The sequence below is a fragment of the Urocitellus parryii genome, chromosome 7, assembly GCF_045843805.1.
Source record: "Urocitellus parryii isolate mUroPar1 chromosome 7, mUroPar1.hap1, whole genome shotgun sequence".
Taxonomy (NCBI): domain Eukaryota; kingdom Metazoa; phylum Chordata; class Mammalia; order Rodentia; family Sciuridae; genus Urocitellus; species Urocitellus parryii.
Window position 1 is genome coordinate 61,345,978 of NC_135537.1, and position 72,089 is coordinate 61,418,066.

Below are 72,089 nucleotides of genomic sequence, written 5' to 3' on the forward strand. Positions count from 1 at the left end.
GTCCTCTTGTTGAGCACTCCTTATTCTCCTGTGCTCACTCTCACCTGAATCTTGGTGGTGAGTGCCACTGGCCCTCCAGTACTATTTGTCCAGGTCTTGCAGGTGAGTGCCCCTTGCACATCAGATCTCTGTCTCCTCAGGGTGCTGTGGGTGAGCACCATCCAGCTGAGAGTACACAGTCTGCTCTGGGTGTTCTGTAGCCCCAGCCCAAAATGCCTCAGTATCCTTTTTGTCCTCTGGGTGAGTCAACCAGCAGTGCTCATCCTCCTCTGGGTCCTCTGGGTAAACACACCTCGCCTACCACTGCTCAGTCTTCTCTGGGTCCCATTCTTAATCTACCATCACCCACCATTTCTCAGGGTCTTCTGAGTTCTGTGATGTGCGCCCACTACCCAGTCATCAGCTGTCTTCACTGTGTACTTGGGCTAGGTGCTCTCAGCCCAACACTGCTCAGTGTCCTCTGAGCCGTAGTCTATCTGGCTCATTTGGTGAAGTCTGTGGGTGAGCCTCACTCCCGTTACCGTTAGTACACACACTGTGGCCATATCTGAGTGTCCAAGAATACGCTACTGTGGAATCAAGGTGAAATATTGACCCTACCACTTTCCAACCCTTTTTGCTGGGACTTTGGTGCTACCATGCCCACAGGCTTCTCTCCAGGGCCTGTAACCACAAGATAGTTGTTAGTGGATCTCCATTCCAACATGAGGATGTGGTTCGATCATGCAATGTCCGCCATTATCACACCTTTGCTCAAGTGGCTGTGTTCTTATGGATAATTTAACGTGCCCATGATTCTGAGGTCTCTGGAAACACTGGATGAAAACCAAATATCCAACTATGCTCAGGATCTTCCTGGACATGCCACTGGGCAATCTCGTTTCACTGAACAAGCATCCTTCCAGGACCAGTGGATCAAGGCCCAGGACAATTTCTCATTATTACCGAGGACTTCCTCCAACCTGGGAACACATACCACTGTCCCACCATCACTAGGGTAACTGAAAACTATGGATGAGTAATAGTCCCCAAAAGGTTCCAAGGGTTTGAGTTCTGTGGGAGGACCACCCCTCTCCCTGGAGAGCTCAGGCTCTTTGGGGTATATGGGTGACTGTCCCATCAACAACCAGTGCTCAGTGTTCTCCTTGTCCTCTTCCAGATCTTCTCCCACCATCCATTGTGCAATCTCCTCTGGGTCCTGAGCCTGAGCGCCCCTCGCCAGTCAGTACTCAGGCTTCTCTCTCTGTTCTATCTTATCTCCACTCTCCCACCTTTGCTCAGGGTCCTCTGAGTCCTGTGGGTGAATGTCCCTCACCCAGAAGTGCTCAGTCTCCCCTGGGACCTCTGTCCTTTTGGGTTTTGCCGCTGACCCAGCAGTGCTCAGGTTTCTCTGTGTCCCCTGGATGCAGATCCTTTGTCAAGCAGTTCTGGGTCCGCTCTGTGAACTGTGGGTGAGCGCCCCTTACCTAACAGTACTCAGTTTCCTTTTGTCCTCTGCTGTGTTTCCCTAGCCAGGATCCTCAGTCTCCTCTGGGTTCTCTGGGTTAGTGTTCCCCTCCCCTCAGTGCTCAGTCTCCTCTGGGTCCTGCGGGTGAGCACCCCTCCCCTAACAGTGCTCAGGCTTCTCTGTGTCCTGTGCTGTGTTCCCCTAGCCAATCCTTCCTCGTCTTCTTGGAATTTGTGTCGAAGCACCTCTCACCTGAAAGTATTCAGACCTCTCTAAATCCTGTCGTAATCTCCCCTCACATACCATTGTTGGCCCTCTGTGTCCTGTGGGTGAGTTCCCTTCACCCAACAGTGCTCAGTCTCCTCTGGGTCTTGTGGTGAGTGTCCTTTGCCTAAGAGTGTTTATTCTTCTGTGGGTCCTCTCTTTAATCTCACTACACACACCATTGCTCAGGATCCCCTGAGCCTTGTGGGTGAGCGCTCCTTGCATGAATTCTCAATGTCTTCTGGATGTTTGGGGTGGGCACATTTTACCCACCAGGGCTCAGTCTCCTCTGAGCTCTTGGCCTTGTGGTTTATTTAGTGACCTTTGTGGGTGAATCCCTTCCCTGATGAGATTCATACATCAACTGTGGCCTCACCTGAGTTTCAAAGCAAACACAACCATGGAATATTGGAGAAGTGTCCATACTGTCGCTCTCCCACAACCTTGCTTGGCCTTTGGTGCTACTGTACAGAGGGGCTTCTCATCAATGCCTGAAACCACAAGATAACAAGATAACTGTTAGTGCATCCCACTTGCAACAGCGCTGAGGACCTGCTTCAATATCTCATGGTCCACCATCACCACACCTGTGCTCAAGTGGCTGACTCTTATGAATGATTTAACATGGCCAGTATTCCTAAGGTCCCTGTGGGGACCAGTGCATGAAAACCAAATTTCCAAATATGGTCTGGATCTTCCCGACATGTCATGGGGCGTACTCTTTTCACCAGAGAAGCAGCTGTCTAGTACTGCGGATCAAATGCAATTCTGCTGGAGCAGACCATATGATGTGTGGCCATGGACAATTTCTCCGGATCCAGGAGGACTTCCTCTGATTTTTGAAAAAGCACCCCTGTCCACCATCCCTAAGTTACCTGAGAACACGAGGTGAGGGCAACTCTCTGACAGTTTCCCAGGGCTCCGCATCTGTGCGTTGAGCGTTCCTGTCCCACCAGGGCTCATCTGCTCTGACTTCTGTGAAGGACTGCCGCATTACCAAACAGGGCTCAGTCTTCTCTGAGTTCACTCTGAATCTCCCCTCAACGATCATTGTTCAGCCTCCTCTAGGTCCTGTGCATGAACATACCTCACTCAGCCTTGCTCAGTCCCCTCTGGGTATTCTGGGTGAGTGCTACTTGCCAAACACTCCTCCGTCTTCTCTGGGACCTGTGCTATGTTCTCTTCTCAAAACATTTCTCAGTCTCTTCTGTGTCTTCCGGGAGAGGGTTACTGTCCTCATAAAACTCAGTATGCTCTGGGTCTTTTCCTTTGTTTGCATATTCACCATTGCTCAGGGTCTTCTGGGTCCTGTGGGTGAGGCCCCCTTGCCCAGCATTGCTCAATCTCATCTGGGTCATCTTGTTGAGCACTCCTTGTTCTCCTGTGCTCACTCTCTCTCCTGAATCTTGGTGGTGAGTGCCCCTGGCCCTCCAGTGCTATTTCTCCAGGTCAGGAAGGTGAGTGTCCTTTGCACATCAGGTCTCTATCTCCTCTGGGTCCTTTGAGGGAGCATCATGCACCTGACAGTCCACAGTCTACTCTGGGTTCTGTGCTATGTAGCCCTAGCCAAAAATGCCTCATATCCTTTTTGTCCTCTGTGTGAGTGCCTGTCACCCAGCAGTGCCCAGCCTCCTTGGGTCCTATAGATGAGTACACCTCGTCTAGCACTGCTCTTTCTTGTTAAATCCTATCCTGAATCTCCCATTACCTACCATTGCTCAGGGTCCTCTGAGTTCTGTGGTGTGCTCACTGCCCAGCCATCAGCAGTCTCCTCTGTGTACTGGGGCTGGGTGCCCTTAGCCCAACACTGCTCGGTGTCCTCTGAGCCCTAGGCCAATGGGTTCATTTGGTGAAGTGTGTGGGTGAACCTCTCTCCTGTTACCATTAGTAAACTGTGGCCATATCTGAGTCTCCAAGAATACACTAGTTTGGAATTTTGGCAAAGTGTTGCACTTCCTCTTTCCAACCAACTCACTGGGTCTTTGGTGCTGCCATGCACACAGGCTTCTCTCCGGGGCCTAAAACCACAATATAATTGTTAGTGGATCTCCATTCCAACAGTACTGAGGACCTGGTTCCATCATGCATTGTCCACCATTAGCACATTTTGCTCAAGGGACTTTGTTCTTATAGATAATTTAACATCCTCATGATTTCTGAGGTCTCTGGGAACACTGGATGAACACCAGATATCCAACTATGCTCAGCATCTTCCTGGACATAACACTGGGCACTCTCATTTCACTGAACAAGCATCCTTCCAGGACCTGCGGATCAAGACCCAGGACAATTTCCCATCATTACAGAGGACTTCCTCCAACCTGAGAACACACACCACAGTCCCACCGTCACTTGGGTAACTGAAAACTCATGGTGAGTGATAGTCTCCAAAGGTTCCAATGTTTTGAGTCCTATGGATGAGCGCCCCTCTCCCAGCAGAGCTCAATCTCCTCTGGGTATACAGGTGAGTGTCCCATCAACAACCAGCGCTCAGTGTTCTCTGTGTCCTCTTCCAGATCTCCTCCCACCACCCATTGCTCGGTCTCCTCTGGGTCCTGTGCCTGAGTACCCCTTGCCAGTCAGTGCTCAGGCTTTTCTCTCTGTTCTATTGTCGGATCTCCCCTCACACACCATTGCTCTGAGTCCTGTGGGGGAGCACCCCTCACAAGTCAGTGCTCAGTCTCCTCTGGGTCCTCTGGGTGATCACCCATTTCCCACCACTTCTCCATCGCCACTGAAACGTGGGGGTGTCAGCCCCTTGTCGTTTGGTGCTCTATCCCTGCGTCATGCAGGGCACTGCCACTTGCCCAGCAGTGCTCAGTCTCCCCTGGGACCTCTGTGTCCTCTGGGGTTTTGCCTCTGCCCCAGCAGTGTGAGGCTATTCTTGTTCTCTGGTGAGTGCCCCTCGCACAGCAGTGCTCAGGCTTCTCTGTGTCCCCTGGGTGCAGGCCCTTTGCCAAGCAGTTCTGGGTCCGCTCTGCAAAATGTGGGTGAGCAACCCTCACCTAACAGTAGCCCTAGCCAGGATCCTCAGTCCCCTCTGGGTTCTCTGGGTTAGCACTCCCCTCCCCTCAGTGCTCAGTCTCCTCTGGGTCCTGCAGGTGAGCACCCCTCCCCTAACAGTGCTCAGGCTTCTCTGTGTCCTGTGCTGTGTTCCCCTAGCCAGTCCTTCCTCACTCCCCTTGGAAACTGTGGCTGAGCACCCCTGACTTAAAAGTACTCAATTCTCTGGAATCCTGTCCTTAATCTCCCCTCACCCTCCATTTCTCAGGGTCCTCTGAGTCCTGTGGGTGAGTGCCCATCATCCAGTAGTGCTCAGTCTCCTCTGGGTCTTATGCATGAGCAACCCTCACCTAACAGTCTCTGGTGTTCTCTGGGTGCTGTGTGATGTTTCTTAGCCAACCATTTCTCAGTGGCCTCGGGCCTTGTGGATGAGTGCCCTTCGCCTAAGACTGCTTATTCTTATTCTCTTTAAGCTTGCTGCACTCATCATTGCTCAGAGTTCACTGAGCCTTGTGGGTGAGCACCCCTTCCCAAAAGTTCACAATGTCTTCTGGATATTTGGGGTGGGCACATTTTACCCACCAGGGCTCAGTCTCCTCTAAGCTTTTGGCTTGTGGTTCATTTAGTGTCTTTGTGGGTGAATCCCTTCCCTGCTAAGATTCATACACCAACTGTGGATTACCTGAGTTTCCAGCGAAAACCACCATGGAATCTTGAAAAACTGTCCATACTGTCATTTTCCCACAACCTCAATTGGCCTTTGGGTGCTACCTTACAGAGTGGTTTCTCACCAATGCCTGAAACCACAAGATAACTGTTAGTGCATCTCAATTGCAACAGTGCTGAGGACCTCCTTCAATCACTCGTGGTCCACCATCACCACACCTGTGCTCAAGTGGCTGAGCTCTTATGAATGATTTAATCTGGCCAGTATTCCTAAGGTCCCTGTGGGGACCAGTGCATGAAAACCAAATTTCTTAGTATGGTCTGGATCTTCCCTGACATGCCACTGGACTCACTCTTTTCACCAGAGAAGCAGCCGTCTAGGACTGTGGATCAACAGCAATTCTGCTGGAGAGGACCATGTGACCTGTGGCCAAGGACAATTCCTCCTCATCAAGGAGGACTTCCTCTGACCTGTGAAAAAGCAACATTGTGCACCATCCCTGAGGTGCCTGAGAACTTGAGGTGAGGGCTACTCTCTGACAGTTTCCCAGGGCTCTCAAATCTGTGGGTGAGTGCTCTTCTCCCACCAGGGCTCATCTGCTAAGTTCTGGGAAGGACTGCCGCATCACCCAACAGGGATGCGTCTTCTCTGAGTTAACTCTGAATCTCCCCTCAGCCACCATTGCTTGGTCTCCTCTCTGAACACACCTTACCCCAGCTGTCTCAGTCTCCTCTGAGCATTCTGGGGGAGCGCTACTTGCCAAACAGTCGTCCGTCTTCTCTGAGACCTGTGCTATGTTCTCCTCTCAAAACATTCCTCAGTCTCTTCTGTGTCCTCCAGGAGAGGACTACTCTCCTTGTAAAACTCAGTATGCTCTGGGTCCTGTCCTTTACGTTTGCAAATTCACCATTGCTCAGGTTCTTCTGGGTCCTGTTGGAGAGCCCCCGCTTGTCCATCATTCTTCAGTCTCATCTGGGTCCTCTTGTTGAGAAACCATTGTTCTCCTGTGCTCATCTCTTCTGAATTTGATGGTGAGTGCCCCTGGCCCTCCAGTGCTATTTCTCCAGGTCTTCCAGGGGAGTGTTCTTTGCACATCAGGTCTCTGTCTCCTCAGGGTCCTGTGGGTTTGTGCCATTCAGCTGACAGGGCACAGTGTACTCTGGGTTCTGTTCTATGTAGCACTCTCCAAAAATGCCTCAGTGTCCTCTTTGTCCTCTGGGTGAGCACCCATCACCCAGCAGTGCAAAGCCTCCTTCTGGATGTGCACACTTCACCTAGCAGTGCTCTGTCTTTCGGTTTACATCCTAAATCTCCTGTCACCCACCATTGCTCAGGGTCCTCTGAGTTCTGTGATGTGTGCCCACTGCCCACCCATCAATAGTCTCCACTGAGTACTGGGATAGGGTGCCTTGAGCCCAACACTGCTCAGTGACCTCTGAGCATATCTAAGTGTCCAAGAATACACTACTGTAGAATCTTGGTAAAATGTTGACACTTCCTCTTTCCAACCACCTCACTTTGGTGCTGCCATGCACACAAGCTTCTTTCCATGACTTGAAACCACAAGATAATTGTTAGTGGATCTCCATTCCAACAGCACTGAGGACCTGAGTCAATCCCGCATTGTCCACCATTAGCACACCTTTGTTCCAGTGGCTGGGTCCTTATGGATAATTTAATGTGCCCATGATTTCTGAGGTCTCTGGGAACATTGGATGAAAACCAAATATCTAACTAAGCCAAGGATCTCCCTGGACATGCAAGTGGGCACACTCTTTTCACCAGAGAAGCAGCTGTCTAAGAATATGAATCAAAAGCAACTTTTCTGGAGAGGACCATGAGACTTGTGGCCAAGAACAATTTCTCTGCATCAAGGAGGTCCTCATCTGACCAGTGACGAAGCAACACTATCTAGGTACCTGAGAACTTGAGATGAGGGTTACTATCCGACAGTTTCCCAGGGTTTTGAGTCTGTAGGTGAGCCCCCATTGCCCACCACTGCTCTATCTCATCTGGGTCCTCTTGTTGAGCACTCCTTATTCTCCTGTGCTCACTCTCACCTGAATCTTGGTGGTGAGTGCCACTGGCCCTCCAGTACTATTTGTCCAGGTCTTGCAGGTGAGTGCCCCTTGCACATCAGATCTCTGTCTCCTCAGGGTGCTGTGGGTGAGCACCATCCAGCTGAGAGTACACAGTCTGCTCTGGGTGTTCTGTAGCCCCAGCCCAAAATGCCTCAGTATCCTTTTTGTCCTCTGGGTGAGTCAACCAGCAGTGCTCATCCTCCTCTGGGTCCTCTGGGTAAACACACCTCGCCTACCACTGCTCAGTCTTCTCTGGGTCCCATTCTTAATCTACCATCACCCACCATTTCTCAGGGTCTTCTGAGTTCTGTGATGTGCGCCCACTACCCAGTCATCAGCTGTCTTCACTGTGTACTTGGGCTAGGTGCTCTCAGCCCAACACTGCTCAGTGTCCTCTGAGCCGTAGTCTATCTGGCTCATTTGGTGAAGTCTGTGGGTGAGCCTCACTCCCGTTACCGTTAGTACACACACTGTGGCCATATCTGAGTGTCCAAGAATACGCTACTGTGGAATCAAGGTGAAATATTGACCCTACCACTTTCCAACCCTTTTTGCTGGGACTTTGGTGCTACCATGCCCACAGGCTTCTCTCCAGGGCCTGTAACCACAAGATAGTTGTTAGTGGATCTCCATTCCAACATGAGGATGTGGTTCGATCATGCAATGTCCGCCATTATCACACCTTTGCTCAAGTGGCTGTGTTCTTATGGATAATTTAACGTGCCCATGATTCTGAGGTCTCTGGAAACACTGGATGAAAACCAAATATCCAACTATGCTCAGGATCTTCCTGGACATGCCACTGGGCAATCTCGTTTCACTGAACAAGCATCCTTCCAGGACCAGTGGATCAAGGCCCAGGACAATTTCTCATTATTACCGAGGACTTCCTCCAACCTGGGAACACATACCACTGTCCCACCATCACTAGGGTAACTGAAAACTATGGATGAGTAATAGTCCCCAAAAGGTTCCAAGGGTTTGAGTTCTGTGGGAGGACCACCCCTCTCCCTGGAGAGCTCAGGCTCTTTGGGGTATATGGGTGACTGTCCCATCAACAACCAGTGCTCAGTGTTCTCCTTGTCCTCTTCCAGATCTTCTCCCACCATCCATTGTGCAATCTCCTCTGGGTCCTGAGCCTGAGCGCCCCTCGCCAGTCAGTACTCAGGCTTCTCTCTCTGTTCTATCTTATCTCCACTCTCCCACCTTTGCTCAGGGTCCTCTGAGTCCTGTGGGTGAATGTCCCTCACCCAGAAGTGCTCAGTCTCCCCTGGGACCTCTGTCCTTTTGGGTTTTGCCGCTGACCCAGCAGTGCTCAGGTTTCTCTGTGTCCCCTGGATGCAGATCCTTTGTCAAGCAGTTCTGGGTCCGCTCTGTGAACTGTGGGTGAGCGCCCCTTACCTAACAGTACTCAGTTTCCTTTTGTCCTCTGCTGTGTTTCCCTAGCCAGGATCCTCAGTCTCCTCTGGGTTCTCTGGGTTAGTGTTCCCCTCCCCTCAGTGCTCAGTCTCCTCTGGGTCCTGCGGGTGAGCACCCCTCCCCTAACAGTGCTCAGGCTTCTCTGTGTCCTGTGCTGTGTTCCCCTAGCCAATCCTTCCTCGTCTTCTTGGAATTTGTGTCGAAGCACCTCTCACCTGAAAGTATTCAGACCTCTCTAAATCCTGTCGTAATCTCCCCTCACATACCATTGTTGGCCCTCTGTGTCCTGTGGGTGAGTTCCCTTCACCCAACAGTGCTCAGTCTCCTCTGGGTCTTGTGGTGAGTGTCCTTTGCCTAAGAGTGTTTATTCTTCTGTGGGTCCTCTCTTTAATCTCACTACACACACCATTGCTCAGGATCCCCTGAGCCTTGTGGGTGAGCGCTCCTTGCATGAATTCTCAATGTCTTCTGGATGTTTGGGGTGGGCACATTTTACCCACCAGGGCTCAGTCTCCTCTGAGCTCTTGGCCTTGTGGTTTATTTAGTGACCTTTGTGGGTGAATCCCTTCCCTGATGAGATTCATACATCAACTGTGGCCTCACCTGAGTTTCAAAGCAAACACAACCATGGAATATTGGAGAAGTGTCCATACTGTCGCTCTCCCACAACCTTGCTTGGCCTTTGGTGCTACTGTACAGAGGGGCTTCTCATCAATGCCTGAAACCACAAGATAACAAGATAACTGTTAGTGCATCCCACTTGCAACAGCGCTGAGGACCTGCTTCAATATCTCATGGTCCACCATCACCACACCTGTGCTCAAGTGGCTGACTCTTATGAATGATTTAACATGGCCAGTATTCCTAAGGTCCCTGTGGGGACCAGTGCATGAAAACCAAATTTCCAAATATGGTCTGGATCTTCCCGACATGTCATGGGGCGTACTCTTTTCACCAGAGAAGCAGCTGTCTAGTACTGCGGATCAAATGCAATTCTGCTGGAGCAGACCATATGATGTGTGGCCATGGACAATTTCTCCGGATCCAGGAGGACTTCCTCTGATTTTTGAAAAAGCACCCCTGTCCACCATCCCTAAGTTACCTGAGAACACGAGGTGAGGGCAACTCTCTGACAGTTTCCCAGGGCTCCGCATCTGTGCGTTGAGCGTTCCTGTCCCACCAGGGCTCATCTGCTCTGACTTCTGTGAAGGACTGCCGCATTACCACACAGGGCTCAGTCTTCTCTGAGTTCACTCTGAATCTCCCCTCAACGATCATTGTTCAGCCTCCTCTAGGTCCTGTGCATGAACATACCTCACTCAGCCTTGCTCAGTCCCCTCTGGGTATTCTGGGTGAGTGCTACTTGCCAAACACTCCTCCGTCTTCTCTGGGACCTGTGCTATGTTCTCTTCTCAAAACATTTCTCAGTCTCTTCTGTGTCTTCTGGGAGAGGGTTACTGTCCTCATAAAACTCAGTATGCTCTGGGTCTTTTCCTTTGTTTGCATATTCACCATTGCTCAGGGTCTTCTGGGTCCTGTGGGTGAGGCCCCCTTGCCCAGCATTGCTCAATCTCATCTGGGTCATCTTGTTGAGCACTCCTTGTTCTCCTGTGCTCACTCTCTCTCCTGAATCTTGGTGGTGAGTGCCCCTGGCCCTCCAGTGCTATTTCTCCAGGTCAGGAAGGTGAGTGTCCTTTGCACATCAGGTCTCTATCTCCTCTGGGTCCTTTGAGGGAGCATCATGCACCTGACAGTCCACAGTCTACTCTGGGTTCTGTGCTATGTAGCCCTAGCCAAAAATGCCTCATATCCTTTTTGTCCTCTGTGTGAGTGCCTGTCACCCAGCAGTGCCCAGCCTCCTTGGGTCCTATAGATGAGTACACCTCGTCTAGCACTGCTCTTTCTTGTTAAATCCTATCCTGAATCTCCCATTACCTACCATTGCTCAGGGTCCTCTGAGTTCTGTGGTGTGCTCACTGCCCAGCCATCAGCAGTCTCCTCTGTGTACTGGGGCTGGGTGCCCTTAGCCCAACACTGCTCGGTGTCCTCTGAGCCCTAGGCCAATGGGTTCATTTGGTGAAGTGTGTGGGTGAACCTCTCTCCTGTTACCATTAGTAAACTGTGGCCATATCTGAGTCTCCAAGAATACACTAGTTTGGAATTTTGGCAAAGTGTTGCACTTCCTCTTTCCAACCAACTCACTGGGTCTTTGGTGCTGCCATGCACACAGGCTTCTCTCCGGGGCCTAAAACCACAATATAATTGTTAGTGGATCTCCATTCCAACAGTACTGAGGACCTGGTTCCATCATGCATTGTCCACCATTAGCACATTTTGCTCAAGGGACTTTGTTCTTATAGATAATTTAACATCCTCATGATTTCTGAGGTCTCTGGGAACACTGGATGAACACCAGATATCCAACTATGCTCAGCATCTTCCTGGACATAACACTGGGCACTCTCATTTCACTGAACAAGCATCCTTCCAGGACCTGCGGATCAAGACCCAGGACAATTTCCCATCATTACAGAGGACTTCCTCCAACCTGAGAACACACACCACAGTCCCACCGTCACTTGGGTAACTGAAAACTCATGGTGAGTGATAGTCTCCAAAGGTTCCAATGTTTTGAGTCCTATGGATGAGCGCCCCTCTCCCAGCAGAGCTCAATCTCCTCTGGGTATACAGGTGAGTGTCCCATCAACAACCAGCGCTCAGTGTTCTCTGTGTCCTCTTCCAGATCTCCTCCCACCACCCATTGCTCGGTCTCCTCTGGGTCCTGTGCCTGAGTACCCCTTGCCAGTCAGTGCTCAGGCTTTTCTCTCTGTTCTATTGTCGGATCTCCCCTCACACACCATTGCTCTGAGTCCTGTGGGGGAGCACCCCTCACAAGTCAGTGCTCAGTCTCCTCTGGGTCCTCTGGGTGATCACCCATTTCCCACCACTTCTCCATCGCCACTGAAACGTGGGGGTGTCAGCCCCTTGTCGTTTGGTGCTCTATCCCTGCGTCATGCAGGGCACTGCCACTTGCCCAGCAGTGCTCAGTCTCCCCTGGGACCTCTGTGTCCTCTGGGGTTTTGCCTCTGCCCCAGCAGTGTGAGGCTATTCTTGTTCTCTGGTGAGTGCCCCTCGCACAGCAGTGCTCAGGCTTCTCTGTGTCCCCTGGGTGCAGGCCCTTTGCCAAGCAGTTCTGGGTCCGCTCTGCAAAATGTGGGTGAGCAACCCTCACCTAACAGTAGCCCTAGCCAGGATCCTCAGTCCCCTCTGGGTTCTCTGGGTTAGCACTCCCCTCCCCTCAGTGCTCAGTCTCCTCTGGGTCCTGCAGGTGAGCACCCCTCCCCTAACAGTGCTCAGGCTTCTCTGTGTCCTGTGCTGTGTTCCCCTAGCCAGTCCTTCCTCACTCCCCTTGGAAACTGTGGCTGAGCACCCCTGACTTAAAAGTACTCAATTCTCTGGAATCCTGTCCTTAATCTCCCCTCACCCTCCATTTCTCAGGGTCCTCTGAGTCCTGTGGGTGAGTGCCCATCATCCAGTAGTGCTCAGTCTCCTCTGGGTCTTATGCATGAGCAACCCTCACCTAACAGTCTCTGGTGTTCTCTGGGTGCTGTGTGATGTTTCTTAGCCAACCATTTCTCAGTGGCCTCGGGCCTTGTGGATGAGTGCCCTTCGCCTAAGACTGCTTATTCTTATTCTCTTTAAGCTTGCTGCACTCATCATTGCTCAGAGTTCACTGAGCCTTGTGGGTGAGCACCCCTTCCCAAAAGTTCACAATGTCTTCTGGATATTTGGGGTGGGCACATTTTACCCACCAGGGCTCAGTCTCCTCTAAGCTTTTGGCTTGTGGTTCATTTAGTGTCTTTGTGGGTGAATCCCTTCCCTGCTAAGATTCATACACCAACTGTGGATTACCTGAGTTTCCAGCGAAAACCACCATGGAATCTTGAAAAACTGTCCATACTGTCATTTTCCCACAACCTCAATTGGCCTTTGGGTGCTACCTTACAGAGTGGTTTCTCACCAATGCCTGAAACCACAAGATAACTGTTAGTGCATCTCAATTGCAACAGTGCTGAGGACCTCCTTCAATCACTCGTGGTCCACCATCACCACACCTGTGCTCAAGTGGCTGAGCTCTTATGAATGATTTAATCTGGCCAGTATTCCTAAGGTCCCTGTGGGGACCAGTGCATGAAAACCAAATTTCTTAGTATGGTCTGGATCTTCCCTGACATGCCACTGGACTCACTCTTTTCACCAGAGAAGCAGCCGTCTAGGACTGTGGATCAACAGCAATTCTGCTGGAGAGGACCATGTGACCTGTGGCCAAGGACAATTCCTCCTCATCAAGGAGGACTTCCTCTGACCTGTGAAAAAGCAACATTGTGCACCATCCCTGAGGTGCCTGAGAACTTGAGGTGAGGGCTACTCTCTGACAGTTTCCCAGGGCTCTCAAATCTGTGGGTGAGTGCTCTTCTCCCACCAGGGCTCATCTGCTAAGTTCTGGGAAGGACTGCCGCATCACCCAACAGGGATGCGTCTTCTCTGAGTTAACTCTGAATCTCCCCTCAGCCACCATTGCTTGGTCTCCTCTCTGAACACACCTTACCCCAGCTGTCTCAGTCTCCTCTGAGCATTCTGGGGGAGCGCTACTTGCCAAACAGTCGTCCGTCTTCTCTGAGACCTGTGCTATGTTCTCCTCTCAAAACATTCCTCAGTCTCTTCTGTGTCCTCCAGGAGAGGACTACTCTCCTTGTAAAACTCAGTATGCTCTGGGTCCTGTCCTTTACGTTTGCAAATTCACCATTGCTCAGGTTCTTCTGGGTCCTGTTGGAGAGCCCCCGCTTGTCCATCATTCTTCAGTCTCATCTGGGTCCTCTTGTTGAGAAACCATTGTTCTCCTGTGCTCATCTCTTCTGAATTTGATGGTGAGTGCCCCTGGCCCTCCAGTGCTATTTCTCCAGGTCTTCCAGGGGAGTGTTCTTTGCACATCAGGTCTCTGTCTCCTCAGGGTCCTGTGGGTTTGTGCCATTCAGCTGACAGGGCACAGTGTACTCTGGGTTCTGTTCTATGTAGCACTCTCCAAAAATGCCTCAGTGTCCTCTTTGTCCTCTGGGTGAGCACCCATCACCCAGCAGTGCAAAGCCTCCTTCTGGATGTGCACACTTCACCTAGCAGTGCTCTGTCTTTCGGGTTACATCCTAAATCTCCTGTCACCCACCATTGCTCAGGGTCCTCTGAGTTCTGTGATGTGTGCCCACTGCCCACCCATCAATAGTCTCCACTGAGTACTGGGATAGGGTGCCTTGAGCCCAACACTGCTCAGTGACCTCTGAGCATATCTAAGTGTCCAAGAATACACTACTGTAGAATCTTGGTAAAATGTTGACACTTCCTCTTTCCAACCACCTCACTTTGGTGCTGCCATGCACACAAGCTTCTTTCCATGACTTGAAACCACAAGATAATTGTTAGTGGATCTCCATTCCAACAGCACTGAGGACCTGAGTCAATCCCGCATTGTCCACCATTAGCACACCTTTGTTCCAGTGGCTGGGTCCTTATGGATAATTTAATGTGCCCATGATTTCTGAGGTCTCTGGGAACATTGGATGAAAACCAAATATCTAACTAAGCTAAGGATCTCCCTGGACATGCAAGTGGGCACACTCTTTTCACCAGAGAAGCAGCTGTCTAAGAATATGAATCAAAAGCAACTTTTCTGGAGAGGACCATGAGACTTGTGGCCAAGAACAATTTCTCTGCATCAAGGAGGTCCTCATCTGACCAGTGACGAAGCAACACTATCTAGGTACCTGAGAACTTGAGATGAGGGTTACTATCCGACAGTTTCCCAGGGTTTTGAGTCTGTAGGTGAGCCCCCATTGCCCACCACTGCTCTATCTCATCTGGGTCCTCTTGTTGAGCACTCCTTATTCTCCTGTGCTCACTCTCACCTGAATCTTGGTGGTGAGTGCCACTGGCCCTCCAGTACTATTTGTCCAGGTCTTGCAGGTGAGTGCCCCTTGCACATCAGATCTCTGTCTCCTCAGGGTGCTGTGGGTGAGCACCATCCAGCTGAGAGTACACAGTCTGCTCTGGGTTCTGTGCTATGTAGCCCCAGCCAAAAATGCCTCAGTATCCTTTTTGTCCTCTGGGTGAGCGCCCATCAACCAGCAGTGCTTATCCTCCTCTGGGTCCTCTGGGTAAGCACACCTCACCTACCACTACTAAGTCTTCTCTGGGTCCCACCCTTAATTTCCCATCACCCACCATTGCTCAGGGTCTTCTGAGTTCTGTGATGTGTACCCACTGCCCAGCCATCAGCCATCTTCACTGTGTACTGGGGCTGGGTGCCCTTAGCCCAACACTGCACAGTGGCTTCTGAGCCCTAGTCTATCTGGCTCATTTGGTGAAATCTGTGGGTGAGCCCCTCTCCCGCTACTGTTGGTACACCCACTGTGGCCATATCTGAGTGTCTGACAATAGAGTAATATGGAATCAAGGTGAAATATTGACACTTCCTCTTTCCAACCTTTTTGCTGGGCCTTTGGTGCTACCATGCCCACAGGCTTCTCTCCAGGGCCTGTAATCACAAGATAGTTGTTAGTGGATCTCCATTCCAACATGAGGATGTGGTTTGATCACGCATTGTCCACCATTACCACACCTTTGCTCAAGTGGCTGTTTTCTTATGGATGATTTAATGTGCCCATGATTTCTGAGGTCTCCGGGAACTTTGGATAAAAACCAAATATCCAACTAAGCACTAGGCCATTTGCTCATTTGGTGAAGTCTGGGGGTGAGCCTCTTTCTCCCTATCGTTAGTACACCCAGTGTGGCCATATCTGTGTCTCCAAGAATACACTACTGTGGAATCTTGGCAAAATGTTGACACTTCCTCTTTCCAACCACCTTGCTAGGACTTTGGTGCTGCCATACACACAGGCTTCTCTGCAGGACATAAAACCACAAGATAATTGTTAGTGGATGTCCATTTCAACAGCACCCAGGACCTGGGTCCATCACGCATTATCCACCATTAGCACACCTTAACTCAAGTGGCTGTGTTATTATGGATAATTTAACATGCCCATGATTTCTGAGGTCTCTGGGAACTCTGGATGAAAACCAAATATCCAACGATGCTCAGGATCTTCCTGGACAAGCCATATGGAACTCTGGTTTCACTGGACAAGGAACCTTCAGGACCTGGGAATCAGGCCCAGGACAATTTCTCATCATTACGGGGGACACCCTCCAACCTGGAACACATACCACTGTCCCACCATCACTTGGGTAACTGAAAACTTGAGGTGAGTGATAGTCTCTAAAAGGTTCCAAGGGTTTGAGTCCTATGGGTGAGCGCCCCTCTCCCAGCAGAGCTCAGTCCCCTCTGGGTATACAGATGAGTGTCCCATCAACAACCAGTGCTCAGTGTTCTCTGTGTCCTCTTCCAGATCTCCTCCCACCATCCTTTGCTCAGTCTCCTCTGGGTCCTGTGCCTGAGCGCCCCTCACCTAGCAGTGCTCAGTGTTCTATTGCTCAGTCTCCTCTGAGTCCTGTGGGTGAGCATCCCTCACCCAGAAGTGCTCTGTCTCCCCAGGGACCTGTGTGTGCCCTTTGGAGTTTTACTGCTGACCCAGCAGTGCTGAGGTTTCTCTGTGTCCCCTGGGCGCGTGCCCTTTGTCAAGAAGTTCTGGACACAAGATGGCTGCGCCCAGCGAAGTAGAGGCCGCGCTGGGGGTTTGCTGAGGCTGGCTCCCTCTCCCATTCCCTCTTTGGGCGTCCAGCGCTGCGAGCAGGAGGACGGGGGCCGGGTGGGGACAAGGGCACCTGCGTAGCTGGACCACTAGAGGGCGCCCAGCCAGCGCCGCCCCCATGGCCAGGCCCAACCCCATCCCATCCCATTGTTTCCCTGTCTCCTCCCTGTCTGACCCACTGCCAGGTGGTGGTACGCCACACCAGGCCTCCAAAGCCGAGGTCTCTCCTCCAGACTGTCCTCACCTTCACTTCAGAGATGTTTGGCTTCTTCCCTCCCAACCAGCCCTCCTTCAAAACCGGGACTCCTGGAGCAGCATCTGACCCCCTTTCCCTCTATTAAGACCCCCTTCTCTCTAGCCCACTTTTTCCTTAGATCTTCGTTCCCCTGAGTTGGAGACTGTTCACTTCCCTTCCAAATTCATTCCTGATCACCCAAAATATTGACAACTTTGACAGCACCCTCAACTGAGGAGCCAGCCTTTCTTTTGGACTGACCTCCATATCCCTATCATGGAGGCTGTGTATCTGGTAGTGAATTTGGCGGGCCTGGTGCTGGACATGCTGACCTTGGTGTTGGATCTCAACTTCTTGCTGGCATCCTCCCTCCTGGCTTCCCTGGCCTGGCTCCTGGCCTTCATCTACAACCTGCCGCACACGGTACTGCCTAGTCTTCTGCACTTGGGCCGAGGTGTCCTGTTTTCACTGCTGGCCTTGATGGAAGCCTTGGTTCCTTTCACCTTTGGGGGCTTGCAGGCCTTGTGTACTCTGCTGTATAGCTGCTGCTCTGGCCTTAAGAGCCTGAAGCTCCTGGGGCACCTGGCATCTCATGGGAAACTATGGAGCTGGGAAATACTGCACAGGGGTATCCTCAATGTGGTCTCCAATGGCCATTCTTTGCTGCGCCAGGCCTGTGACATCTGTACTATTGCTATGGGCCTGGTGGCCTATGTGATCAACAGCCTGGTCAACATCTACCTCATTGGCACTCAGAACCTCTTCTCCCTAGTGCTGGCCCTCTGGGATACAGTTACGGGCCCTCTGTGGAGGATGATGGAGGTAGTGGCTGCCTTCCTGGCCCATATTTCCAGCAGTGCTGTGGCCATGGCCATCCTCCTTTGGACCCTCTGCCAACTAGTATTGGAACTGCTGGCCTCAGCTGCCCAACTCCTGGCCAGCTTTGTACTTGTCAATCTCACTGGCCTACTGTTACTGGCTTGTGTGCTGGCAGTGACGGTGACTGTGTTGCACCCAGACTTCACCCTGAGACTGGCCACCAGAGCACTCAGTCAGCTTCATACCCGGCCATCCTACCGTCGACTGCGAGAGGAGGTTGTGAGGCTGACTCGCCTAGCCCTGGGCTTGGAGGCCTGGCGCCAAGTGTGGAGCCGCAGCCTAAGGTTGGCAAGCTGGCCATACCGGGGAGGGGCACCAGGGGCCCCTCAGGGTGGCCCTAGAAGGGTATTCTCAACCAGGACCCAGGAACAGGACACTCTTTCTGAAGCAGGGCCCAGATCAGAGGCAGAAGAGGAGGAGGTCAGTACCATAAGAGTGGCACCTGCCCGGGGCCGGGAGAGGCTCAATGAGGAAGAGTCTTCAGCTGAGCAAGACCCGTGGAAGTTGCTAAAGGAGCAAGAGGAGCGGAAGAAGTGTGTCATCTGCCAGGACCAGAGAAAGACTGTGCTGCTTCTGCCCTGCAGGCACCTGTGCTTGTGCCAGGCCTGCACTGAAATCCTGATGCGCCACCCTGTCTACCACCGCAACTGCCCACTTTGCCGCCGGGGTATCCTGAAGACCCTCAATGTCTACCTCTGAAGACTCCCTCCCTGCCTGTCTACTCTCCACGCTCCACACAGGCACCTGCTCTGGGACAGAATTAACACCTCACTGCTGGGTCCTGGCCTGAAATCCTCTGCCCTTTGGTTGTCCTGCTAAGCCTGAAGCTATACATCCAGAACATGGAGATGGGACACTCTGGAAGTCTTTGATCTGGGGGGCAGGGCAACATAGCTTCTCTGTACCCAGTTGGGTTCCTTTGATGCTGAGGGTGGTGAGTATGTCACTATGCAAAGGTTCTGAGACTGTGTGCTGTGGGTTCTCCTCCAACCTGCCCAGGCGCACCCACATACCAGCCTCTGGGGCTACCTGTCTCTGCTTCTTCTGGTTTTCCAGTTGGAGATTTATAGGTACTCCCCTGCCTCCTTCCCACTTTTCCCCCAGCTTCTGTAGCACAAAACATCAGTGTCACTTGGATATTTTGGCAACTCAGGGGCCTTGGAATGATCTTGAACTTTTGTGTTCATCCAGAGCCCCTGTGCCCTGGTAGGTTTGGGGGTGGAATCTCTCAGGTGCCCTTAGAGCCACTTCTGCCTGTCATGATCGGAAGAGGCTCTCTCCCAACCCGATACAAAAGCTGGGATCAGTTTACCTCTGGGAGGGGTGTGCATCTGCACCTGATCTGGGGACCATGTAACCTCGGGCACCCCAGCTCCACAGGGAGCCTCAGGAGGGATAACCAGATTTCTACTCATTCCCCTTTTATTCCTCACTTTACATAGAAAAATGGCATTCCTCTTTGTCTCTCCCTGACATTAGGGAGAGCAACTGTGCACATTTCACTAGGGTCCAATCAGAAGGGGCCAGGGCTTAGGGGCATGCAGCTCCCTGAGGGGTCTGTTGCCAAGTTTCCAATGAATAAAGTGCTCTTGACAGCTCAAAAAAAAGAAAAGTTCTTGTTCTGCTCTGCGATCTGTGGGTGAGTGCTCCTCACTTAACAGTACTCAGTCTCCCCTTGTCCTCTGTCATGTTCCCCTAGCCAAGGCTCCTCAGGCCCCTCTGGGTTCTCTGGGTTAGCATTCCCAGCCCATAAATGCTCAGTATCCTCTGGCTCTTGTGATTGAGCACCCCTCACCTAACAGTCCTCAGTCTCCCAAGTGTCCTGTGCTGTGGTCCCCTAGCCCATCCTTCCTCAGTCTTCTTGGAATTTGTGTCGAAGCACCTCTCGCCTGAAAGTACTCAGACCTCTCTAAATCCTGTCTTAATCTCCCCTCACCCACCATTGTTCAGGGCCCTCTGAGTCCTGTAGCTGAGTGCCCCTCACCCAGCCGTGCTCAGTCTCCTCTGGGTCTTGTGGGTGACTGCCCTTCGCCTAAGAGTGCTTATTCTTCTGTGGGTGCTCTCTTTAAGCTCACCGCACTCACCTCTGCTCAGCATCCTCTGAGCCTTGTGGGTGAGCGCCCCTTGCACGAATTCTCAATGTCTTCTGGATGTTTGGGGTAGGCGCATTTTAACCACCAGGGCTCAGTCTCCCCTGAGCTCTTGGCCTCTTGGTTCATTTAGTGACCTTTTGGGTAACATCCCTTCCCTGATGAGATTCATAGGCCAACTGTGGCCTCACCTGAGTTTCACTGCGAACATAAAGGTGAAATATTGGAGAATTGTTATACTGTCTCTTTCCCACAACCTTGCTTGGCCATTGGTGCTACTGTACAGAGGGGCTTCTCTCCGATTCCTGAAACCACAAAGTATCTGTTAGTGCACCTAACAGCGTGCAACAGCGCTGAGGACCTGCTTCAATCACTCGTGGTCCACCGTTACCACACCTGTGCTCAAGTGGCTGACCTCTTATGAATGATTTAACCTGGCCAGTATTCCTAAGGTCCCTGTGGGGACCAGAGCATGAAAACCAACTTTCCAAATATGGTCTGGATCTTCCCTGACATGCCACTGGGCTCACTCTTTTCACCAGAGAAGCAGCCATCTAGGACTATGGATCAAAAACAATTCTGCTCGAGAGGATCAGGTGACCTGTGGCCAAGGACAATTTCTTTTCATCAGAGAGGACTTCCTCTGACCTGTGAAAAAGCAACATTGTGCACCATCCCTGAGGTACTTGAAAACTTGAGGTGAGGGCTACTCTCCGTCAGTTTCCCAGGGCTCTGAGTCTGTGCATGAGCGCTCCTCTCCCACCATGGTTCATCTGCTCTGACTTCTGTGAAGGACTGCCGCATCACCACACAGGGCTCAGTCTTCTCTGAGTTCACTCTGAATCTCCCCTCAACAATCATTGCTCAGCCTCCTCTACGTCCTGCGCATGAACGTACCTCTCTCAGCCTTGCTCAGTCTCCTCTGGGTCTTCTGTGGAGTGCTACTTGCCCCTGGAACCTGTGATATGTTTTCCTCACAAAACATTCCTCAGTCTCTTCTGTGTCCTCCAGGAGAGGGCTACTCTCCTCATAAAACTCAGTATGCTCTGGGTCCTGTCCTTTATTTTTATACATTCACCATTGCTCAGAGTCTTTCTGGGTCCTGTGGGTGAGGCCCCCTTGCCCACCATTGCTCAATCTCATCTGGGTCCTCATGTTGAGCATCCCTTGTTGTTCTGTGCTCACTCTCACCTGAATCTTGGTGGTGAGTGCCCCTGGCCCTCCAGAGCTATCTCTCCGGTCATGAAGGTGATTGTCCTTTGCACATCAGGTCTCCGTTTCCTCTGGGTCCTGTGGGGTAGCGCCCTGCACCTGACAGTCCACAGTCTACTCTGGGTTCTGTGCTATGTAGCCCTAGCCAAAAATGCCTCAGTATCCTTTTTGTCTTCTGAGTGAGAGCCCATCACCCATCAGTGCCCACCCCCTTGGGTCCTATAGATGAGTACACCTCGTCTAGCACTGCTCTTTCTTGTTGGGTTGTCCTGAATCTCGCATTACCTACCATTGCTCAGGGTCCTCTGAGTTCTGTGGTGCACGCCCATTGCCCAGCCATTAGCTTCTCCTCTGACTACTGCGGCTGGCTACCCTTAGCCCAACACTGCTCCGTGTCCTCTGAGCCCTAGGCCAATGGGTTCATTTGGTGAAGTCTGTGGGTGAGCCTCTCTCCCGCTACCATTAGTACACCAACTGTTGCCATATCTGAGTTTCCAAGAACACACTAGTTTAGAATTTTGGCAAAATGTTGATATTTCTTCTTTCCAACCACCTCACTGGGCCTTTGGTGCTGCCATGCACACAGGCTTCTCTCCAGGGCCTAAAACCACAAGATAATTGTTAGTGGATCTTGATTCCAACAGCACCGAGGACCTGGTTCCATCATGCATTGTCCACCATTAGCACATTTTGCTCAAGTGGCTGTGTTCTTATAGATAATTTAACATTCCCATGATTTCTGAGGTCTCTGGGAACACTGGATGAACACCAAATATTTGACGATGCTCAGGATCTTCTTGGACATGCCACTGGGCATTCTCGTTTCATCAAACAAGCATCCTTCCAGGACCTGTGGATCAAGACCCAGGACAATTTCCCATCATTACAGAGGACTTCCTCCAACCTGAGAACACACACCACAGTCCCACCGTCACTTGGGTAACTGAAAAGTTGTGATGAGTGATAATCTCCAAAAGGTTCCAATGTTTTGAGTCCTATGGATGAGCACCTGTCTCCCAGCAGAGCTCAGTCTCCTTTGGGTATATGGGTGAGTGTCCCATCAACAACCAGTGCTCAGTGTTCTCTGTGTCCTCTTCCAGATCTCCTCCCATCATCCATTGCTCGGTCTCCTCTGGGTCCTGTGCCTGAGCGCCCCTCGCCAGTCAGTGCTCAGTCTTCTCTCTCTGTTCTCTCCTCTACCTCCCCTCTCCCACCATTGCTCAGGCTCCTCTGGGTACTGCGTATGGGCGCACCTCACCCAGCCATGCTCAGTCTCCTCTGGGTCCTCTGGGTGATCACCCATTTCCCACCACTTCTCCATCGCCACTGAAACATGGGGGTGAGAGCCCCTTTCTGTCTGGTGCTCTGACCCTGGGTCCTGCAGGGCACTGCCACATGCCCAGCAGTGCTCAGTCTCCCCTGGGCCCTCTGTGTCCTTTGGGGTTTTGCCGCTGGCCCTTGCACAGCAGTTCCCAGGCTTCTCTGTGTCCCCTGGGTTCAGGCCCTTTGCCAAGCAGTCCTGGGTCCGCTCTGTGAACTGTGGGTGAGCGCCCCTCACCTAACAGTGCTCAGTCTCCTCTTGTCCTCTGCTGTGTTTCCCTAGCCAGGATCCTCAGTCTCCTCTGGGTTCTCTGGGTTAGCATTCCCCTCCCCTCAGTGCTCAGTCTCCTCTGGGTCCTGCGGGTGAGCGCCCCTCCCCTAACAGTCCTCAGGCTTCTCTGTGTCTTGTGCTGTGTTCCTCTAGCCAATCCCTCCTCACTCCTCTTGGAATCTGTGGCTGAGCACCCCTGACCTAAAAGTACTCAGTTCTCTGGAATCCTGTCCTTAGTCTCCCCTCACCCTCCATTTCTCAGGGTCCTCTGAGTCCTGTGGGTGAGTGCCCATCACCCACCAGGGCTCAGTCTCCTTTGGGTCTTGTGGGTGAGGGCCCCTTACCTAACAGTCCTCGGTGTTCTCTGGGTCCTGTGCGATATTCCCTTAGCCAACTATTTCTCAGGGGCCTCGGGCCTTGTTGGTGAGTGCTCTTTGCCTAAGAGAGTTCATTATTTTGTAGGTCCTCTCTTTAAGCTCAGTGAGCTCACCATTGCTCAGGGTCCCCTCAGCTTCTCGGTGAGTACTCCTTGCCCAAAAGTTCTCAATATCTTCTGGATATTTGTGGTGGGTTGTCTAACCCACCAGGGCTCAGTCTCCTCTGAGCCCTAGGCCATGTGGTTTATTTAGTGGCCAACTTTGGCCTTAGCTGATTTTCACAGCAAACACGATGGTGGACTCTTGTAGAACTGTCCATACTCATGCCTCACTTGGCCTTTGGTGCTATTTTACAGGGGCTTCTAACTAATTCCTGAAACCACAAGATAACTGGTAGTGAATCTCAATTGCATTAGCACTGAGGACCTACTTCAAGCATTCATGGTCTACCATTACCACACCTGTGCTCAAGTGGCTAGCGTTTATGAATAATTTAAACCTGGCCAGTATTCCTAAGGTCCCTGTGGGGAACAGAGCATGAAAATCAAATTTCCAAATATGGTCTGGATCTTCCCTGACATGCCACTGGGCTCACTCTTTTCACCAGAGAAGCAGCCGTCTAGGACTGTGGATCAACAGCAATTCTGCTCGAGAGGACCATGTGACCTGTGGCCAAGGACAATATCTCCTCATGGAGGAAGACTTCCTCCTAATCTCTGAAAAAGCAACACTGTCCAGCATCACTGAGGTACCTGAGAACTTGAGGTGAGGGTTACTCTCCTACATTTCCCAGGGCTCTGAGTCTGTGGGTGAATGCTCCTCTCCCACCAGAGCTCATCTGCTCTGAGTTCTGTGAAGGTCTGCCGCATCACCCAACAGAGGTCAGTCTTCTCTGAGTTTAGTCTGAATCTTCCCTCATCGACCATTGCTCCGTCTCCTCTAGGTCCTGTGCATGAACGCACCTCACCTAGGCGTGCTCAGTCTCCTCTGGCTCTTCTGGGTAGCCCTACTCGCCTAATACTCCTGAGTCTTCTCTGGGACCTGTGCTATGTTCTCCTCTCAAAACATTCCCCTGTCTCTTCATTGTCCTCCAGGAGACGGCTTCTAACCTCACAACACTCAGTACATTCTTTGTCCTGTACTTCATGTTTGTACACCCAAAAAAACCCATTGCTCAGGGTTTTTTGGTCCTGTAGGTGAGGCCCCCTTGCCCAGAATTGCTCAATCTCATCTGGGTCCTCTTATTGATCACCCCTTGTTCTCCTGTGCTCACTCTTTCCTGAACTTGGTGGTGAGTACTACTGGCCCTCCAGTGCTATTTCTCCAGGTCTTGCAGGTAAGTGTCCCTTACACATCAGGTCTCTGTCTACTCAGGGTCCTGTAGGTTAGCAACATCCTGCTGTCAGTGCAGAGTCTACTCTGGGCTCTGTAGTTTGTAGCCCCAATTATCAGTGCGTCTCCGTATCCTCTTTGTCCTCTGGGTGAGCACCCATCACCCAGCAGTTTCCGCCTCCTCTGGGACCTCTGGATGAGCACACATTGCCTAGAACTGCTCAGTCTCTTTGGATCCAGTCCTTTATCTCCCATCACCCGCCATGTATGAGTGTCAAAAAACACACTACTGTGGAATTTTGGCAAAATTTTGACACTTCCTCTTTCCAACCAACTAGCTGGGCTTTGGCGCTGTCATATCTACAGGCTTCTCTCCAGTTCCCGAAACCTCAAGATAATTGTTAGTGGATCTCCATTCCAACAGCACTGAGGACTGGTTTGATCACTCTTTGTCCACCATTACCACATCTTTGCTCCAATGGCTATGTTCTTATGGATAATTTAACGTGCCCATGATTTCTGAGGTCTCTGGGAACACTGGATGAAAGCCAAATATCCAAATATGCCCAGGATCTTCCTGGACATGCCACTGGGCACTCTTGTTTCACTGGACAAGCAACATCCCAGGACCTGTAGATCAGACCCAGGACACTTTCCCATCATTTCTGAGGACTTCCTCCAACCTGGGAGCACACACCTGTGTCCCACCATCACTTGGGTAACTGAAAACTCGTGATGAGTGATAGTTCCAAAAAGTTCCAAGGATTTGAGTCCTGTGGAGAGAGATTTGAGTCCTGAGAGCAGAGCTCAGTCTCTCTGGGTATATGAATGAGTGTCCCATCAACAAATAGCACTCAGTGTTCTCTTCCAGACCTCCTCCCACCAACCATTGCTCGGCCTCCTCTGGGTCCTGTGCCTGAGGGCCCTTTGCCAGTCAGTGCTCAGGCTTCTCTCTCTGTGCCAAACTCTGATATCCCCTCTCTCACCATTGGTCAGGATCCTCTGAGTCCTGTGGGTGCACACCCCTCACCCAGCAGTGTTCAGTCTCCTCTGGGTCTTGTGAGTGAGGGCCCCTTGCCTAATAGTCCCCAGTGTTCTTTGGGTCCTGTGCAATGTTCTCTTAGCCATCCATTTCTCAGTGGCCTTGGGGCCTTGTGGGTGAGTGCCCTTCACCTGATAGTGCATATTCTTCTTTGGGTCCCTCTTTAAGCTTGCCACACTCACCATTGCTCAGAGTTCACTGAGCCTTGTGGGTGAGTACCCCTTGCCCAGATCCCAATGTCCTCTGGATATTTGGGGTGAATGCTGTTCACCCACCAGGGCTCAGTCTCCTCTGAGCTCCAGGCCACTTGGTTCATTAGTGACCTTTGTGGGAGAATCCCTTCCCTGCTAAGATTCATACACCTAATGTGGCCTTACCTGAGTTTCACTGTGAACATGAAGGTGGAATCTTGGAGAAGTGTCCATACCATCTCTTTCCCACAGTCTCGTTTTGGCCTTTGGATGCTACAGTACAGAGGGGCTTCTCACTGATGCCTGAAACCACGAGATATCTGTTAGTGCATCTCAATTGCAACAGGACCTGCTTCAATCAATCATGGTCCACCATCACCACACCTGTGCTAAGTGGCTGACTCTTATGAATGATTTAACGTGGCCAGTATTCCTAAGGTCCCTGTGGGACCCATGCATGAAAACCAAATTTCCAAATATGGTCTGGATCTTCCCTGATATTTCACTGGTCACACTCTTTTCACCAGAGAAGCAGCCGTCTAGGACTGTGGATCAAAAGAAATTCTCCTGGAGAGGACCATGTGATGTGTGGCCAAGGACAATTTCTCCATGTGATGTGTGGCCAAGGACAATTTCTCCTCATAGAGAAGGATTCCCTCTGACCTGTGAAAAAAACAACATTGTCCACCATCCCTGAGGTTCCTTAGAACTTGAGGTGAAGGCTACTCTTCATCAGTTTCCCAGGGCTCTGAGTCGGGGTGAGCTCTCCTCTCCCACCATTGTTCAATCTCATCTGGCTCCTCATGTTGAACACTCCTTGTTCTCCTGTGCTCACTCTCTCCCCTGAATCTTGGTGGTGAGTGCCCCTGGCCCTCCAGTGCTATTTCTCTGGGTCTTGAAGATAAGTGTCCCTTGCACATTAGGTCTCTGTCTCCTCAGGGTCCTGTGGGGGAGCACCATTCAGTTGAAATTGCACAGTCTACTCTGGGTTCTGTGCTGTGTAGCCCTAGCCAAAAATGCATCAGTGTCCTCTTTGTCCTCTGGGTGAACTTCCATCACCCAGAAGTGCCCAGCCTCCTCTGTGTCCTCTGGATGAGCACACCTCATCTAGCACTGCTCAGTCTTCTATTGTCCTGTCCTTAATTTCCTGTCACCCACCATTGCTCAGGGTCCTCTGAGTTCTGTGGTGTGCGCCCACTGCCCAGCCATGAGCTTTTATCTCTGAGTCCTGAGACTGGGTGCCTTAGACCCACATTGTCCAGTGTCCTCTAAGCCCTAGGGCATCTCACTCACTTGGTGAAGTCTGTGGGTGAGCCTCTCTCCTGCTACCATTAGTACACCAACTGTGGCCATATCTGAGTGTCCAAGAACACACTACTCTGGAATCTTGGAGAAATGTTGACACTTCCTCTTTCCAGACACCTTTCTGGGACTTTGATGCTGCCATGAACATAGGCTTCTCTCCAGGTGCGTGGGCTCTCTCTCATCCAGGGAGGAGGTCCATGCAACAGGAGAGAGGAGAGTGTGGCTGTGGAGTCGCTAATCAAGACTTCCGGAGACCAAGCAGAAAGAATGCCACAGTCTGGCTGGGCACAATTCAGGAGCCACTTATCAAAAGAAACGAACTTTATTTTTAGAACCACACATTCCAAAAAAAAACAGCTCCTCAGGAAAAACCTTCAGAGCCCAACTGTCACCACGGGCTTCCCACAAGCCTCTCAACCTCCCCGACTCCTCCTGCTCTTGAGGCTGATTGGCTGGGTCTCGTGGGCAGAGCCAAAAAAGTCCCCCAATGAGCAGCTCCGTGGTCTGAAAGGGCAGGGAAACAGCCCAATGAGCATCACCACAGAGGAGCCAATCAGTTGGCAGCTAGAAGTTTGCTGGCAGCTGGAAGTTTCCTGGGGCCCCTTTGGCTGTGGCTCTCAACATCTCCCCGTCTCTGTTTAAACAACAAGCATGTGGCTTAGGGACCGTGCCTGCCTTAGGTTGTCCAATACTACATATGGTCCTTACCCGTCTTCGGATGAGCTGACCTCAAGGCGTCAGCCTCCTGTCTTAGGTTGGTACCATTGCAATTGGATCTTACCCGTCACTGACTACCGGTCCAGCATACAGCCACACCTGTGGATAGGTCTTTGTACCAGCAGGGGGTGAGGTTCTTTGCCTCACCTCTGTTGGCCCCCCAAATCTTAGCTGAACGACCATGACAAGCAGAAGGGAGGAAGATACACCAAGCCAATTGACAGCTCCTTTTGGAAAAATTGTACCACCGATGACACCATTAGCAAAAATACCCTAACACTACCACAAGTTGCTGCACCAACAGATAGTTCACAATGCATTCAAGTGAGTTCACAATGCATACAAGTGATACATAGTCCAGGCAAGTTCTGCAAGCAGTTCAGTGATGGCTATTGCAGAAGCTGTAGATTGGTTTTATCTTTGTCACTGTAATGAAGATAGGAATTCTGGCAATAATGGCTAAAGAAAAAATTATGTAACATTCCAGAAGGCACTAAAAGAAAACAATTTTCTTAACAATTTACATTGTCTTGAACAGAATTATTAAATATAATGAAAAGGAAAGGTGAAAGTAAACAGATATGTTAACCTCCTTTTTTGTTCACATATTAAAACAATCCTCAACAGTTGTTTACCCAATTTAAATTAAACCATTTAAATCACGTGAATAAAAAAAAATTTGGATCCATTTTTTCATGAGTGCTCACCATATATGATATATGGACATATGTACATACAAACATACAACATAAAACACAAGTGTGCACATATAACACAATACATACAACACATAACATAATAGTAATGGCCTTATAACTTTTTTTTTTCATTTATTTATTTATTTATTTTTATTATTGGTTGTTCACAACATTACAAAGCTCTTGGCATATCATATTTCATACATTAGAATCAAGTGAGTTATGAACTCCCATTTTTACCCCAAATACAGATTGCAGAATCACCTCAGTTACACATCCACATTTTTACATACTGCCATATTAGTGACTGTTGTATTCTGCTACCTTTCCTATCCTCTACTATCCCCCCTCCCCTCCCCTCCCATCTTCTCTCTCTATCCCATCTACTGTAATTCATTTCCCTCCATGTTTGTTATCCCATTCCCCTCACAACCTCTTATATGTAAATTTGTATAACAATGAGGGTCTCCCTCCTTTTCCATGCAATTTCCCTTTTCTCTCCCTTTCCTCCCACCTCATGTCTCTGTTTAATGTAAATCTTTTCTTCCTGCTCTTCCTCCCTGCTCTGTTCTTAGTTGCTCCCATTATATCAAAGAAGACATTTGGTATTTGATTTTTAGGGATTGGCTAGCTTCACTAAGCATAATCTGCTCTAGGGCCATCCATTTCCCTGCAAATTCCGTGATTCTGTCATTTTTTAGTGCTGCGTAATACTCCATGGTGTATAAATGCCACATTTTTTTTATCCATTCATCTATTGAAGGGCATCTGGGTTGATTCCACAGTCTAGCAATTGTGAATTGTGCTGCTATGAACATCGATGTGGCAGTATCCCTGTAGTGCGCTCTTTTAAGGTCTTCAAGGAATAGTCCGAGAAGGGCAATAGCTGGGTCAAATGATGGTTCCATTCCCAGCTTTCCCAGGAATCTCCATACTGCTTTCCAAGTTGGCTGCACCCGTTTGCAGTCCCACCAGCAGCGTACAAGTGTACCCTTTTCCCCACATCCTCGCCAGCACTTGTTGTTGTTTGACTTCATCATGGCTGCCAGTCTTACTGGGGTGAGGTGGTATCTTAGGGTGGTTTTGATTTGCATTTCCTTGACTGCTAGAGATGGTGAGCATTTTTTCATGTACTGGTTGATTGATTGTATGTCCTCCTCTGTGAAGTGTTTATTCATGTCCTTGGCCCATTTGTTGATTGGGTTATTTGTTTTCTTATTGTCTAATTTTTTGAGTTCTTTGTATACTCTGGATATTAGGGCTCTATCTGAAGTGTGAGGAGTAAAAATTTGTTCCCAGGATGTAGGCTCCTATTTACCTGTCTTATTGTTTCTCTTGCTGAGAAAAAACTTTTCAGTTTAAGAAAGTCCCATTTGTTGATTCTTGTTATTAACTCTTGTGCTATGGGTGTCCTATTAAGGAATTTGGAGCCTCACCCCACCATATGTAGATCAGAGCCAACTTTTTCTTCTATCAGACGGAGAGTCTCTGATTTGATATCTAGTTTCTTGATCCACTTTGAGTTGACTTTTGTGCATGGCGAGAGGAGGGGATTCAGTTTCATTTTGTTGCATATGGATTTCCAGTTTTCCCAACACCATTTGTTGAAGATGCTATCCTTCCTCCAATGCATGTTTTTAGCTCCTTTATCAAATATAAGATAGTTGTAGCTTTGTGGATTAGTCTCTGTGTCCTCTATTCTGTACCATTGGTCCACCCGCCTGTTTTGGTACCAGTACCATGCTGTTTTTATTACTATTGCTCTGTAATATAGTTTGAAATCTGGTATCGCTATATCTCCTGATTCACACTTCCTGCTTAGAATTATTTTTGCTATTCTGGGTCTTTTATTTTTCCATATGAATTTCATGATTGTTTTATCTATTTCTACAAGAAATGCCATTGGGATTTTGATTGGCATTGCATTAAACCTATAGAGAACTTTTGGTAATATCGCCATTTTGATAATGTTAGTTCTGCCTATCCATGAACAAGGTATATTTTTCCATATTCTAAGATACTCTTCTATTTCTCTCTTTAGGGTTCTATAGTTTTCATTGTATAGGTCTTTCACCTCTTTTGTTAGGTTGATTCCCAAGTATTTTATTTTTTTTTTGAAGATATTGTGAATGGAGTGTTTTTCCTCATCTCCATTTCAGAAGTTTTGTTGCTGATATACAGAAATGCCTTTGATTTATGTGTGTTGATTTTATATCCTGCCACTTTGCTGAATTCATTTATTAGTTCTAGGAGTTTTTTTGTAGACCCTTTTGGGTCTTCTAGGTATAGAATCATGTCATCTGCAAATAGTGATAATTTAAGTTCTTCTTTTCCTATTTTTATTCCTTTAATTTCTTTCATCTGTCTAATTGCTCTGGCCAGAGTTTCGAGAACTATATTGAATAGAAGTGGTGATGGGGGCATCCCTGTCTTGTTACAGATTTTAGAGGGAATGCCTTCAATTTTTCTTCATTCAAAATGATGCTAGCCTGGGGCTTAGCATAGATAGCTTTTACAATGTCAAGGTAAGTTCCTGTTATCCCTATTTTTTCTAATGTTTTGAACATAAAGGGATGCTGTACTTTGTCAAAAGCTTTTTCTGCATCTATCGAGATGATCATATGGTTCTTATCTTTTAAGTCTATTGATGTGGTGAATAACATTTATTGATTTCCATATATTGAACCATCCTTGCATCCCAGGGATGAATCCTACTTGATCATGGTGCACAATTTTTTTGATGTGCCTTTGTATCCGATTCGCCAGAATTTTATTGAGGATTTTTGCATCTAGGTTCATCAGAGATATTGGTCTGTAGTTTTCTTTCTTTGAGGTGTCTTTGTCTGGTTTCAGAATCAGGGTGATGTTGGCCTCATAGAATGAATTTGGTAGAGCTCCCTCTTTTTCTATTTCCTGAAATAACTTGAAAAGTATTGGTATTAATTCTTCTTTAAAGGTTTTGTAAAACTCTGCTGTATACCCATCCGGTCCTGGGCTTTTCTTGGTTGGTAGTCTTTTGATTGCTTCCTCTATTTCATCCATTGATATTGGTCTGTTTAAATTGTGTGTATCCTCTTGGCTCAGTCTGGGCAAATCATATGACCTAAGAAATTTATCAATGTCTTCACTATCTTCTATTTTATTGGAATATAGGTTTTCAAAATAATTTCTAATTGTCTTCTGTGTTTCTGTAGCATCTGTTGTGATATTGCCTTTTTCATCTCGTATGTTAGTAATTTGGGTTCTCTCTCTTCTTCTCTTCATTAGCATGGCTAAGGGACTGTCAATCTTATTTATTTTTTCGAAGAACCAACTTTTAGTTTTGTTAATTTTTTCAATAGTTTCTTTTGTTTCAATTTCGTTGATTTCCGCTCTGATTTTAATTATTTCTTGCCTTCTGCTACATTTGCTATTGTTTTGCTCTTCCTTTTCTAGGGCTTTGAGATGAAGTGTGAGCTCATTTATTTGTTGGTTTTTCCTTTTTTTGAGGAATGATCTCCAGGCGATGAATTTCCCTCTTAAAACTGCTTTCATTGTGTCCCATAGATTCTGATATGTTGTGTCTGTATTTTCATTTATCTCTAAGAATTTTTTGATTTCGTCCTTTATGTCTTCTGTAACCCATTGATCATTCAGTAACGTATTGTTCATTGTCCATGTGATGTAGGATTTTTCCTTCCTTCTTTTATCATTGACTTCCAGTTTCATTCCATTATAATCTGATAAAATGCATGGTATTATCTCCACCCCTTTATATTTACTGAGGGTTGCCCTATGGCATAATATATGGTCTATTTTTGAGAAGGATCCATGTGCTGCTGAGAAAAAAGTATAGCCACTTGATGATGGTTGATATATTCTATATATGTCAGTTAAGTCTAGGTTATTGATTGTGATATTGAGGTCAATGGTTTCTTTATTCAACTTTTGTTTGGAGGATCTGTCCAATGGTGAGAGAGGTGTGTTGAAGTCACCCATGATTATTGTGTTGTGGTCTATTTGATTCTGGAACTTGAAGAGAGTTTGTTTTATGAACGTCGCAGCACCATTATTTGGTGCATAAATATTGATAATTGTTATGTCTTGTTGGTGAATGATTCCCTTTAACAGTATATTATGTCCTTCCTTATCCCTTTTGATCAACTTAGTCTTGAAGTCGATTTTATTCGATATGAGAATGGCCACCCCTGCTTGCTTACGAGGACCGTGTGCATGGTATATTTTTTCCCAACCTTTTACCTTGAGCCTGTGTATGTCTTTTCCAATCAGATGTGTCTCCTGGAGGCAGCATATTGTTGGATTTGTTTTTTTAACCCATGTTACCAGCCTATGTCGCTTTATTGGAGAGTTTAAGCCATTAACGTTTAGAGTTACTATTGATATATGGTTTGTACTTCCTGCCATGTTTGATTATTTATCTCTCTTTTTTTCTACCTTAGTTTGTTTCTCCATGATTAGCTTTCCCCCCATCCTCTTTCTTTACCGAGGCACTTCCCACTGAAGGTTTTGGTTATTGTTTTTCATTTCTTCCTCTTGTAGTGTTTTGCTCAAGATGCTTTGCAATGCTGGTTTTCTGGCTACAAATTCTTTTAGCTTTTGTTTATCATGAAAGATTTTTATTTCGTTGTCATACCTGAAGCTTAATTTTGCTGGATACAGAATTCTTGGTTGGCATCCATTGTCTTTCAGTGTTTGAAATACGTTGTTCCAGGATCTTCTCGCTTTCAGCATCTATGATGAAAAATCTGCTGTTAACCTAATTGGTTTACCCCTAAATGTAACCTGCCTCCTTTCTCTTGTAGCTTTTAATATTTTCTCTTTGTTCTGTATATTGGATATCTTCATAACAATGTGTCTTGGAGTTGGTCTACTGTGATTTTGTGTGCTCGGTGTCCTGTATGCATCTACAATTTGTATATCTGTTTCCTTTTTTATTTCTGGAAAGTTTTCTGTAATTATCTCATTCAGGAGGTTACTCATTCCCTTGGTATGAATCTCTGTGTCTTCCTCTATCCCGATGACTCGTTAGTTTGGTCTTTTTATGCTATCCCAAATCTCTTGGATGTTTTTCTCGTGATTCTTTACCAGCCTATCTGAGTTGGCTAGACTCTTTTCAAGATGATATATTTTGTCTTCATTATCTGACGTTCTGGCTTCTACTTGCTCCACTCTGTTAGTGATACTCTCGATTGAGTTTTTAATTTGGTTTATCGTTTCCTTCATTTCTAGAATTATTGTTTGATTTTTTTTAATAATCTCTCTCTCCTGATAAAGATGCTTAACTTCTTCTTTTATCTGTTTATGTAATTCATTTTCAATGTGATCTTTAAGGTTCCTTTCCATCTGTCTAAGGTGTTCCTTGAGTTCCTTATATGGCCATTTTTCTGATGACTCTAGGTCCTCCTGAATATTTAGGCTGTCCTTCATTGTTTGTACTCCTTTTCTTCCTTGCTTTTTTATGCTCATGTTACTTCTTGTTCTGTTTGACTGCTGAGTTACTGTTTACTCTTATAAATTTATTTGATGCTTGGGAGGAGAGATATTAGAAGGGGAGGGAAGAAGTCACTAAAGAGAATGAGTGTAGGCAGGTAGAATTCAAGGAAGGGAGAATAAGAAAATTGAAAAGAAGTGAGAAGACTAAAGAAAAAAAAGTGAAAAGAAAGAAAGAAAAAACAAAAAAATAAAAATTTAAAACCAAAAAAAAAAATTTTATGATAATAAAAAATGGAAATTAAAGTTTAAAAATATAATAGTAATACTAATAAAATAAAAAGAATTTTAAAAAATTGAAACCATTAATAAGAAAGTTAAAGAACAACAACTACATCAACAACAAAAAGTGAAAATAAAATTAAAATAAATTAAAAAATACTAATAATAATCATTAAAAAAATAATAATAATCAATGCAGTCATATAGCTCAATTAACTTCTCTTCCAGTAGGTGGAGCTATGCCCACTGGGCCAGGCTTCTCTTCTTGATAGGTGGGAACCAATCACTGTGCCTCAGCTCTTCTTCCCAGACTGTGCGGGTCTCCAATCCTGAGTGCCCAGGGCCTTCTCTTGTGGTTCCTCAAGCCAGGCCCCGCTCACCTGTGACACTCACCACAATACTGGCTAAATGCCGGGTCTGCTGCTCCTGGGAGCCCTGTTTTTATGGGTGCCTAGGCACACCCTTTCTGTTTGCCTCCCTCAGACCCTAAGTTTGTATGGCTTGGGGCTGAGGGCCCCCAGCAAATTTGTTTGCCCTCAGGTAGCAACTCCCCTGGTAGCTGGTGCAAGGGACCTCTGTTGTCAGCACTGGTGATAGCGATAGCTGGGAGTTCTGCGACGCTAGTCCTGCGTCACTCCTGATTCCCTGGGTCTGGCTATGGTGCTCAGTTGGCTTTTACCTCTGTGAGTTCAGGCAGGCCGACTAGTTATTTCGGCAGGATCATTAGTGCTGAGTCACAAGAAGCAGGCGAACCGGAGCTAGAATGCAGCCAATTCGGGCTCGGTGTGTTCTGAGAAGGCTAGACCGTTCGCCCGGGGTCCACTTCAGCTCAACCGTGCCTAGTGGTCCTGAGCGAACAATATTTTGACAGTTTACTTCTCCCTATGCCTGCGCAGCTGAAGGGGTTAGAGACTTGATCTCTCCGCGTCCGCCGCCATGTTGGATCACTTAGATTTTAAATTGTCACTCATCAGCTGTTCCATTATACTCGGCAGCTCACTCGCGAGGTTAAGAGTCTGTTCTAAGGTGCTTGGCGGGAAGCGGCAGCGGCAGCGGCGGCGGCGGTCAAGCTGTGGCCTTCGGGACCCCCATGGAGGGGGTGCGGGCTGGGGGAGGGGAGGCAGCGCCTCGGGGCCCACGCGGGCCGGGTACTGGGCACTCCAGAGAGCGGGTGGGGTGGGGGAAAGAAATTGAGATCTAGATTTAGGGAGTGAGCGTGGGAGGAGAGACACGGTGGGGGAGAAGCAAAGCGGAGAGGCGGAGAGGGGAAGGAGAAGGGGCCCAGGGAGCCGGGCAGCTCGGGGGCTGCAGCCTTACTGCTTGCGCTGAAGTCATGGCGGATTCACTCCATCTAGGCCCTTTTCTTGACACGGTGCTGAATCCTTGTCGACAGATCTCCTTTAATGATCTTTACTTCTTCTTTTAAGAAGCAAGGCCTTATAACTTTTTACAGGTGAAATCTCCACTGCAATGTTTAAAAACTCTATAGTCAAAAAATAGAACTGATCAGCAAAACATTAACCTAAGTCTGTATGAGCTCCAAAAACAAAATAGAACTTCATGATGTGGGAAAGGGTAATAATAAAACAGATATTGAAAAAAGCATCCTGGTTCTGTCGCAGATGTAAGAATAGCCAAACTGGAGTTTTGGATATCAGTTGTTATGGATTTGAGCCAAATCATCTTCTTTTTGGTCTGTAGAAATTGCTTTAGTTAATCTCTCTGGAATCCAAATCAGCTGCTGTTCTCCCTGTGGAAACACACAAACAGACTCCCAACTCCAGACAATTACTGGGTCAGGACCTTTCCATTGTCCTGTTAGAATATCCTTCCAAAGTACCTTGGGCTTATGTACATTTTTTGGACACATATGCCTTTCCACAGCACTAAGTCCTGATGAATCCAAATTTATATTCCCCTTCCCAATTCCTTCTTTTTGCTTTAATAAGTACATTTTAATAGTTTGATGAGCTCTTTCAACTATGCCTTGTCCCTGTGGATTGTATGGGATTCCTGTTATATGAGTAATGCCAAATGATGAGCAAAATTGTTTAAAAGAGGTAGAAATATAACCGGGGCATTATCTGTTTTTAAGTGTTTTGGAACGCCCACAGTGGCAAAATTTTCTAAGCAATGAGCTATAATATCTTTAGTCTTTTCTCCGGCATGAAGCGAGCCCATCAAAAATCCAGAAGTAGTATCAACTGTAATATGCAAATATTTTAATTTTCCAAATTCTGGCAAGTGTGTGACATCCATCTGCCAAATATGCTTAGGTATCAGTCCTCTAGGATTGACTCCAAGATTAACTTGTGGCAAAAAGGTCACACAATTTTGACATTGTTTCATTATTTGTCTAGCTTGTTCCTTAGTTATTTTAAAATGCTTTTGTAAAGTATTAGCATTGACATGGAACTTTTTATGAAAATTTATAGCTTCTTCTAGTGTAGAGAAAATATGTATGTCATGTGTAGTTTTATCTGCTAAATCATTGCCCAAACTAAGGGCTCCAGGCAATCCTGTATGTGCCCTGATATGTCCTATAAAGAACGGATCTTTCTGTCCCAGATTAGACTTTGTATAGTGGAAAGAAAAGAGAAAACAGTAGAGGAAGGGGAAATCCTACCAGCATCTTCAAGGGATACTATAGCATTAACTATATACTGACTATTGGAAAATAAATTAAATACCGAATCTTTAAACATCATAAAAGCTTGTAATACTGTATTAAGCTCTATCTTTTGAGCTGATTGTTTGGGTACTAAAAATGTAAAAGTTTGATCAGGTGTAACTATTGCTGCTGTACCATTATTTGACCCAGAAGTGAATATATTTGGAGCATTCATGATAGGGGTTTTCTTGTTATTTTTGGAAAAATTACAGGAAAAAAAGACAATAAAGGATTAGATGGTAATGAAACATTAGATTTGCACATGATTATTGCCCAAGTATTTAACTCATTAGCTAACTCATCAATTTGATTCATAGTATATGGAGTAATAATTTTATTGGGAGAAATTCCAAACACTCCCTTTGCTGCTTTTATTCCTTTGAGTATTAATTGTCCTACAGCCTCAGGATACCTAGTAAGAATAGTGTTAGGAGAATAAGATAAATGTATCCATAATAATGGACCTTCTTGCCAAAATACTCCTGTAGGAATATTTTTTGTTGGTACTACAATAAATAATAAAGGCAAACTTATATCAATTCTATCCAAATGCATATTTTCCATATATGTTTCAATGATTTTTAATGCCTTTCTTGCTTCAGGCGTTAACATTCGGGGTGAATTTGGATCTGATGGACCTTTTAGGATATCAAATAAAGGTCCCAACTCTCCTGTTGGAATACCTAGATAAGGCCTTATCCAATTTAATTCTCCTAATAACTTTTGAAAGTCATTAAGTGATTTGAGTTGATCTACTCGTATTTGAATTTTTGGTGGACGGATCATGGTTGAGGATAATAGAACTCCTAAATAATTAATTGGAAAATTTAATTGTACTTTATCTATTGCTATCTCTAGATTATAATTTTTTAATAAGTTTGTAAGTGTGGCATAACTTTCTAGCAATGTGTTTTTATCTTTGTGTGCTAATAATACATCATCCATATAGTGAAATATTTGTAGTTCAGGATTTTGATTTCTAAGTGGCTGGATTACTTTGTTAACATAAATTTGACACATAATTGGGCTGTTAGCCATCCCTTGAGGGAGTACTTTCCATTCATATCTCTGATCAGGACCTTCATGATTCAGTGCAGGGATAGTAAATGCAAAATGTGGACTATCCTCAGGATGAATTGGAATTGAAAAAAAAACAATATTTAATATCGATAACTAAAACATACCAAGTTTTTGGCAAAGCAGACAATTGAGGAATCCCCGATTGAACACGTCCCATAATAACCATCTCATTATTAATGGCTCTTAAATCTTGCAATAATCTCCATTTACCAGATTTCTTTTTGATGACAAAAATGGGAGTATTATGGGGAGATACAGAAGGTTGTATATGTCCTTCCGCTAATTGTTGTTTGACCAGGTCATGGGCTGCTTGTATCTTTTCTTTAGTCAGGGGCCACTGAGGAACCCATACTGGTCTTTCTGATGTCCACGTAATTTTTATTGTCTCAGTGGCCCTTTCTGAAAATCCAACCCATGTCTGTCCGTTCCTTGATCTATTTGTATTGGTGCTGCTATACCTTGTTCTTGTTTTTCTAATCTTTTTCCTTTCCTAAAACCTTGTCTAGTCATAATAGTGGGTGCATTTTGGTTGATGTTATTTGTTACTGTCAAACCTAATTGATCTAGGACATCTTGTCTCCATAAATTTACGGGAATATGATCCAATACATATGGCTGTATAGTTCCTTCACATCCTTCAGGATCCTTCCAAATTAATACCATTGCACTTCTATGGGGATTAGTCGCCACTCCTAGGCCTCGAAGCATTTGAGTGGCTTGTTGTAATGGCCAATGTTTTGGCCATTCTTGACGAGAGATGATGCTAAGGTCTGCACCTGTATCCAGTAGCCCATTAAATTCATGTCCTTGAATATTTAGTTTTAGCATGGGGTGAGAATCTAAATTTAAAGAAAGCATAACCCAATCTACACCTGTGGAGCCTAATCCCTTGGAACCTTTTTCTACAGTACGACTGGAAAATTTATCATGTAGGCTGGGTATTATTAGTAACTGTGCTATTCTATCTCCTGGTGAAATTACTGATATACCCTTTGGATAACTGGCTATAATTTTTATTTCACCTTCATAATCAGGATCAATTACCCCAGGACTTATCATAAGTCCTTTTAGAGTAGAAGAGCTGCGTCCCAATAATAAGCCTACTGTTCCTTTGGGAAGAGGTCCTTTTACCCCTGTGGGAATGATTTGAACTCCCATCTCTGGAGTTAGTACTGCTCTGGTGGAGGCGCAGATGTCCAACCCTGCGCTCCCTCTGGTTTGTCTGATGAGGGATCTGATGGATAATATGTCCTGGGCACTACCCTGATGGGGTTGCTGGGTTCCTCCAGTGCTCCGGATATTTGTGGTTTTGGGCCCTGGAGCATTGGGCCCCCCTGTCCATTTTTTGGCAATGAAGCCCGATGCCTTTCTCCATGATACTGTGGATAAACACCGGGTCCTTGTTCGTTTTTTGATAATGGAGTACCCTCTATGGTGGTTTGAGAACGGCATTCATTAGCCCAATGTCTCCCTCTACGGCATTGTGGGAAAATACCCGGTATTCTACTCCTTTGATACCTAGTTTGGTTAAACCCTCCTCCTATGGGGCAATTCCTTTTAAAATGTCCTATTTGTTCATAATTGTAGCATGTGCTTGGCCTGGCATCTAAAGCCTGTTTTACTGCAGCTGCCACGACTTGCCCTTGTTCTAAAGCCTGTTTTACTGCAGCTGCCACAACTTGCTCTTGTTCATTAATGTCTCTACATAATTTAATATATGTGTTTAAATCTTCATGTTTCCATGGTCTAATGACTTCTCTGCACCAACGATTTGCTTGCTCATAAGCCAGTTGTTTTAGTAATGGCATTGCTTGTTCTGTATTCCCAAAAACTCTGGTAGCTGTTTGAATAAGCCTGTCTACAAATTCAGCATAAGGTTCATTAGCTCCTTGTATTACCTTAGATAATTGACCTTGTAAGCCTCCATGTCCTTGTAAAGTCTTCCATGCCTTAACTGCATCTGCAGCAATTTGTGCTTATACACCAGGATCATATGCAATTTGTTGCTGCTGATCCTCATAAGGTCCCTTTCCTAACAACATATCTAGATTTCTCTGAGGATAACCAGCTGTTGCATTTTGCCTAGCCATCTCCTTGCAAAATTCCTCATTGTCAACCTTCCATAACAGGTATTGACCTCCATTTAGCACAGCTTTACACATATTAGCCCAATCTGCTGGCGTCATGTTCAAGTTGTTAATGGATTCGACCATGCTTACAATGAAGGGTGCTTGAGGACCATAGGTTGTTACAGCCTCTTTTAGCTGCTTCACTATTTTGAAATTTAAAGCATGGTGAATTCACTGCCCTCCTGCCTCAAATACAGGGCATGTTAATACTTGAGATCCTGTCTCAGGATCCCAACTATCAACTGCAGGGGTTGGGGGCCTCCCAGCATATGGAGGTGGCTCTGTTGGTTGGACATTTATGCCCTCTGGTGATAGAAAGGTGTTAGTAGCAGTCTCCTGTAGAGGTGGCGCTGTTGGTTGGACACTTACGCCCTCTGGTGTTAGAAAGGTGTTAATAGCAGTCTCCTGTTGTAACTTTTCCCCTGATGGCTTTTTCTGCTCTAAGCTTTCTTCCTCTATCTGACTAGCTCAAAAGACCTTCTCTTTTACTTGAATCTTTTCCTCTTTCTGACTAACTTGAGAGACCTTCTCTTTTACTTGAATCAATATGTCTTCTCCTTCCTTGTCCTTTGTCTGAACTGAAGGCTTTGGACTAAGCAAACAAGATACCAACATCCACAATGGCAATGTGCCAACTGGCAGAGTCCCTGGGCTTTTCTTTTCTATTCTTTTTAAATCTTCACCATGATGGTTCCATTGTGATATATATTTAACAACTCCTCCTTAAAAAGCCATGGGCTACATTTTTGTATTGTATCAACGTATGCCCTGACTGCTCTTGATTTTACTGGGATGCCTCCTTCCTCTAACAATTTACTTAACACTCTTTTGGTTTGTTTTTTACTAATTTCTGATCCCATATTTCTACTATAATACAACCCAACAAGATGACGCCTAACAAAACTGAAACAGAGTGAAACAAATTTGGAACAACACAAAATCATTATAATAGCCTCCTGAAATGTCCACCCATCCTTTCTCCCTATCTGTTCCTCAGATGTGAGTGGTTTTTCTTCCATCTTACACATCTCCAGGGACAGGCAACTTAAAACAAAAGTGAAACAAAACAAAAGAATAATCTTAAAATGGCTACCCATCCTCTCACAGTTTACCTTATCACTTACCCTTAATCGTTCCCCATGTGGCCCACCAAATGCCGCAGTCTGGCTGGGCACAATTCAGGAGCCACTTGTCAAAAGAAACGAACTTTACTTTTAGAACCACACACGCCAAAAAAAAACCAGCTCCTCAGGAAAAACCTTCAGAGCCCAACTGCCACCACCGGCTTCCCACAAGCCTCTCCACCTCCCCCACTCCTCCTGCTCTTGAGGCTGATTGGCTGGGTCGCGTGGGCAGAGCCAAAAAAAGTCCCCCAATGAGCGGCTCCGTGGTCTGAAAGGGCAGGGAAACAGCCCAATGAGCATCACCGCAGAGGAGCCAATCAGCTGGCAGCTGGAAGTTTGCTGGCAGCTAGAAGTTTGCTGGGGCCCCTTCGGCTGTGGCTCTCAACAAAGCAGGTCTGATTTTACTGTACAGTTAGTGTATACACACACACACACACACACACACACACACTCAGGCAGTAGCTAAGCTGATTACAGGCAGCCACCACTGCAATTTCTGCTGTCTTTGCAGCGACCAATCGAGAAGTGGGCCATTGAGCAAGCACAGGGACTGCAACATGTGGCCTCACACCCAGGCTGTGGGGTTTGCAGTTTGCCACTCACACACCCTTAACGTATGTCATGTGTGCAGTACTCCATGCACTTGTTTCCACATCCAGGACCTGAAAACATAAGATAATTGTTAGTGGATCTCCATTCCAACAGTATTGAGGACCTGGTTCAATCACACATTGTCCATCATTACCACACCTGTGCTCCAGTGGCTGTGTTCTTATGGATAATTTAACATCCCCGTGATTTCTGAGGGCTCTGGGAACGCTGGATGAACACCAAATATTCAATTATCCTCAGGATCTTCCTGGACATTTCACTGAACAAGCATCCTTCCAGCACCTGTAGATCAAGGCCCAGGACAATTTCTGATCATTACTGAGGACTTCCTCCAACCTGGGAACACACACCACTGTCCCACCATCACTAGGGTAACTGAAACACATAGTGAATGATAGTCTCCAAAAGGTTCCACGGGTTTGAGTCCTCTGGGTGAGCACCCCTCTCCTAGCAGAGCTCAGTCTCCTCTGGGTATACGAATGAGTGTCCCATCAACAACCAGTGCTCAATGTTCTCAGTGTCCTCTTTCAGGCCTCCTGCCACCATCCATTGCTCAGTCTCCTCTGGGTCCTGTTCCTGAGTGCCCCTTGCCAGTCAGTGCTCAGGCTTCTCTTTCTGTTCTTATTCTTCTCTCCTCTCTCCCACCATTGCTCAGGACCCTCTGAGTCCTCACCCAGCAGTGCTCAGTCTCCTCTGGGTCTTCTGGGTGAGGGCCCCTTGCCTAACACTCCCAGTGTTCTCTGGGTCCTGTGTGATGTGTTCATAGCCAAATATTTCTTAGTGGCCTTGAGGCCTTGTGGGTGATTGCCCTTCACCTAAGAGTGCTCATTCTTATGTGGATCTTCTCCTTAAACTGGCCACATTCACCATTGCTCAGGGTCCCCTGAGCCTTCTGAGTGAGCACCCCTTACACAGAAGATCTCAATGTTCTCTGGGTATTTGATGTGGGAACACTTCACCCAACAGGTCTTCTTGTTCATTTAGTGCATTTGTGGGGGAAATCCCTTTCCTGCTACGATTCATACACCAACTGTGGCCTTACCTGAGTTGCAGTGCAAACATGAAGGTGAAATTTTGGAGAAGTGTCCATACTGTCTCTTTCCCACAACCTCGCTTGGCCTTTGGTGCTACCATACAGAGGGGCTTCACACTAATGCCTAAAACTACAAGATACCTGTTAGTGCATCTCAATTGCAACACCTGAGGACTTACTTCAAATACACGGGGTCCACCATTACCACACCTGTGCTCAAGTGGCTGAGCTCTTATGAATGATTCCTAAAGTCCCTATGGGGACTAGTGCATGAAAATCAAATTTGAAACTATGCTTCGGATCTTTCCTGACATGCCACTGGGCACACTCTTCACCAGAGAGGCAGCTGTCTAGGACTGTGGATCAAAAGCAATTCACATGGAGAGGACCTTGTTAAGTGTGGCCAAATTCAATTTCTCCTGATATAGGAAGACTTCCTATGAACTGTGAGAAAGCAACACTTTGCACTATCCCTAAGGTACCTGAGAACTTGAGGTGAGGGATATTCTGTAACAATTTCCCAGGGCTCTGAGTCTCTGGGTGAGCACTCCTCTTCCACCAGGGCTCGCTCATCTGCTCTGAGTTCTGTGAAGGATTGCCGCATCACCACACAGGTCTCAGTCTTGTCTGAGTTCACTCTGAATCTCCCCTCAACCACCATTGTTCAGTCTCCTCTAGGTCCTGTGCGTGAATGCACCTGACCTAGCCATGCTCAGTCTCCTCTGGCTCTTCTGGGTAAGCACCACTCGCTTAAGAGATCTCAGTTTTGTCCTGGGCTGTGTTTTCCTTTTAAAAATTCCTCAGTCTCTTCTGTGTCCTCCAGGAGAGGGCTCCTAACCTCACAACACTCAGTATACTCTGGGTCCTGACCTTCATGTTTGCACATCCACCATTGCTCAGAGTCTTCTGGGTCCTGTGTGTAAGCCCCCCTTGCCTACCATTGCTCAATCTCATTTGGGTCCTCTTGATGAGCACCCCTTGTTCTCCTGTGCTGACTTACTCCTGAATCTTGATGGTGACTGCCATTGGCCCTCCAGTGTTATTCCAAGTCTTGCAGGTGAGTGTCACTTGCCCATAGGTCTCTGTCTCCTCAGGGTCCTCTGAGGTAGAGCCATCCAGCTGATAGTACACAGTCTACTCTGGGATCTCTGCTATGTAGCCCTAGCCCAAAATGCCTCAGTATCCTTTTTGTCCTCTGGGTGAGCACCAGTCACCAAGCAGTGCCCAGCCTCGTCTGGGTCCTCTGGATGAGCACATCTGGCCTAGCACTGCACAGTCTTTCTGGATGATGAACAACATCTTTCTGGTCCTTAAACTCCCATCTTCCATCATTGCTCAGGCTTCTATGAGTTCTGGTGAGCACCTACTGCCCAGCCAACAGCTTCTCCTCTGAGTACTGGGGCTGGGTGCCCTTAGGCCAACACTGCTCAGTGTCCTCTGAACCCTAGGCCATCTGGCTCATTTGGTGAAGTCTGGGTGAGCCTCTCTCCTGCTAATATTTGTACACCTACTATGGCTGTATCTGAGTGTCCAAAAACACACTACTGTGGAATCTTGGCAAAATGTTGACACTTTGTCTTTCCAACCACCTCACTGGGCCTTTGGTGCTGCCATGTACACAGGCTTCTCTCCAGAGCCTGAAACCACAAGATAATTATTAGTGGATCTCCATTCCAATAGCACTGAGGACCTGGTTTTATCGTGCATTCTCCAACATTAACACACTCTGCTCAAATGGCTGTGTTCTTATGGATAATTTAACATGTCCATGATTTCTGAGGTCTCTGGGAACACTGGATGATGAACAACAAATATCCAACTATGCTCAGGATCTTCCTGGACATGCCACTGGGCACTCTCGTTTCACCGAACAAGCATCCTTCCAGGACCTGTGGATCAGGCTCAGAACAATTTCCCATCATCACTGAGGACTTCCTCCAACCTGGGAACACACACCACTGTCCCACCATCACTTGGTGGGGCACTGAAAACTCATGGTGAGTGATAGTCTCCAAAAGGATCTGAGGGTTTGAGGCCTGTGGGTGACCACCCCTCTCTCAGCAGAGCTCAGTCTCCTCTGGGTATATGGGTGAGTGTCCAATCAACAACCAGTGCTCAGTGTTCTCTGTGTCCTCTTCCAGATCTCCTCCCACCATCCATTGCTGAGTCTCCTCTGGGTCCTGTACCTGAGCGCCCCTCGCCAGTCAGGGCTCAGGTTTCTCTCTCTGTTCTAACCTCTTGTCTCCCCTCTCCCACCATTGCTCAGGTTCCTCTGAGTCCTGTGGGTGTGTGCCCTCACCCAGCAGTGTTCAGTCTCCTCTGGGTCTTGTAGGTGAGGGCCCCTTGCCTAACATCCCAGTGTTCTCTGGGTCCTGTGCAATGTTCTCTTAGCCAACCATTTCTCAGTGGCCTTGGGACCTTGTGGGTGAGTGCCCTTCACCTGAGAGAGTGCTCATTCTTCTGAGGGTCCTCTCTTTAAGTTCGTGGCACTTGCCATTGCTCAGGGTCCCCTGGGCCTTCTAGGTGAGCACTCATTACACAGAAGATCTCAATGTTCTCTGGATATTTGGGGTAGGCGCCCTTACCCACCAGGGCTCAGTCTTCTCTGAGCCCCGAGCCACCTGGTTCATTTAGTGACCTTAGTGAGTGAATCTCTTCCCTGCTAAGATTCATAAACCAATGTGGCCTTAGCTCCTCAGGTGTGCTCAGTCTCCTCTAGTTCTTCTGGGTGAGCACAAGTTTTCCTCACCAAACGTTTCTCAGTGTCTTTTGTGTCCTCTGGGAGAGGGCTCCTCACCTCACAAAACACAGTATGCTCTGGGTCCTGTTCTTAATGCTTGCACACCCCCCATTGCTCAGGCACTTCTGGGTCCTGTGGGTGACCCCCCTTTCCCACTATTGCTCAATCTCATCTGGGTCCTCTTGGTGAGCACCCCTTGTTCTCCAGTGCTCATTCTCCCTAGAATCTTGAGGTTAAGTGCCACTGGCCCTCCAGTGCTATTTCTACGGGTCTTGCAGGTGAGTGCCCTTTGCACATCAGGTCTCTGTCTCCTCAGGGTCCTCTTGATGAGCACACTCACCTAGTACTGCTCACTCTTCTCTGAGTTCTGTCCCTAATCTCCATTGCTCAGGCTACTCTGAGTTCTGAGGTATGTGCCTACTGCCCAGTCATAAGCTGTCTCATCTAAATACTAGGGCTGGTTACCCTTAGGCCAACACTTCTCAGTGTCCTCTGAGCCCTAGGTCATCTGGCACATTTGGTGAAGTCTGAGGGTGAGCCTCTCTACCGCTACCATTAACACAACAACTGTGGCCATATCTGAGTGTCCAAGAATACACTGTTGTGCAATCTTGGTGAAATGTTGACACTTCATTCCAACCACCTCGCTGGGACTTTGGTGCTGCCATGCATACAGGATTCTCTTTAGGGCCTAAAACCACAAGATAATTGTTAGTGGATCTCCATGCCAACAGCACTGAGGAACTGGTTCTATCACACATGGTCCACCATTAGCACACCTTTGCTCAAGTGGCTGTGTTCTTATGGATAATTTAACATGCCATTGATTTCTGAGGTGTCAGGGCGCTCTGGATGAAAACCAAATATCCAACTATGCTCATCTTCCTGGAGAACCCACATAGAACTCTGGTTTCAATGGACAAGCAACCTTCAAGACCTTGGGGATCAGGCCCAGGACAGTTTCCCATCATTACCGAGGACTTCCTCCAACCTGGGAACACATACCACTGTCCCACCATCACGTGGGTAACTGAAAACTTGGGGTGAGTGGTAGTCCCCAAAAGGTTCCACGGGTTTGAGTCCTATGGGTGAGTGCCCTTCTCCCAGCAGAGCTCAGTCCCCTCTGGGTATATGGATGAATGTCCCATCAACAACCAGCGCTCAGTGTTCTCTGTGTCCTCTTCCAGATCTCCTCCCACCATCCATTGCTCAGTCTCCTCTGGGTCCTGTGTGTGAGCGCCCCTCCCCAGTCAGTGCTCAGGCTTCTCTCTCGGTTCTCTCCTCTATCTCCCCTCTCCCACCATTGTTCAGGGTCCTCTGAGTCCTGTGGGTGAGCATCCCTCAACTAACAGAACTCAGTCTCCCCTTTTCCTTGTTATGTTCCCCTAGCCAAGGATCCCTAGGCCCCTCTGGATTCTCTGGGTTAGCGTTCCCAGCCCATAAATGCTCAGTATCCTCTGGCTCTTGTGGTTGAGCATCCCTCGCCTAACAGTCCTCAGTCTTCTCTGTGTCCTGTGCTGTGTTCCTCGAGCCAATCCTTCCTTGGAATTTTTGTTTGAGCACCTCTCACCTGAAAGTACTCAGACCTCTCTGAATCCTGCCTTAATCTCCCCTCATCCATCATTGCTCAGGGCCCTCTGAGTCCTGTGGGTGAGTGCCCTTCACCCAACAGTGCTCAGTCTCCTCTGGATCTTGTGGGTAAGGGCCCTTCACCTAAGAGTGCTTATTCTTCTGTGGGTCCTCTGTTTAACATCCTCTGAGCCTTGTAGGTGAGCACCCTTGCACAAATTCTCAATGTCTTCTGGATGTTTGGGGTAGGCGCATTTTACCACCAGGGCTCAGTCTCCTCTGAGCTCTTGGCCTCTTGGTTCATTTGGTGACCTTGTGGGTGAATCCCTTCCCTGCTAAGATTTATACACCAACTGTAGCCTTACCTGAGTTTTATGGCGAACATGACCATAGAATCTTGGAGAAGTGCCCTATTGTTTCTTTCCCACAAACCTTGCTTGGTCTTTGGTGCTACTGTAACTAGGGGTTTGTCACCAATGCCTGAAAACGCAAGATATCTGTTAGTGCATCTCAATCCCAATAGTGCTGAGGCCCTCCTTCAATCACTCGTGGTCCACCATTACCACACCTGTGCTCAAATGGCTGAGCTCTTATGAATGATTTAATCTGGCCAGTATTCCTAAGGTCCCTGTGAGGATCAGTGCTTGAAAACCAAATTTCCAAATATGGTCTGAATCCTCCCGACGTGCCACTGGGCACACTCTTTTCACCAGAGAAGCAGCCATATAAGACTTTGGATCAAAAGCAATTCTGGGGGCTGGGGATGTGGCTCAAGCGGTAGCACGCTCGCCTGGCATGCGTGCGGCCCGGGTTCGATTCTCAGCACCACATACCAACAAAGATGTTGTGTCTGCTGAAAACTAAAAAATAAATATTAAAATTCTCTCTCTCTCTCTCTCTCTCTCTCTCTCTCTCTGTCCTCTAAAAAAAAAAAAAAAGCAATTCTGCTTGAGAGGACCATGTGACCAAGGACAATTCTCCTCATCGAGGAGGACTTAGCATCAACAAATAGGGCTCAGTCTTGTCTGAGTTCAGTCTGAATCTCTCCTCAACGATAATTGTTCGGTCTCCTCTAGGTCCTGTGCATAAACGCACCTCACTCAGCTTTGCTCAGTCTTCTCTGGGTATTCTGCGTGAGCGCTACTTGCCAAACACTCCTCAGTCTTCTCTGGGACCTTTGCTATCTTTTCCTTGCAAAACATTCCTCATTCTCTTCTGTGTCCTCCGGGAGAGGGCTACTGTCCTCATAAAACTCAGTATGCTCTAGGTCCTGTCCTATATGTTTGCACACTCACCATTGCTCAGGGTCTTCTGGGTCTTGTGGGTGAGCCTCCCTTGATCAACATAGCCCAATCTCATCTGGGTCCTCTTGTTGAGCACCCCATGTTCTACTGTACTCTCTGTCTCCTCAATCTTGGTGGTGAGTGCCACTGGTCCTCCAGGGCTATTTCTTCGGGTGCCACAGTCTGGCTGGGCACAATTCACGAGAGCCACTTGTAAAGCAGAAATGAACTTTATTTTTAGAACACACACGGGGCACCACACGAGCTCTTCAGGAATTCCCTCAGAGCCCAACTGCCACCACAAGCTTCTGGTGAGCCTCTCAACCCCCACTCCTCCTGCTCTTGAAGCCGATTGGCTGGGTCGTGTGGGCGGAGCCAAAAAAGTCCCCCAATGAGCAGCTCTGTGCTCTGAAAGAGCGGGGAAACAGCCCAATGAGCATCACCACAGAGGAGCCAATCAGCTGGCAGCTGGAAGTTTGCTGGGGCTGCTGTGAGCCAATCAGCTGGAAGTTTGCTGGGGCCACTTCGGCTATGGCTGTCAACATTCCAGTCTTCAAGGTGAGAGTCCTTTGCTTATCAGGTCTCTGTCTCCTCAGGGTCTTTTGGGGTAGTGCCATCCACCTGACCATCCACAGTCTACTCTGGGTTCTGTGCTATATAGCCCTAGCCTAAAGTGCCTCAGTGTCCTTTTTGTCCTCTGGGTGAGCACCCATCACCCAGCAGTGCCCAACTCCCTTGGGTACTCTGGATGATGAGTATACCTTGCCTAGCACTGCTCTTTCTTCTTAGGTCCTGTCCTGAATCTCCTGTCACCTACTATTGCTCAGGGTCCTCTGAGTTTTGTGGTGTGTGCCCACTGCCCAGCAATCACTACTCTTCACTTAGTACTGGGACTGGGTGACCTCAGCCAATACTGCTCAGTTTCCTCTGAGCCCTGGGCCTTCTGACTCATTTGCTGAAGTCTGTGGGTGACCTCTTTCCCGCTACCATTAGGACACCAACTGTGGCTGTATCTGAGTCTCCAAGAATACACTACTGTGGAACCTTGGCAAAATGTTGACACTTCTTCTTTTCAACCACCTTGCTGGGACTTTGGTGCTGCCATGCACACAGGCTTCTCTCCAGGGCCTGAAACCACAAGATAATTGTTAGTGGATCTCCATTCCAACACCACTGAGGACCTGGTTCCATCACACATAGTCCACCATTAGCACACTTTTGCTCAAGTGGCTGTGTTCTTATGGATAATTTAACATGCCCATGATTTCTGAGGTCTCTGGGAATACTGGATCTTCCTGGACATGCCACTGGGCACTCTTGAACAAGCATCCTTCTAGGAACAGTGGATCAAGGCCCAGGACAATTTCTCATCATTACCAAGGACTTCCCCCAACCTGGGAACACCACTGTCCCAACATCACTTGTGTAACTGAAAACTTGTGGTGAGTTATAGTCTCCAAAAGGATCCATGGGTTTGAGGCCAGTGGGTGACCACCCCTCTCTCAGCAGAGCTCAGTCCCCTCTGGGTATATGGATGAGTGTCCCATCAACAACCAGCACTCAGTGTTCTCTGTGTTCTCTTCCAGATCTCCTCCCACCATCCTTTGCTCAGTCTCCTCTGGATCCTGAGCCTGAGCGCCCTTGCCAGTCAGTGCTCAGGCTTCTCTCCATGTTCTATCATCTTACCTCCCTGCTCCCACCTTTGCTTGGGGTCCTCTGAGTCCTGTGGGTGAGCACCCCTCACCCAGCCGTGCTCAGTCTCCTCTGGGTCCTCTGGGTGATCACCCATTTCCCACCACTTCTCTGTCGCCACTGAAACATGGGGATGAGAGCCCCTTGCCGTCTGGTGCTCTGTCCCTGTGTCCTGCTGGGCACTGCCACTTGCCCAGCAGTGCTCAGTCTCCCCTGGGACCTCTGTGTACTCTGGGGTTTTGCCTCTGGCCCAGCAGTGTGAGGCTATTCTTGTTCTCTGGTGAGTGCCCCTTGCACAGCAGTGCTCAGGCTTCTCTGTGTCCCCTGGGTGCAGGCCCTTTGCCAAGCAGTTCTGGGTCTGCTCTGCTAACAGAGATGAGCACCCCTCACCTAGCAGTGCTCAGTCTCCTGATGTACTCTGCTGTGTTCTTCTAACTAGGATCCTCAGTTTCCTCTGTGTTCTCTGGATTAGCGTTCCCCTCTTCTCAGTACTTCTTCAGACCTGTGAAAAAGCAACATGGTTTCACCATCCCTGTGGCTACTGAGAATGTGAGCTGAAGAATGTACTCTACATGGTTCCAAACACTACATCCTGTGAGGGTTCTTCTTTCCCATCTTTAGGTCCACTGTATATGGATAAAGAATGTGTATGGGATGTTCCAAGATCCTGCCTTGGTCCTTGGCCTCCCCTAGTGATGCACCATGCACCACTTCAGAGTGACTCTTGTCCTGCACCCTACCTGGGGTGCCAGCAGATGTCAATCAGCAAGCTCTCCAAAGATCACTTATGAACTTATTATTAATTTAACCGGTGCAGAGGATGTGTGACACATGCTTCACAAATCATCTTAAAATACACCTCTCTCCATTGTGGATTCCACAGATCAAGTGCTGCTCACTGAATGCTTCCATGTTGGCTGGACTCTCGTGTCTGTACTAGCTGATGGTTGCCATGGAACCAGCAGGGACAAGATCAGTCAGTCTGGTAGTAAGTGCTTCACAGCCATCTGCCTCAACACAGTGTTCACTCAACAGCATTCACTGGTTCATAGTTGAGTATGGTTCTAACAAGAGGTTGTTGATAATTTTATTCATAAATAAGACAAAAACAAAGCAGGGAGAACAATTGTGAGCACTCAGCTCTTTTGTGCAGTCTTGCCCACGGCCCGTGCAAAGAAGATATGCTGAGTTCCCCTACGTGTAGTGAGCTGGCTGTGAAATATGGTAAAATAATCAGAAATAATTTTGAAAAGCGAGGGTGGGATAGCTGCGACCTTAAGGGTCCTGCTTCCACAATGGAAGGAGAGAGAAAGTTAGCCCATGTTGTTTATTTTTTTTTAATATTTATTTTTTAGTTTTTTTTTGGTGTACACAATATCTTCATTTGTTTTATGTGGTGCTGAGAATCGAACCCAGTGCTCATGCATGCTAGGCAAGTGCGCTACCACTTAAGCCACATCTCCAGCCCCCCACGTTTTTATTTTTATATGGGGGATACACAAAGGCTTTTCCATAGAATATTCTTTACCAAACAAGCCCACCCCCTGCCCATGGCCAAATAAAGCAGGGGGTGGGCTGTCCAAGCCCAGTGGGTAACGCTCAACTCCCGAGCTACAGAGCAGCCTCCTAGCCCAACAAAGACTGAGGTCACATGCTTTGCATAATAAGCCACAAAATGACTTGCAATGCCAGACCAACATCTCCTTGGCTTCAAGGCCAAGTAGAGGCTATGCAAATAGCTCAGAGGTGGCCCTCTATAGTTCAGGACAAGCGGGTGTTCTTGGTGGAATGAATGCTAATTTCCAGTATTGAAAGTGTAGATCTGCACATTTCTGTAGCTATTCACAATGTTTATACATAAACATTCCTGCATTATTATCCTTTTCCCAATGGATCCATTAAATGGAGATAATGCACAAAACAACAAACCAGCTGTGTGTTGTAGATGCCTCATGGGACTCATGCTGTGCATGGTCAGGAAGGGACCTAGAATAGAGCAGCGGCCATGTTTGCATCAGATTGTGACTCAGGATAATCCTGAAAGGATGATAGCAAAACTTGGCAGAGAGATCCTCAGGCCACAGGTCAGTACCTGGCTCCTGGTGGCTCAGGGTGGGCTGACAGGTCCAAGAGGCAAGCCCTGCCCATGGTGACGCCTGGCTTCTATACATGTTCCTGTGCACACAGACACGTGCACATGGTGCCGAGGGAGGGTACAGCAGAGTGGCAGGGTTTGAGGCGCAGTGACGGCTCTGTTCCATAGCACAACTGTTGGGGCTCCTCCATCCCACTGCCTCCCTTGCTCCCCTCCAGCATCCAGGGCTTCTCTCCTCCCCAGGCTCCTCCCACTGTCCATCCCCTCCCCATTGCTCTTCTCCTTGGTTGGTCTCTTGCCTTCCTCCTAAGTCCAAACCTGTGGACAGAACTGGGCTTGGCTCTACATGACTCCTCTGAACCTGAAGTCAGAGCCTAAGGAAATCATACCTTCATTCAGAGCAACTCATAGGGACTTTCAGGAGAAAAATAACCCACCAAAAGCTAAGAAGTTGGGCAAATGCATCCACCCTTGTGAGGCCTTAGGACAGGGCCCACAGAAACATAAATACAAGCCAAGCTGGGAGATCAGATCTCATCCTCCTGAGTGGCAAAAACCTTTCATAAAATGAAAATAGCAAGTGCCAGTGAGAAGGAGTTGACATGGACAAGGCCAAATATACCACAAGCCAAATAACCCAGTAGGAAGAACTTGGAAAACAGGACAAACACACGACCCAGCCTCAAGCTCACATGACTTGGGCTGACTAATACTGACAGAGCAATCGGAAGAAGCTGCTTGACCACTTCTAGAAATTGAAAAACACTTGAAAGGGAAGGGTGTTTATCCAGTAAGGCAGGATGTGCCCATGATATGTGTGACACAATGTGATAAAGAATGAAGGGGCTGGATGTGGTGGCACATGGCCTGTAATCCCAGAGGCTCCAGAGGCTGAGGCAGGAGAATCGTGAGTTCAAAGCCAGCCTCAGCAAAAGTGAGGTGCTAAGCAACTCAGTGAGACTCTGTCTCTAAATAAAACACAAAATGAGTCTGGGAATGTGGCTCAGTGGTCAAGTGTCCCTGAGTTCAATCCCTGGGACCAAAAAAAAAAAAAAAAAAAGAAGGGGAAGAAAAACAGAAGCTGGACAAAGTGCGCAGGCCTTTGGAGCAGCTGCAGGGAAAGCCACAGGAAGCAAGAGCAGACCGTCTGTGAGATGGACACAGGCTGAGGCACACCTGGCTCTGCGAATTTCAGGTTCTGCAGTTTTGACCATGGGGTTATGTGCATTTGTTCAGAGGTAAGTGTTCATGGGAGATTGTGTGCATTCATTAGCCGGGTTTTGGGGGAACATCTGTTTGCTAGATGCTAGACACTAGTCTCACCCACACGGGGCTCTGCTCTGGCCACTTGCCTTGTGCCTTGAGAGGCCTGCACTGCTACCTGCCAGTCCTCCCAGCAGCCCTGTAACATTCTTCTGTAAGGCTCCATCCCTCAGCAGTGCCCTGGCCAGGCCTACCTGTCAACCTCAAGCAGGGCATGACCACAGAGCTAGCCAGGCTGGGTCCTCCACAGCTATGGGACTGGACTCAGCCCCAGGACCAGCCTAGGAGTGGGAATGAGTCTCCTTTGGGTGTTCTAGAAACTATAGAGGGAGCCAGCAGTGGAAGTTGGAGGGGGAGAGGGGGAGAATGTGAACAAAGAGCAAGTGAGGGGTGTGGGGGCTGGAACTGGGCACTAGGATGGACAACACCCAGTGTGGGCACTGATTTGAGGGCACTAAGACAGGAGAAGCTCCCTGCTCCACCCTGCTGGTCAGGTGGGGGAGGGCAGGCTTTCATTTGTTGAGAGCTCCTTTTCTGCCCTGAGTCCTGCAGGATGCTCATCACATCTGATGTCATGGAACACCTATCTCAAGACAGGCAGCAGGACCAGGCATGCTGAAGCAGGACAAGCATGGCACTGAGGACTTGCTTCCTCCACAGGCAGGTCTGGGATCATCCTCAGCCCTAATGCTGGCTCTTGGCACATCATCTCTGGATGTTTAAAAAACATACATGAATTTATTGATTTGTGGTATCAGGTATGGAACCCACGGGCACTCTGCCAGACTTTTTTTTCTTTTTAATATTTTTTAGTTGTAGTTGGACACAATACCTCTATTTTATTTATTTTTATGTGGAGCTGAGGATCAAACCCAGAGCCTCCTATGTGCAAAGCAATCTCTCTACTGCTGAGCCACAACCTTTTTTTTTTTTTTTTTTAATTTCAACACAGGGTCTCACAAAGTCACTAGGCTGGCCTCAAACACTTGAACCTCCTGCCTCAGCCTCCCAGGAGCTGGCATACGGGCATGGCCACTGCTCTAGGCTCTTTGGATGTTTTAACCCCCAGTGACCACACTCAGTGAAAGACGTGTGCCCACTGTGGGATGAATTCTGAGTTCTGGGAGTCTCCCAAGTCTTTAGAGGACAGTGGTGGCTAGGGTAGTTTTTGTCTTTGGCTGGGAATGTGGCTTTACATTGTGGTCCTTACCAGGGCTGAGAGGACAGGTCCAGTTGATAAGATGAAAGGGACAGATAGAAAAGAGGATCTGAGCCATGTGGTTTGAGGAATGACACTGACTTGAGGTGCTTCTGCCCCTGCAGGGAAGAAGTGGTTGCAGTGAAAGGTTAATAAAAATGTGCCATCCTCCAGATGCACAGGAAGCGTTTCAAAGGCATCCAGACCACAGATGTCCCCTACCCTCCACGATGATGGCCTCTTCAGTCCTACAGAGTGGAGAGGAGCCTTGGGCCAATCCAGCCCTGGTCAGAGGTGGAGTGGCTGCATCTGCCAAGTGTATTCCTGATCAGCTTGGGCAGTGGCATATACAAGGCTTTGCGGCTTTGCTGGCCTCTGTCTCCCTGCTCAGACCACAGAGAGGCCCATGTGGCCTGGGGGCAAAGGTCTCAGGTGCTCCTCCATGCAGGCCATTGGTTCCTCCTGCTCTGATTTTCTCCATCTTCCCCAAGTCTTCCACAGCAATGTATGTTTTTGTAACATAATAAAAATAAATTAATTGAAAGTAGAATGTTTTTTCAAAGACTTTTCCAGGGTCACCTGGACACTGTGCTGATGCTTTATTGACCCTAGAGTTGGGTCCTCCAGGAGCCTGCCCCATCATGGATAGACTCCCAGCTAGAACTGCAGGATCCACACTTTTGAAGGGGGAGGATGAGGAAGAGGAGATGCCAAAGCTCTTAGCTCTATCATTAGTGAAAAGGTCTGGGTTTTGGGTCTGTACCCAGGTACGTGTACCCCAAGGCTTGATGAGAAGATGGCGGCTCAGATAGCAAAGTTCTCACACCTGGGGTTGGGAAGATGGGGAGTGAGATAGGAGGTAGGTCTGAGGACCTGCTGTGAGCCCCACATCATCAAAGATGTCCCCAGTTCCCTTCATGGTGAACACCCACAGAGCCCTGGAGAGAAGTGCAGCCCCAAGAGGTGAAAAGGAGGTCCTGGGAACTTGGACAGGACAGTGACTGCATCCAGGAGACCTAGAGTATGAGCGTAGGAGCTGGGCAGGAAGGCAGGTGCTGACCAGGGCCACTCCTCCACGGCAAGCCCACCCGGTGCTGCACCCAGCAGACCCCAGGCACATGCTTCAGGACTCCAGGTATAAACTTAGCCTATGAACCACTCTTTCTAAGCCAGTGTTCTTGCTCAAATTTGGTTAAAAATGATCTTTTAAACTGACTCTTCTCCTCTGATGAAAGACCAGATCAGATCAAAGGACAGAACAAGTCCATCCTGGTGACATGGGCCCAGACCACTTGGTGGACAATTAGTAATATCTTCAGAAAAAGTCATTCAGAAATGGGGGAATTGTCAGAATGAAGCTGGTCATGTGCCCAGGACCCTACCCAAACCAGGCTCTGCAGAGGCTTTGGAGCTGGGTTCCCAGGTCGTCCACTAGGTGGAGCCGGTGGGCATCTTTGCATGTTGGCTCCTTACCCTCAAAAGCTCTGGCTGCCCTTGAGGGGATTTCTGCTTCAACCCTGTAATAAAGGGTCAGACCACATGGAGCCCCACATCCTTCAAGACTGCAGGATGGACAAGACAGGGGGACTATGACAGGGCCTGATTAAAAGCAGAAAATTTCAAAGAAGCTAAAAATAGCTTTTTCCTCAGTCCCTGCCATTTCCTGCCAAGGTCCCATTCCTAGGCCAAAGCCCTGACCCAGGAAGGAATGCAGGGTGGAAGGAACTCACCATGGTCCCTAGCAGGGCCCACCAGGTCTACACATCTCTGACTTCTGGCGTCATTCCCCGTAGATCACAGTGCTTCTGTGGGATAGTAGAGACAGATCAGCTTCTTCCTTGCTTTGGCCAAGTTGCAGTTAAATATATATTTCCTTTTTAAATTGTCTTCTCTTTATTTCTGATGCTGGTGAAAGCCCCAATTCAGTCATCAGGGACTCCAGATCCTGGGGCCTCAGAAATACAAAATTTATACCCCATGCCTGCTCCCCTGCTGGGACTCCCAACGGTCCCCAACCTGCTGATCCTGGACCCCTCACTGAGGTGCTATCCATGTCCCCGCACAATTGGTGGCCATGAGAATCCTGGGCCTGGGTAGTCCCAGCTTCCAGGTCTCCTCAGTCCCCTCCTGGACTTACCACCATTCTTCCTTTTTCCCCCTATGCCAGGCCCCCACAGCAAGTCCTAAGAGAACGGAGCTCCCGCCTGCCCAAACCACCTCAATCTTCTCCTGGGCTTCAGGACAGATCCCTGGGGCACAGTCAGGGCTGGAGGGAGAGTCCAGAGAGGCCCACCCCATGGTTAATCTCCCTTCCCCATTTCTGCATTCTGGGAAGCAGCAGCTGGAGTCCAGCTCACTGGAGAAATGTGAAGGACAAGGGGCAGATTACTCAGGCGGGAAGACCCTGGCATCTGGGCCAGCAGATGGAAAGGCATGTGGGTGAGGGTGGTGTGGGAGCCCATCGCTCTAGGGTCAGGGGTCGCTGAGTTATGTGGTGTGACTGCTATCCTGTGAGCACTCAGGTCTGTCCTGGGCTGAGGGGCAGCATGAGAACTGGGCCCTGATTCCTAGGTATATTATGACCAGAAGCAGTTGTGGTGGAGGAGACTCAGCAGGGCCGATGGAGGTAAGCCTCAGGAGAATGCAAGCCCCTCCTCCAGGGCCCAAGATCCCCAGTGGCCACCCCACACACCAGAGAAACCTAATCTGTAGTGACAGGACACAGGGACCCATGTGCAAAGAACTTTCCAAACAATGACTATATAATGAGACACAAAAAAGTTTCAATAATGTTCAAAGTTTGGTGTGGTTGTGCAGTGTAATGAGTATCTATGTGGTGTGTGAGGGATGTGTGTATGTTGTTGCCAAAATCTGGGTCCTTGTTCCCCAAACCACTCTGTTGCTTTGCTAGCAAAGGAGAAACACAGGGGACTCCTGTCCCAAAGGCTGTGATTCCACCTATCAGCAGGAACAGAGGACTTTTAAAGAGGTGACTCAAAAGGCCACATTCCCCATGTTCTCTGTTGGAGTTGTAATTCACTTGTTAATTTGGAAGATAGTCAGTTTTGAGATCTTCTAGTATCATCCCCAAAGAAAGAATTTCTTGTTCCTATGGTGGATGTGTAGTCAGGGATAGATAACTCTGCCTAGGATGGGGAAGAAAGGTAATCCTGTTCCCCCTGATATTAGAGAGGGGGAAAGATTAGGGCCGAACAGGGAGAGAGGAAGAGAAAGAAACATGTTCATTTAAAAAATAAGTGGCAGTGGGGCTGGGGATGTGGCTCAAGCGGTAGCGCGCTCTCCTGGCATGCGTGCGGCCCAGGTTCGATCCTCAGCACCACATACAAACAAAGATGTTGTATCCGCCCATAACTAAAAAATAAATATTAAAAATTCTCTCTCTCTCTCTCTTTAAAAAAAAAGCTGTATTAGAGATTGTCTACTTCCCTTTAAAAAAATAAATAAGTGGCAGTGGCAGAGCAGCAAGGGCTACATTCAAAGCATAAAGTGGACCACTGTGACATTTCCCCACTTGGCAATTTCATTTTTATGGAAAATGGGCAATGACTTCTCCAAACTTCTTCCTGCTGAAAGGGGGAGAAGATGGGGAAAATAACCCAAAGTCCTTGTTCTCTATCAGGTGGGGTTTGGGCAGTTAAGGACATCCAGCATCAGAGCAGTCCAGAGGTCTACAGTGGCAGATGGCAGGTGACAAGGCATACATAGGGCAGGGATCATGCTAAGACAACAATAAGCAAGACAGCAAAGAATTACTATTTTTGTAAATAACTAGCATAAAACAATTAGTATTTCAGCCAATCTCTGAAAACTATGAGGACAGTAGCTAATAATCTTATCAGTGAAAAACAGAATAAGTTCATTGATGTAGAAGGTTAGGAAGATTTGTAGGTCTGTGAAATCAGACTCAAATTAACTGAAGACAAATTTTCAACTCTTGTAATCATTATTATTATGCACACAAGAACTCTTCCTTTATAGCCTCCAACTTTATTTACTTTCCATAGGGCTGACACAACTGTACATCTTAAGTTACATTAAAAAAATGTTTATGTAAAACTGTGGTTTTTTTAAGCTATAATCTCCTGCAAGGTGTTTAAGATCAAGTTGGTGAAAACTGACCTTGTTTCTATCTACTCTTAAGAGTCAGCTGAGATTCCTCAGAGATCATTCTTGGGGACATGTGTAAAGCTACCTGGCTCCTTTAGCTTTCCTCTACCAGTGGTGCCACTTGCCAGGATGGGTCCGTGTCTGGGTGGCCATATGTGGCTTTTCTTGGAAGCATCAGGACATTTCTATCTCCTCTTTGCAAAATGTACACTGGTTAGCTTCCCGTTCTTTAGGGTCCTCTTGATCTTCATGATCAGCAGATCAGGTGACTCACCAGAGTTGCAAAGCCCCAGGGAGGGGTTCCATCATTCTCTGCATCCTGGCTGACCTTAGAGGGCAAGGGTCAAAATGATAGTTGCTTTTTCTTTGGCCCCTTTACTTCCTTGACTTTGGTCTCCATGTTTTTGGTTTTAAGCACCCAGCAATCCAGTTTCATCAATCTTAAAGAGGGAATAACAGGTTATGACTTTAACATCTATAATTTTACAGATGCCTCTTTCATTTAATTGGGGTTAGTGTTGGTACTGGAAGTCGGCATTATATACTATCTGTCCTATAGGTGATGGCTTATTATTTCAAATTAACCCAGGTTTGTTTTTTTGTTTTTAAGAAGCAGTACCTATACAAACACAGGCAACAGTTATAAAGTTTACAAGGAAAATAAAAAATGAAATTGACAGAGGAAAAAAAACATATTGTTTGTATAATAGCTATGTACCAAGAAAAATGACTTTTATAATCTTGAAACTTTACTTAGTTATACATTATACCCCTGTTTGAAACCACAGTAACCTTCACAACAAAAATCAGTCTTTTACACACAACTTTAGATGAGCTGAAGTCTAGCCTATTTTGGAGCCATTTTAACAGAGTTAAGGTGGGAGGCAGAGACTTAATCTCAGGTGAGGTAGGTTCTTCACAAGCATTCTTCCACAGTTCAGCAAACAAGTGCTAGCTTCACTGACCAAAAAAAATTAAGGAAGGAAAACACCATTTTTAAAATGATCCATCTTTTTACGGCCGAAAAACCGATGTGTCTATGGTGCTGCATCTCTGTTGCGCTTCTGAAATCAGACCGGTGTGAAAGATCCTTTCTGACTTCCTCTGAGATGCTCACAAGTACCCTTCCTGTTGTTTTGTTAGTGTTGAAGTTTAAGACTATTTATTTGGAATATATACAGCAGTGTTTTTCCACTGTATTTCATTTGCAAAAGCGAAGAAACGCCTTCTCTACCTTTTTGCAAATTGTTGATATTCCATATTGGATTCTCACAGACTTCGATATGGTGAATCTGTCAAACTTAGAAATTGTATTTTATCCTTCCTTTCATGACTGTGGCCTGAGTTCCCCACGCCCCCTTTTTTAGAAGAAACGTAGCACACTTTCAGTTCTCGGAAATGTCACTGTTTCTTGATGTGTATGTTGAGGCCATCCAAGCTCACAGCTGATTCAGTAACCAGTTCCATCGAGTCATTCAAGCTCACTACTTAACACTGCCATGGTGAAAATGTGGAGGGAAAAAGTGTCCATGTGTGTCTGGGAAGCAAATGCCCTTGTACATTTTTTTTTTATACTCTGATTCTGTAACATTTATGAGTTTTGTTTTTGTTTTACAGAAAAAAAAAGTGATAAAGCAATCAGAAGACCAAGAGGTTTACGATTGACACTTAGGGTCACCTGACCTTAGCTGGCCAACGGACCTACATGGCCAAATTAATTTACAAAAGTAATAATTTTTCAGAAGCCAACTTATTTTTTTCTGTATTTTCTGTCTGAAAACTGCCAATATCATGAATAGAAAGGGAGAACTGTAAAGGAGAAAGAAATCGATGTTCAGTTGTGTTTGTGTCAACCTAAAGAAGCAGTGTGGAGACAGGCGCAGTCAGCCGAACTCTAGGGACGTGGTGGTGTTGCTTTGGAGGCGTATCATACTCGCATTTTGCATTCTTCATATGTAATCATATTGCCAAAGACAAACTATTTCATCATTTATTGTAAATAACACTTTTCCCCAGACCTACCATAAAGTTTCTGTGATGTATTGTCTTCCAGTTGCAATAAAAATTACTGAGTTGCATCAAAAAAAGAAAATAACACAATATAGTATATCTGAAACATGAACCAAAGAAAGGCTGAGAGATTTTAACTTTTTTTGGTGTGGAAAAAGTATCAGAATGTTTCCATGTTTTACCATGTCACTTTTAACAAATAAGGATCTAATTATTATCTTCCAAAAATGCACCTAAATTTCAATTCCAGTGCAAAGAGTAACAAAAAATTGTATATATAACTTATTGACAACAGGTTACTTTATCTAGCTATAAAACATCAAATGATGTGTATAAAAAATACCAACCAAATTTGTTATTCTATACAAATCTAACAATTTTGCTATAGATAATTTTAGTTTGGATAACCAACTTGGCAAATTCCACCCCAAGCTTTATATTTAACTAAGTTTAACTTTTAAAGTACATTTTAGAATCCAGAGTATATGGTAAAAATCACAGGGCTACATAGGTTAACAAAAAATCGAAAGATAGCCTTAAATCTCTTATACAGTTAGGAAACAGTGTTAATGATCAGATATTGGCTTAGTTGAAGCAAACAGAGATAAAACAAGTCTTCAAATGACAGTGTGGCTCTTCTATGTCAGATATAATGTGTAAAAGAGAGCACTTATCTTGCCTGTGAACTTACATGAGCTTTCATTTTATAAACTTTTACGTAACACTTAGACAAGACTTAGATATAGTTCTCAGATGCATACATATTCATGGTCACATATATTTTGGGTATCAATTATTTTGTTTTGTTTTCCAATTATATTGTTATATATAATATTCAGAAAGCCACTGAGCCACATCCCCAGCCCTATTTTGTATTTTATTTAGAGAACCAAAACCAGGGCTGACAAATGAGAACCTTTAAAACAGACAGACCTGCACATGCAAATTTCTTCCACTTACTTTGTCCTTAACAGACCAGTTCCAATGGCAAGTTTGTACAATGATCTAGAAAGCTTTTCAAAAGCCAGATCACTAAAGTAAAACATTATCTTAGACAGACTTAGAAGTGGCCCTTCCTTCCACTCACATTACCTCTGACAGACCAACTCCAATTGCAAGATTGTACAAAAAAAGAAACACAAAGAGAGACAACCAGAGAGGAGCCCCATAACCATGGCTGACAGATGGAAACCTTTAAATTGACCAGCCAAGGTCTTTCCCAAGAGACTACCTATAGAATCAATGCAATCAATCAATGCCATGTCTTAAAAGGGGTGGTAGCAATTACAAATAAAATAGGCAGACAACCAGAGAGAATTCCCAAGCCCAAGGGCAACAAACAGATGAGAAAATAAGAACCAAGAAGATATCAGAAGGGAGGTACAAATCCCCAGGTTCTCTTGTTCTGCTTAATCATGATTCCTACACCAGTTCCCGCAAAGAGGAACCAGGCGTATTGAATCAAAGGTCTTGGCGTGCACACCAGGGGACTTACTAATGGCCAGGGATGTTGTGGCTTTTGTGAGTTCTTTTTTTCCTCAAAGTGGACCATGATGAAGCAATCTGTACTATTCAGGGAGAGAAGGTGGGAGTTCCCCAAAGCAAAAGGAGCTTCAGCAGCTGCTGGGATGGTCTCTTAGTCCCTCGCTTTACTCACAGAAATAGCTCCTCTGGTTCAACCTGAGGCAAACTCACCTGTCTCCTAACTCTCCTTCAGTTGGTTCTCAACAAACTCACCAACCACCTTCTATCCTCAGCATGGAAGTGGGGGTCGTTTGGAGTTCCAGGCCTACCCAAGTTGGAGTGGGGTCCCACTCTTGGGTCCCATCTGAATCACCAGATTTGTTGCCGAAAACTAGGTCAGTGTCCCTAAAGCCACTCCAATAACCAAGACACAATTTTGAGAAAAAAGTTTTATTGCTTTGCTAGCAAAGGAGAAATACAGGGGACTCCTGCCCCAAAGGCTGTGATTTTACCCATCAGCAGCAACAGGGGGCATTTAAAGAGGTGATTCAAAGGCTATGTTCCACAAAATCTCTATTGGAGTTGTAATTCACTTGTTAATTTGGGAGATAGTCAATTCTAAAGTCTGGATTACTTCATTCCTCTGGTGGGTGTGTACTCAGGGACAGATAAATCTGCCTAGAATGGGGAAGAAAGGTTATCCTGTTTTCCCTGATATTAGAGAGGGGGAGAGATTAGGGAGAAACAGGGAGAGAGGAAGAGAAAGAAACGCGTCCATTTAAAAAATAAGTTGCAGTGGCAGAGCAGCAAGGGCTATATTCAAAGCATAAAATGGACCGCTGTGACATAGTGAGTGTTCTGTGAATTGCATATGACCTAATTTTTGACTTGTGCTTTCTCTTTGTGTAGGAAAAAAAAAAATTGGAGGGCGGGGGAGCAGCGATAACAAGGGATTGAACTCAGGGGCTGTCAGCCATTGAGCCACATCCCCAGCCCTATTTTGTATTTTATTTAGAGACAGGGTCTCACTGAGTTGCTTAGCACCTTGCTTTTTGCTGAGGCTGACATTGAACTTGTGATTCTCCCGTCTCAGCCTCCTGAGCCACTGATTTGTTAGTTTTTTATTTTGTTTTATTTTATAATAAAGTTTTTTAAATTTGTTTTAGATGTTGATAAACCTTTATTTTATTCATTTGTTTATATGCAGTGCTGAGAATTGAACCTGGTGCCTCACACATGCTAAGCAAGCCCTCTACCACTGAGTCACAACCCCAGCCCTTGGAAATTATAATATAGAATTATCTCTTAAATATTTATAAATCTTACACAAAAACTCTCGTTGTTTTGTTTTTCTTTTTTAGGAATAAATCTTTATCTTTTCAACTTAGTCTTTTTGGTTTTCAAGTTTTGAATCAATTTTGGTTAATTTGTATAAAGAAAAAAGTGAACGTAGGAAATAAAGAGAGATTAAAGGCAGCCCAACAGTAAAGGGAAAGCAAGGAATGAGAGACAGAGACCAGGCAGAGATACATACAAGAGTTTATTGGTCAGAGCTGACAAAGGCCATCTCTCTAGAGTGGACAGAGGCAAAGCAGGTTTGGGTTCTGGGACTTTTATGGGGCAGGCTCAGGAATCAGAGCCAGACAGGTCCTAATGAAGTGGTTAGGGGTTGGGTTGGTATGAGGAAGTGGTGAGCCTTTCTCAGAAACGCCCTTGGGCAGGAAATCGAAACTTTTTCCTTAAAATGTTGGCTGTCACTTAAGACGGATGTCCAGATGCTAAGCAAGGACCTTATAAACAGTAACACAGGTTTATTCCAGACACACTGAGGAGGGGGTCCAGTGGAGACTGAGACTATCTTCCCCTTACTGCCTGGGGATAGATGTAGGAGAAATGAGGAAGAGAGTTATTAGACGATTGCTAGGGGGTAGTCGAAGAAGGGTCCTTATGGGGTCACCTTCATGAGGAACTAGATGTTTTCAGGATTTCAGTCTCAGGTAACAATTTCCTTTCATATGATGACGGAGTGTTTGGGGGTTTCTTGGCATGATGATGGAGTACTTCCTGGGATTTAGGACAGGCTGAGTCAGTGACATTGAGGCAACTCTGGTTCTAAGATGGAGGACACGTTTCAAAATGGCATGGCCTAGGTCAAGTTCTACCTAATAATTTGTATGTAAGAAAATGCTAAGTGAAACTATTGCTGTTGTCTCAGATTTCCTGCAGAGAACTTTAAGTCCAAAAAATACAGGTACCAGACCTTCTATTGTAAGGGGGGTATGGCGGAACGTCGGAGGGAGAGACCACACAAGAGACTTACTCCATGCAATTGGCAAAAGGGGATTTATTGGGGATCCATTCCAGCGTGCTGGGACTCTGTGCTCACTCAAGAAGGGAGAGCAGCCCAGAGCCCCAGCAGAGGTTCAAACAGAGCTTAAGTACACTTTTTGGGGAGGGCGGGAAGCTTTGCATACATCAGAACAAATCATCATGAGGCGCGGGAAAATTGAACAACAACTCTGAAACGTCATTGGCACAATCATTGGCGGGAACAGGTGGGGCGGGGGTGATTGGTCATTCCTAAACGGGTTACACATTCAAACTGATTGGTTTGGGCCCTGTGACGAACTGCACAGGGCCCTAGGCTAAATGGCCAGTAGGGCGTTGTTTTAACTATCTCAGGAATTTCAGGTTCTGGGTGTAACAGAGGAATTTAATAATACCTAATCTTTTACTTTCAAGCTTTCCAGCTTAGAAACTTTACCCTTTCACTATGAAAGATGTGCCTAGAGATGGTGAAACCTCAGCTCATGGAGGACTGTGGATTTGTAAGCAGAATTGAGGAAGTTCTTCCTAAGAGGTTAGCAGTTCCTCATGATGACAGTCAGCAGTAGCAGGGCAACAAGCTTTCTCCCCTCATTTTAGACCAAATGAAGAGTTTTCAAATAATTCTAGGAGTTTGTTATATGCCCTCTTGGCATTTGGATGGCACAGCTAAGAGGCCTACTGTTGTCACAAGGGTAACAAAAGAGAGAGAAAGACTTCATACAACACAGCCATTGCCTCTGGATTAGGTCAGAGAACTAACCCTAGGAGAAAACCTTTGGTGTTGAGTCAGCTTGAAAGATTTGAATATTGTGGTCACCATTACATAACGGATATGTATGTGAAGTCAATATGTCAGACATGTTGGGTATATCTGAAAGGAAAGCAAGGAACCAGGAGACGGGAGAGCGAGAAATGAAAGGCGGGAGACCAGGCAGAGATATGCATGAGAGTTTGTCAGAGCTGACAAAGGCACATATCTCAACAGACAGAGAGAGGCAAGACGGGCTTAGATTTGGGGGTTTTTATGGGCCAAACTCATGGATCAGGGCTAGGTGGGTCCTAATGCAGGGGGTTCAAGGGTGGGGTTGGTATGAGGGAGGGTGAGCCTTTCCCAGAAAGGTCCTGGGTGGGAAAATGGAGGTTGTCACTTAAGATGGCTGCCCAGAGACTTAGCCAGGACCTTACAAAATGTAATCTTTATTTGACAATTAAATATTTTTAAATAAAAAGAAGAGATCAGATTAGGGCTAAGATGAAAAAAAAATATATGAGATTGTAACTGTGGTCTACTTTATGCTTTGAATATAGCGCTAGCTGCTCTGTCACTGCAACTTATTTTTAAAATGGACATGTTTCTTTCTCTTCCTCTCTCCTGTTCCTCCCTAACCTCTACCCCTCTCTAATATCAGGGGAAACAGAATTACCTTTCTTCCCCATCCTAGGCAGATTTATCTATCCCTAAGTACACACCCACTATAGGAATGAAGTAATCCAGACTTTGGGGATGGTACCAGAAGATCTCAGGATTGACTATCTCCCAAATTAACAAGTGATTTACAACTCCAACAGAGAACATGTGGAACATAGCCTTTGAATCACCTCTTTAAATGCCCCCTGTTCCTGCTGATGGGCAGAATCACAGCCTTTGGGATAGGATTCGTCCCCTGTGTTTCTCTTTTGCTAGCAAAGCAATAGCAAAGCAAACCTTCTTTTTCCTTTTCCTCAAAACTGTGTCCTTGTTATTGGATTGGCATCAGGGACAAGCACTGAGCTTTTGGCAACAAGATCTTCCTGAAACAGTGGCTATTCAGAAAAAGAAAAATGGGCTACTTTACATATCACCCTGAATGAGCAGAATTTATTCAGTAAACAGATTCGATACATTTTGCTGGGTAATCATTTTATTCACATTTCCCAGTGTGTGGATAGAGGTTTACAGAGTTTTTAAGATTAAAAATCTCTCTACCTATACTTAAATCCTTTTCTTGCTTCTTCCTGGTGTTTATTTGATGCTTCTCTTTCTTCTTGGTCAGAGTATCTATTTTAGAGAGTTTTCCATTAATCAAGACTTTGGATTTATTTGATAGGATCATTTCTCGGATTTTCTCTAGGTTTCTTTTGCATATGTTCCTTAATTCTATGCCTTATTTGTACCTAATCTTTCTGGGAGTTTTTTTGGGGGTGGGGTGTACTGGGGTTTGAACTCAAGGACACTCAACCACTGAGCCACATCCCTAGCTCTATTTTGTATTTCATTTAGAGACAGGGTCTCACCGAATTGCTCAGTGCCTCGCTTTTTGCTGAAGCTGGTTTTGAACTCATGATCCTCCTGTCTCAGCCTCCTGAGCCGCTGGGATCACAGACGTGTATCACTGCGCCTGGCACACTTGAATACAATTTTAATCCTAATTTAAATTCATTTTTGACCAAATATTGAAGAGACACTGTTTTCTTTCACAGTACCCAGATTTGTTATTTTCTTAACAAATCATAAGGCAGTAAGAGTCAGAACACCAAAACATGCCTCAAGTGAAACTTTGAAACTAGTCCTGTATTTCTACTTTAAGATCACGTAAGTAATTGGGTATTCCCTGCTCTGATCTTTCAACCATTTTCCACTTAAGCTTTGCTACATACTCACAGAGCTCTGGACCGTAAAGAAACTCCCATTTTTATGTCTTGGGAGGGAATCAGTAAAAAGAGAGGTTTTTTTTTTGTTGTTTTTTTTTTTTTTTTTTTTTTTAAGATAGAGTGAGAGAGGAGAGAGGGAGAGAGAGAGAATTTTTTAATATTTATTATTTTTAGTTCTCGGCGGACACAACATCTTTGTTGGTATGTGGTGCTGAGGATCGAACCCGGGCCGCACGCATGCCAGGCGAACGCACTACCGCTTGAGCCACATCCCCAGCCCAAAAAGAGAGGTTTGACACAGACGAGTCCTATGGACAAAGCCTGCTCACTGCATCCAGAGATGATAGCCATATGCTTATCATATAACTTCATTTTTTTCATGAGGAGCACTGAAAGGTTTCATTGATTTTCTAAAAGATATGGTCCAAGTCAATTAGTGTGCATAAATTCTCACAATTAGAGCAAGCTATAATAATTTATCACATCTCATATTTCCTTTCCTCTCTTCTGATAATTTATATAAATTTCATCTTGGGAATGGGATGGCCTCAAATTTTGAGGATCTATGCTCTCCTAAGTGAAAGCTTAGTTTTCCTTTTTCTGACATGCTAAATAAGAAACCTTAGCTTTCAAGACACAATTTCTAAACTTATTCTCATTTTGCATGTTTCTCTAGACCACATTCTACCCTCCAGCGTTTCTGTTGGTTAGAGCATGATAAAACCTTGCATATGGGCTTTATTCAAAACAAAATGACAGCAGATAACTGTTGCCTGCCTCTGCTGAAACAAACAAAAAAATACAATAATGAGCCAGGCTCAGTGGTGCACACCTGTAATCCCAGTGGTTTGGGAGGCTGAGGCAGGAGGATCAGGAGTTCAAAGCCAGCCTCAGCAACTGTGAGGCACTAAGCAACTCAGTGAGACCCTGTCTCTAAATAAAATACAAAAAAGGACTGGGGATGTGACTCAGTGGTTGAGTGCCCCTGAGTTCAATCCCCCGTACCAAAAAATAAGTAAATACAAGAATGACATAAAAGACAAAGCAGTCATACAGGAGTGGCTTCACCTTGCTGCCTAGACAGCACCATTGCAGATTCTGAATTAGTTACTAATTTATGCACCATGTCTATTCTGTTGTTCGGTTTGTTTAGTGACTACCTGTATTCCCACTTTATATTTTATGGGCTTTTTATATAGTATTAGATAATATTATATATATTTTTTTTTTTGCTTTACACTGATAACGATATCTAAGCTTTAATTCTGTGGACTCAAGTATGTTATATCTGGCTCTTAGAAGGTTTGAATCAAACATCATATTCTCCTTTTGAGGTTCTCTATTATCTTTTAGCCTATGTGGGCTTCTTAGCAGTATTGATAATGACAATAATTGATTTCATTAAAGTAATATTCATTGTTCTTTGAACCAATGTAAGAACTGCACAGTAGTGGTATGCTTTAGCTGTCCCTAGGCTTAGACAAAAATAGATGTTTTTTCAGGAGCTGTCATGGCACCATTCTAGAGTTTCCAAAGTAAGCTGATAAAATCCCCTAAAGAATTACCAGCAGGGGCTGGGATTGTGGCTCAGTGGCAGAGAGTTCGCCTGGTATGTGTGAGGCCCTGGTTTTGATCCTCAGCACCACATATAAATAAATAAAATAAAAGTATTGTGTCCAACTACAACTAAAAAATAAATATTTTTTTTTAAAAAGGGGCTGGAGTTGTGGTTTAGTGGTAGAGTGCTTGTTTAGCATGTACGAGGCACTAGGTTCGATTCTCAGCACCACACATAAATAAATAAAATAAAGGTCCATCAACAACTAAAAAAAAATTTAAAAAAATAAATAAAAAAGAATTGTCAGCATAGAAAGATAGAAAATGAATCTCCAGGAAAAGGTAAACTTTGAATAGCTGGTTGGAAGAAAAACAGAATTGATTCTTGTGCAGCTGTGGAAACTGCCTAGGACTCCTCTGTAACATTCAGAATTGAAGCATATTTTGATCTCTTCTTAACTGAACTGCTTTTATTATTTTGCCTCCTGGGTGACATATATATAGAGATAGATAGTACAGCGTGATTCAGGACTAGTACTTTTCAATTTTTCTGAAGTTGTTTCATTTTCCACTGGTTGTCTGTACTGAGCTGACAATGTTTGCTGATTGGCTAGAAGGTTTTGGGGGTTTCTCTCAGAATCATAAGAAGTCCATCACTTGGAATGCTATTGCTAATGCTTAATGAAATCTATGCCCTGCTGGTAAAAATATATATATATTTGAATATTGTTGGACATTTTCTGGGATACTTGTTCCCTCTGTCCACACAGCAGTCATCATGACATTATTTAGAGTCTCATGTGCAGGCACACATGATATGATATAGCTCAGTGGTAGAGCACCCTGGGTCAATCCCCACTAGTGGGGAAAAAATTCAAGCCCATCGATTATATTATAAATCGTTATAAACACAGGATATTTGGTATATATTCTGTTTTTAAATGTAATATAGGAAAAATTTCACTCTAAGACAGTTAATTTAGAACTTTGTTTCTTTTTTTTTATTTTTATTTTTATTTTTTTTTTTAAAGAGAGTGAGAGAGGGAAGAGAGAGAGAGAGAGAGAGAGAGAGAATTTTTAATATTTATTTTTTAGTTCTCGGCGGACACAACATCTTTGTTGGTATGTGGTGCTGAGGATCGAACCCGGGCCGCACGCATGCCAGGCGAACGCACTACCGCTTGAGCCACATCCCCAGCCCTAGAACTTTGTTTCTATTTTATCTTTAACCAGACGCTATTTTAAAGAGTAATTATAAACTTCCAAGTAGCATGTTCTTGTTTTGTTTTGATTTTTAATTATTTTATTGTGAATTTCCACAGTTACAATATTGTGACCAGAGAATGAGGCCTCATGTGAATTGTGCTTTTTTGACAAATAATTCTTCAATATGACCTAATACACCATCATGTTTGGTGAATGTTCCATGTAGATTTCAAAATGTTCCATGTAGAAGTCTACATTTCTACCTGTATAAAATTCTACATGTTTCATTTATGGCAGCCAGGAAGGGGACAGGGTGTAGGGCAGATGAACCCTTCCAGGGCACTGCCCCAGTGGACCCACCTCCTCCAGTCATGCCCACCTATATAGGAGTTACCACCAAGTCACAGTCCATTCAAACTAGGATGGTCTCATTATGTCACATCTCTCACAATCCAATCATCTCACCTCAGAACATTCTGCATTAACACAGAATCTTTTGGTGGATACCTCATATCCAAACCATAACACCCACTTTGAGTTTAAAATTTACCTGTGCTATGAATGTGAATAATGAAATAAGGTGATAGTCAGTTGAAGAGATACGTTGGAGCATGGCTAAAAGTCAAGGAAAGAAAACAGTTTCAACTTAGTTTTCAGCCTGACACATGGAAAGAAACCTTAAATTATGAGCTGTTAAAATGTGAAGATGCTGCAGGCCGGCTGCAGCAGAATAACCGGGGGGTGACGAATAACTTCTGTAGATTGATGCAGCAGGAATAGGAGCCGTTTATTGTAGGACAACAGAGCTATTTATACATTTTGCACAGCTTATCTTAATTAGCATAAACTAGATACATCAGTCAACCAATAAGAATCTCCAAACTTAATGGCCCACTTTTGTTACTTCTCAAACCACTCCCTCTGGCATTTTGCCAGGCACCATCCAGACTTGTTTACGAACTCTAACATTCCCCTGGCAAAATACCAGGTGTTATTTTGACTTGTTTACAGACCTTAACATGAAGAAATAATGTGGCTCTTAGAAATGAGAAAATACGGTAATTCCAGAACCAATTCGTTTTTAGTTCCTCAGGCATTGTGCCAGGATCAAGGACCACTTAAAGTCTAGCCAGCCCCAGCCCTCAGGAAATTCCCATCAGATGAAGGAATGATTAATACTCGAGAAACAAAGGGAAAGAAAAGTCAAGTAAGACCACTTCTGATCACATGTAAAATTATACAGTAGGGATTATAACAAGAGTTGAGGGATAAGGGTGAGATCCAAAAGTCGAATTAACCCAATTGATTGATTATCCATATACAGGAAACAAAATGAATGAAAGAAACTCTAGTGATTTTCCATATGAATACAGTTCACAAATCATTTATTCTCCTAGTGTGGTTGATGCTGAACATCTGGAACACTTTTGGCTACATGTAACTTGGAACTAAGAATTTAGCATCCCTTTTAAGGGTGTGTGTATTCACAACTGAGGGAGGAATCCCATAGCAAATTCCACAGTTAATGGCAAAAACAAGTTTTTACACATTGAACGCTGCTCAGTGTGGTAGTAAAAAACCAGCCAATATGTAATGGCACCCAGGGCAATTCAAATGTCAAGGTGGTACATCAGCTGCAGAGTGTGCATGCACTCAGAGACATTAATGATTTTACCCCCCTAACTGAATTCAGAGGTCCTTAAATATTCCAGATATTTTAAAGTCTAAACTGCATGTGAATGGCCACAAAATATTGTAAATTGGTGACCCTATAAAAATCATCTTGAACACTGATGTAGAAAGAGCTTCATCCTTTTTACCAACATATGGCTATTTCAAACCTACCATAGCATATTCTTGCACATCACCTCTTTATATATTCATTATGGGAATCTGGTATCAATTGGGTTAATGGAGTTTTGAATTTCTCTTCATGAAAGTATTATTCATGACAGCTGGTTTGAGAAAGTAAAAAACAGGACCTTGAAACAAAACAAATAACCAAAGCAAGTGAAACACCCTTGGGGAGAAAAAAAAAGAAGTTACAAGTCACTAACTTTTAAAATGAGAAAAGACTTAAATATATCTATTTGCAAAGGGGACGGATTCCTAAATACAGTTAAATTTATTTTAAGTCTTTAGGAAAACATAATTCAACATATGTCTTTGAAAGGGGATCCGAATGTCCTAAAAGTTCTTTTTTTTGGGGGGGCGGGTGGGGGTACCGGGGATTGAACTCAGGGGCACTCGA

The 72,089-nt window shown here is 46.3% G+C and overlaps 1 protein-coding gene across 1 annotated transcript; it reads left to right on the top strand.

Annotated features, from left to right (window-relative positions):
• Window positions 1-17,155: 17,155 nt before the first annotated feature.
• On the top strand, window positions 17,156-18,457 carry LOC113184175 (E3 ubiquitin-protein ligase RNF26-like). Its single transcript, XM_026390784.2, has one exon. The coding sequence runs from the start codon at window positions 17,156-17,158 to the stop codon at window positions 18,455-18,457; it is 1,302 nt and encodes a 433-aa protein (XP_026246569.2).
• Window positions 18,458-72,089: the final 53,632 nt, after the last annotated feature.

What these genes read in the sequence shown, in the direction of transcription:
- LOC113184175 (XM_026390784.2), top strand. Translation starts at nt 17,156, where the DNA reads ATGGAGGCTGTGTATCTGGTAGTGAATTTGGCGGGCCTGGTGCTGGAC.